The sequence below is a fragment of the Pyrus communis genome, chromosome 15, assembly GCF_041283825.1.
Source record: "Pyrus communis isolate YQ-2024b chromosome 15, ASM4128382v1, whole genome shotgun sequence".
NCBI lineage: Eukaryota > Viridiplantae > Streptophyta > Magnoliopsida > Rosales > Rosaceae > Pyrus > Pyrus communis.
The window spans coordinates 26861187-26933275 of NC_142579.1; the positions used below are offsets into that span (position 1 = coordinate 26861187).

General features: G+C 35.8%; 4 protein-coding genes and 1 pseudogene across 11 annotated transcripts; 2 read left to right on the forward strand and 3 right to left on the reverse strand.

The window, feature by feature from the left end:
• Positions 1-10384: 10384 nt before the first annotated feature.
• Positions 10385-16827, forward strand: LOC137710856 (kinesin-like protein KIN-7F). 2 transcript variants are annotated; one of them, XM_088686353.1, is made up of 15 exons: positions 10385-10552; positions 10673-10738; positions 11555-12012; positions 12377-12466; positions 12586-12686; positions 12786-12899; positions 12973-13054; positions 13142-13209; positions 13313-13378; positions 13477-13601; positions 13787-14123; positions 14607-14705; positions 14795-15691; positions 15785-16104; positions 16227-16827. In XM_088686353.1, exons 3-15 carry the CDS (start codon positions 11802-11804, stop codon positions 16552-16554), a joined length of 2838 nt encoding a protein of 945 aa, XP_088542479.1. In that variant the 5' UTR covers positions 10385-10552; positions 10673-10738; positions 11555-11801; the 3' UTR covers positions 16555-16827. The 2 variants fall into 2 exon arrangements, with proteins under 2 accessions (XP_088542479.1, XP_088542480.1); XM_088686354.1 differs by lacking the exons at positions 10385-10552; positions 10673-10738 and adding an exon at positions 11133-11422.
• A 2664-nt stretch (positions 16828-19491) lies between these two features.
• On the reverse strand, positions 19492-20648 carry LOC137712340 (AAA-ATPase At2g18193 pseudogene; annotated as a pseudogene).
• Positions 20649-21439: 791 nt separating this feature from the next.
• Positions 21440-23004, reverse strand: LOC137735232 (V-type proton ATPase 16 kDa proteolipid subunit). Its single transcript, XM_068474644.2, has 3 exons — positions 22816-23004; positions 22431-22716; positions 21440-21890 (listed from the first exon to the last, which is right to left on the reverse strand). Exons 1-3 carry the CDS (start codon positions 22895-22897, stop codon positions 21758-21760), a joined length of 501 nt encoding a protein of 166 aa, XP_068330745.1. The 5' UTR covers positions 22898-23004; the 3' UTR covers positions 21440-21757.
• A 27494-nt stretch (positions 23005-50498) lies between these two features.
• On the forward strand, positions 50499-55591 carry LOC137728465 (NAC domain-containing protein 37-like). Of its 7 annotated transcripts, none has more exons than XM_088686115.1 (6): positions 50499-50706; positions 51393-51445; positions 51587-51666; positions 52812-53007; positions 53306-53577; positions 54728-55591. In XM_088686115.1, the coding sequence occupies exons 4-6, from the start codon at positions 52845-52847 to the stop codon at positions 55319-55321; spliced, it is 1029 nt and encodes a 342-aa protein (XP_088542241.1). In that variant the 5' UTR covers positions 50499-50706; positions 51393-51445; positions 51587-51666; positions 52812-52844; the 3' UTR covers positions 55322-55591. The 7 variants fall into 7 exon arrangements, with proteins under 7 accessions (XP_088542241.1, XP_088542237.1, XP_088542239.1 ...); XM_088686111.1 differs by having other exon boundaries at positions 50516-50706; positions 53306-53581; positions 54732-55591; XM_088686113.1 differs by lacking the exon at positions 51587-51666 and having other exon boundaries at positions 50516-50706; positions 53306-53581; positions 54732-55591.
• A 14567-nt stretch (positions 55592-70158) lies between these two features.
• LOC137745794 (uncharacterized) lies at positions 70159-71174 on the reverse strand. The gene is made up of 2 exons (XM_068485810.2): positions 70905-71174; positions 70159-70744 (listed from the first exon to the last, which is right to left on the reverse strand). The coding sequence occupies exons 1-2, from the start codon at positions 71091-71093 to the stop codon at positions 70361-70363; spliced, it is 573 nt and encodes a 190-aa protein (XP_068341911.1). The 5' UTR covers positions 71094-71174; the 3' UTR covers positions 70159-70360.
• Positions 71175-72089: the final 915 nt, after the last annotated feature.

Here is a 72089-nt window from a genome sequence, read left to right on the forward strand (position 1 = left end):
AACATTGAGCAGGTGCGCATTACATAGAGCAGATCACCTCCTAGAAAAGACGCGGCATGCGAAAAGTAAATCCCAACATACAGCTCAGGAGAAGGGTCACATTTCCATTCTCATTCCCTCCTTCAATTTCCGGCAAGCCCGAGCCTAACATCGTGTCACCTGGCCCATATCAACCTCTCGTTAAGCCCGGCTCGCACGGCCAGCACCTCGGCCAAGTCGAGCTAACCCGTGCTGCGCCACTAAGCAGCCCCGTGGCTCATTGCTATATGTCACCCACACCTATGGCCCCCACCAAGCCAATTTTTCAAGTCCCAAGACTCCCAAATAATTCAAGAAGAAGAAAATTCAAATTTTTCTTATCTTGGTGCGGCACGAAGAAGAAGAACTACAACGAGAGATGACTCTTTGCAAGGGCAAGAAAAGAAGAACTCTAGGGGAAGGGAATAAAAATTTCCTCTGGTTTCTCTACTTTGTTGGAATAATGATTGTTCTCCAAATTTATTTAATTCCCTGCTTAAGGTAGAATTAAATAGGTATTGGTGTGGTTAGTGAATGAAAGAAAAGGAAGACGATGACGGTAACGAAAGAATTGATGATTTTTTTGTGTGATTTTCCTTTTTTTTTTCTTTTTCTTTTTTTTGTTGGATTGTGAACTTTTATTTTTTAAAAACACATTTGTAATTTTTTTTTTTTTGAATTATGAATTCAAAAATATTATTAACAAACAAGTACCAAACACAGTATAAATAATACGGTCACTAGTCCGACATTCACCAAACGTCCAACTAATTTAGTCAGTACTATCTGATGACTATATATCTTATTCGACTGAAATAGTCAGTACAGTCCGAGTTGCCAAACGAGGCCTAAATGAACAAGCTATACGTGTTGAGTAGGTGTTGAGGCCCAAAACTGTCACACATAAATCCAACCAAGTCTCAAGGCCTAATTGTCATGCAAGCTTTCATTCAAGCTCAAACACATGCCGTGTGTCGATGCAAATTTCTGCCGTTTTCAGTCTTGATGAAAATTTACCTGCAAAAAAATCAACATCTTTGTTCAGAGATCTAAGCCTCACGCGCCCACGAGGTGAGGAGGGGGGGGGTTAGGTCAACGGATCTCCGATACCTAAGTTAGTTTATCTGAGAGAGTAAATTGTTTAGGGCTTTTTTAGGGTTGCAAAAACTCGTAAAATTTGGTAGAATAGGGGGTATTTATAGGGTTAGGGGCGGCCATATAGTGTTTAATGGAGAGATATTCTTTAAATATTCCCAGGATATTTAATAGGAAATAATATCCTGAGATAATAGAGTAATTATCCTTAACTGATTTAAATTAGGATTACTTACTTGATTTGAGTCAATCTTCAAATGGGAACGTATTAAATGTAAAATTTGGGTAATTAATCCTTATCTTTAATTCCTTGCCAAGGGCAGGTGAGTTGTGGGTAGTCGTATTCAGCTGTTGAGACCTCCAGGGGTGTGAGCTGCGCTTGGGAGCATCTGAGAAGCCTGCCTATTTATTGAGAGCAATCTTGTCTTCCTTGAATAAAAGTCCACGTGTCGCAAGTAGAAATTCCATGCTTTATAGGGAATCGGTGCAACCAAAAACCTAGATGAAATTTAAAAAAAAAAAAACCCAGTTTTGAGTTTTTTATCCATTGAAACCAAAAACCCAGATGAAATCTTTTCCAATTTTGAGTTTAATCACCGAACATCATCAAAATCAAATAACAATTAAGCCAAAACCCCAGATAATGTCTCTCCACAATAGGAACAACGTAACTTGGATTCGATCTGCCACCTCTGGTTTTCCGTTCAAAATCTGTTTGATGCTAATCGGAGGTGGGGAGGGAGAAAGAGGGAGAGAACGAATGCCTTAGTTGAGAAAAAGTTCTCGATGTGCCGAAGCAGATAGTGAGATGGTTGGAGGAACGTGTTTTTGCTTTAAGGGGGTCTATTCAATTTGGATTTTGAGATAGTTTCAGGGAATTAATGATTCCAGGTGTATTCAATTGGGAATTTAAAAGACTTTATAAAAGTCTTGGTGTATTCAATTGAGATTCTTAAAGACTTGTTACAATTCCCTATAAATTTAGGTGTATTCAATCGTAACTTTTTGAAAGTCTCTAAAAGTTTAGGTGTATTGAAAAAGGAATTGGATTTGAACGGATTTGTTATTTGATGGATTTTGTAGGATTTCAAGGTGATATGTATAAATACCAAAGAGCTTGGCAAATCTCACCTCAACCCTAGAAACTTTGAGAGATTTTGAGCATGCCACTCTCTCCCCCAGAGAGCATCTTCTTTGATGCCCTCTCTCTCTCTGTGCGATTTGGGTTTCCCATCGTTTCGAATTCTTTGTGAAGGTACAATCTTTCTTCCTCCGCAACTTCTTCCCATTGTTTCGAATATTGTAACCCGTATGTAGCGGCAGTCCTGTTGTTCTTCGTCTACTTTGATTCTAGGGTCTCCTTGTTCTCCACTGTGTAATATTGCTTTCGTGCTTGTTTGTGGTATAGGATTCTGGGTTTTGTTTCTATTTTTTTGGGTTTTTTTTTTTCTTTCAGCAATCTGTTTTTTTTTAGGGGTTTATTTGGTTGGCATTGTTTATATGTTCTGTGCGGGATGATGATTCCCAATTTTTGTTTGTTTATTATCTATCTAGGGGTTTCTCGTGTCATCACTTGTTCATCATTATTTCTGGTTACTGTGGTGAGTAATTACGCTGGGAATGCGATTGTTTAATATGTCAATCTGTTGAGATGATTTCTAATATGAAACAATCTTTGAGTCTTTTTTCATAGTCATTTATGTTTTTTAATAATATGTCAATCTGTTAAGATGGTTTCTTTAATCTAATATGAAACAATCTTTTCGTCTTCTTTTATAGTCATTTATGCTATTTAATTTGCAGGAGCGACTAGCCAGGGCCACGTACTCTGCTTCATCTAGCAAAAGGAGTAAGTATAAACAGCGCTCCTCATATATGCTTTTTAGTTTCGTACGCTGCTTGTGCTAGTTGGTAGACCAACTCCAATGGTGGACTAAAAGCCAAATTATTCCCTAAAATTTCCTTCCAAACCCAATCCAACCCAAGGGGAAATTTTGGGTTAAATGCTAAATGCTAAACCAAGGCCAAATTCCCCCCAAAATTTAGCCTAGAAATCGGAGTGGACTCCACCCAATATTCATCGGAATTTAAATTTTTTTAGATTAAAATGTTCATAAAAATAATTTACGATAGTCTACATATTTTTTTTAAAAAATTTAATTTAACAAAAAAAAGCCGAAGTTCATTCTTTAATAATCTCGGGCTAAAATTTTAGGCTATAACGGTTGGAGCAGAAAAACTGTTTTTGGGCTAAAAGCTAAATTTTCTGGGCTAAAATATTTGGCTTTTAGCCCAATCATTGGAGATGGTCTTAGAGCTTCAACGCCTAGAATAATTATCCCATTAATTTTCTCGCTATCTAATACGTAATTATTGTAACTAGCTAATAACATGTATAATATATCCTCTATGTGCTATCTTGTTATCCTCTAGGGTTTGGAATTCTCAAGTTTGTATAGATGTTACATGTATAGATATTCTTGATCAGCCTGTAATTGGGCTTGTATTTATTGGCATTCTTTACGGTATCATAAATATTCTTCTGAACAATTGTCCTAATATTTAGAATTCACCTTGATATGTAAATGTCTGCTTGGAATGGTTTATAAGCTACTTTAGACTTGTAATCCCTATTAGCTTTTATTGTCATGTCTCATTGTTTTATTACAATGCATCATCTAGTAAGATTATAAATGAGAGATTCACAACAAGAAAAGACAAAAGGAAACTATAAGCAGTGGTTCGTGCAAGAGAACAACATGTTGTTACAGCTACTTGTTGAGGCCGTAAACAATGGATGGTGTGATGCTAATGGCATAATAAGCAAGTAGACCATAGAAGCCAAAATTGTTCCCGTGCTCAATGAAAAACTTGGGTGTAAGAAAACTGAAGATCATGTTAAGAACCGTATGAAAACATTGAAGGGTTGATTTCAATCAATTTGCTAGCTTTTTAGACACAGTTCTGGATTTGGTTGAGACCCTGTCACAAAGAAGTTCATAACTAGTGATGAAGTATGGGAAGGTTTCCTTAGGGTGAGTTTTATTTTTTATTTAAAGAATATATTATTTACACATGAAGATCGTTCATGTTTATACATTTTGTATTTAACAATTTTATTATGTTTTTGTTTTAGCTAGTCTAACCCAAAGAGTAAAGGTATTCGCAAAGAGACATTTGCAGACTATGAAGATTTGATGACTGTTTTTGGTGATGGAACAGCTAAAAGAAATAACTCAAATGGATTGGGCGATGATACTGATGCCACAACATATAGAGTTGAAGAAAGTAGGCCATTCAGAGTAGACGAATTTCCTCCCTTTTATGAGAACGTCGAGCAACTTGATCCATTATGCCAAACGCCATCCTATGCATCATCTTTCCTAGATGCAAATTTTGAGGATCCCACTGCTCGACCCATACAAAAGCGACTTCCAAGGAAAAGATCTCAACCTAAGTTTGAACCAAAATTAAATGGGACTACCTCTCATATCTTTCTTATGGAAAAAGTTTCTGTTGGAATGGATTTGATTGCTACAATTGCCACTGAAATTCAAGGAATTCATAGCATAACGGAGAAAAGAGAAAAAGATAGAGGAAAAAAAAAAAAAAAATGGAGAAAAAAGAAGAGGAGAAAAAAGAAGAAGAGAAAAACAACAATGTTTGGGATGCTATCAAAGAGACTCCAAACTTGGATGCTCCTAGTTGTTACAAAGCAGTTGCGTTGGTTCAAAAATTGGGAATGAAAAAAGAGTTCTTGAAAATGACACCATAAGAACGCTCAGAATGGATAAAATACAATATGGAGTGAATGCGGTTATTTTAGATTTGTTTACTTCTTGGAGTATTTACTTTTGTTTGATAACATTTTGACTTTGGTTTGGTTATTTCAAATTTGATCTTGGAGTATCTAATTTGTTTGATAATACATTGACTTTGGTTTAAATGATAGAAGAAGTAGTTTATTTCTTTACCTTTCTCTCGATTATGTTGTAATGGATATAGTTTTGGTTTTTTAGGTGATTCTTTATATAATGTCTGAAAACATGTGTGAAGAGGAAATGGAAAGAGAAGATGAAGAATATCATGAAGCTATTATAAGTTACTATTGATGGTAGTACAAGCAATAGTTCAAGTGCTAAATGCGTTAATGGTTATTATACATGATGATCATATTGAACGTCCATTGGCTCGACGACCTATTAGTAGAACTGGATACGATTATATCAACAAGGTATTGAATGAGGATCCTTAAGAATTTCGAGTGCTATATAGGATGTATCCGGATGTTTTCTTAAAGCTATGCGATGCCCTTACAGAAAAGACGCATTTGAAGGGTACAAGATTTATTTGTATTGAAGAAATGGTTGCTACATTTCTACTCACTATTGGTCAAAATTATCGATATTGCCAAACTCGAGACACATTTCGCCGGTCACATTTTACAACAAGTAAAAATTTCAACAATGTTTTAAAGGCCTTGAACACAATTGCACCAGATTTGATGGTTCAACCTGGATCCACAGTGCCAACTAAAATAAGAGAAAGTACAAGATTTTACCCTTATTCTAAGGTTAGTAATCAGTACTTAACTTAACCATGTTCTGATTAAACTAGTTTCATGAACATATTCTTAGCTATGTATTAACTCTTATAATTATTTTAGGATTGTGTTGGAGCTATTGATGGAACACATATACCAGCAATGGTATCGGGACTTGAAGTAGCTAGCTATCATGATCGTCATGGTAAAATATCACAAAATGTATTAGCTACTTGTAACTTTGATTTGGAATTCATATATATTCTTTGCGGATGGGAGGGTTCAGCTCATGACTCCAAACTATTACATAATGCCGCATCAAGGAGGAACAGACATAAAGTGCCAGAAAATTCATTCATTTATTTATTTATACTAGGACGTACCATAAATAATAACTTTATGTGTTTTAATTTTGGGTAAAATTTTTCTAGTGGACTGTGGATTTGCAAATCGTCGTCAAATTTTAGCTCTTTTTCAAGGTTTTCGATATCATCTCTAAGATTTTGCTAGTAACGATCGTGACCCCGTAAATGTGAATGAGTTGTTCAATCTTCGACATGCTTCCTTGAGAAACGGAGTGTAGAGGATATTTGGTGTATTTAAATCTCGATTCACAATTTTCAAGTCTGCACCTCCATTTCCAATTAAAACACAAGCAGAGTTAGTGTTAGCTTGTGCAGGGTTGCACAACTTTCTTCGCAAAGAGTGTCATTTTGATGAATTTCCAATCGAACTAGAAGATGATGAATATGAAGTTGAAGAAAATGATGATGAACTAGGTAATCAAACTCAAGAGCAACAACGACAGATTGCTAATGCATGGAAAGCTAGCATAGCTACAAATATGAGGACATATACTATGAGTAATAGCATTCAAAGATGAGAAATAGAGAATTAATTGTTTTTACGGATTGGAGTATGCAATTTATGTTTAAAAAACTTTGATAGCTAGTTTATTTTGTAAGCCTTAACTTTCAAGATTTTGGAAGCCAATGTTTAATTTCACTTTGATAGCTAGTTGAAAACATTGCATGTGAACTTGGTATTGCGATTTGGTATTAGTAGGATGAAACTGATTGTTTATAGTATCATAAGAAGTTCAATGGTTATCCTCGGATTTCGAAAGCTCATCTATGCTCTCCTTTTCTATCCTTGCCATATTTTGTCAGGACGCCGGTGTAGCTTCACACCTGGATGAAGGCTATTGTGGATGCTTACCATCTTAGCCAGGAAGCCACTCTAATAAGGGAAGCAAGAGACCTCATGAACCCAAAGATCATTAAAAAAATGGAGGAGCTGCAGTAGTTAGTCGAAAACAAGTTCCTGTGACAAAGATAAATACTACTACGGATATTCAATAGAACAATAGCCATGAATCTTGGAATTTTCTCAAGTTCCAGGTAGCATGGGCTACGAAGCTTGGAACTTCAAACATCAAAATGATCTGTCAGCCTTATAGGTTAAACATGTAGTTATTTCCTAGAATTTTGTAGTCTGATATACATCAAGCCTTTTTTTTTCACTGTAAAGAGAAGGAAATTGTTGATCAAATTCTTTGCAATTCTCTAACCCCATGTAAAGAATTCTCTTACAATTCATGTGAATTCTCTAGAAGTTATAATTAATTCACTCAAAATCTCTGGGAATTCATTTTTTTTCCTCTCAAACTCTCTCAAATTCTATAGATTTAAATTCCCTGAAACTCTCTCAAAATCCTAATTGAATACACCCCACTTAGTGTGAACCCAAGTAAATAATACCAAGGTATTGGACGGGATTAGCAAACAGATGTAAGGGGTATAAAAAATGGTGGGGCCGGATTAATAATCCGGTGTTTATTTAGTACAAAATTCACCAAACACCTGTTTCGTATGATATAATACTATCCGATGTCTTATATGGTGTGCCAAACGAGGCATTAATCATCATTTATATAATTCTAGTCAAATCATAGGTTTGAATATTTAATAATATTGATCTCTAAGAACATGTTCATTGATAGCATAAACGTCTCTCTTTAAATCACTACTTTTGTTCTTTAGTTACATAAAAGTGATTTGAACTCTGAACCTAATCTACTCTTATCTGCTGCTTAATGACCCATTCATCATTGAGCAAACTCCAATGACCGCAATTTAATTCAATATTAATTCGAGGTATGTAATTCATCACAAAGGAAATATAACCCAAAAAAAAAAAAAAAAAAATCACTGTCGGCAACAATGAATATAAAGCTAAAAAATGGAAAAATGGTTGGTGGTTGCACATGCAAATGCATGTTTCAGTCGAATGAATCTGCATGCTCATTATATATCTACTACTCTCTTATTCTTATATATGTTTAGATATTATTTTTTGGATTCCATTAATAATTTATTTTCGGTGGAGTTTTTAGGCAAGATGCATGGGAGGGAGATGGGGTCCTGCTAATCAAAGACGAATCTTAAGCGGCCCTTTCTTCTTCTTCTTCTCCTTCTTCTCTTTATCTCCACTTCACAATTTCACATGGTGTGTCTCAACCTCCCCTCCATGCATTATTATTCTTTTTCTGGTCAAAGAGAAAGCTGTCTCCATACTCATCGTTTTGCAGCTTTTTCTTTGCCTCTCCCTTGGGGAGAAAATTATAAAGAACTCCTTATCTGACCTTTTATTTTATAACTAAAGCCTGCATGGCTGCATGCCACTATTTATTTTCTGTATATATTATACATGTATTAGACATGTATATGGGCTCCATCAAAACCTTCCTCATGTGATGGTAGGGTCAATGTTTTAATTAATTTTGATTACTGTTTTATTAGAAGCGATATTTTAATTTTAAGCTAGATTAACGAGACGGAAATTTGTTTGAACATGGAATGCGTTGAAGAGAACAACTCTATTCATTAACTGTGACATCTCACATCGTTCAGGGGAGTGATCCTTAAATGTATATTCCTATTCCTACCTAGCACGAGGCCTTTTGGGAGCTCACTGGCTTCGGGTTCCTTAGGAACTCCGAAGTTAAGCGAGAAGGGAGCTTGAGCAATCCCATGATGGGTGACCCACTGGAAAGTTGCTCGTGAGTTCCCAAAAACAAAACCGTGAGGGCGTGGTCGGGGCCCAAAGCGGACAATATCGTGCTACGGTGGTGGAGTCGGGCCCGGGAAGTGGTCCGCCCTGGGCTGGGATGTGACATTAACACTGTGCGCGTTTGGATGAATAAATTTAAAATTACTAACAAATTTCAAAATGACAATAATTGAAAGATGGAGTTTTATCTTCTAATTTTTTTTTCAGTTTTATTTGAATAACCTGAAAAAATAATAAAATTTAAAATACGGAATCGAATGTGTATATAGAGTCATTAATATATATATATATATATATATATATATATATATATATATATATATCTAAATGGTAGTGGTGATAGTAGTGATGATAGTGGTGGTGATGGTGGTGGTGGTGGCGGTGATGGTGGCGGCGGTGTTGCGGTTATTATGGTTGTGGTGATGATGGTGGTGGGTGGTGACAATGGTGATGATAGTGAGTGGTGATGGTGATCAATCATGGTTTAGTTTTTTGTCTTTTTTATTTTTTTTATATATATATTTTTTTCACGCGAAAATTCTAAATTTTATGTTTATGAATCTAAACAAAGAAATTAGTGCATGTCAGTTTATACTTATGACTTTTATTCGAATTTTAGTTTATTTTCCTCATCCAAACATAGCTATGCAATTCACCACTTATTAACTTTAGACGTTCAGAATCAATATACTGTAAGGAATTTATTAAAACCCTAGACGTTCATTACTTGACTTCTACTTTGTGAAGAATGAACTATTACTACTCATATTTTGGTTAAGTTCAACCTGTTTTATTTATTTATTATTAATTAAGAACTTTAATTGATGTATTACGGTGGAAGAAACTTTATAGTTAAGGATTAAGGTTCTTCATACTATTAGTTTGAGGATTATGATCTCTTTCAATAAAAAAAGGATTATGATCTTTTAAAATATTAATAATATAGTGGAAAGAACATGTGGGTGGGCATAATAGGATGATAAGAAAATACAAAAAAAAAAAAAAAATCGTCAAGCATTAGTGTTAGTAGTTATCATTTACTAATGAAATATTACCGTCCATTTTTAGATATTTAGGGACGGATTTAGAATTTTATTTTGTAAGAGCGACTTTAAACAATGTTTAAAGAGTAATTTATTAATAATATTTATCTTTATACTTGAAGTTTTGAATTTGATTTCAATTCTCTAAATTTTACTTTATATAATGTTATTCTTATTTAGATTCTGATCCTCGGTTTATTGCCGCTAGGGATTGTAAATTTTATTTCTCTCTATTTATTTTAGGAGAATTCTAACACGGGAGTGGAAAGCCTTTCGGGAGTTTACTTTCGAAAGTTAGAACAGAAAAAGCATAACTTCTCCCGTGCTCCACCGAATTTACAATGACTATTATTATTTTTTTATTTTTGTCAAACGGTAGATTTATTAGATTAGGAAGTTGACGAGATTCAAAATCACGCTATGATTCAAGAGTAACACTTGTTTTCACTACTGTGGTAGAGAACAATTTGTTACCACGACCACTATTCAATGCTATTCTCTTTTAGCAGTGGTTACCACGCAAATTAGGTGCAATGTCATGGGCAAATCAGTCATTTCAACACCTTCCTCCCTCCCGTCTAACTACTTGTTTCTGCGTTAGCGCGGTAGTTTTATTCAAAGGCCATAAATGACTTCTCGCAGCAGCTCCGAAAGCAACTAGCAAATATCACAGAAGTCGACGTCATAACCACTCACACATTTTTCTTCGCAAAAAATTACAGAAAAAATGTTTTCTTTGAAGCTTCAAGCTTTCAACAATGGCGGTCTTAGATTGCAGAAGGTAAGAGAATTTTAACATGTTTTGCTTCTGGGTTTTCAGAATGCAGATCGATTTCTATGTTTCGTAATGATGAGTGTATTTTTTTTCACTGTAATTTAATTTAATTTTTTTAATTTCTAGTGACTCTGTGTGGTGATCGCTTTGAAGCTTCAAGCTTTCAACAATGGTGGTCTCAGATTGCAGAAGGTAAGAAAATTTTAACATGTTTTGCTTCCAAGTTTTCGGAATGCGGATCGATTTCTATGTTTGGTAATGTTGAGTGTGTTTTGACTGTAATTTAGTTGATTTTTTTTTTCGATTTCTGGTGACTATGTGTAGTGACAGCGTTCTGAGTTACCTTGTTTTGGGCAATTTCTAAATTTGGGTTTTTAGGATAATCCAGAAATTGTCTGATTTTTGGGTCGAATTTGTTGGCATTGTGTGGCAATTACTGAGAAAATTAGTGATTTTTTTTTGGATATGAGTTTTTGAATTTCGAATGTTCTATTTTTGGGAAATGTGGGTTTGGAATTCGCTGTACAGAACCAAATTTAGAAAGATGGAAGCATCCAAAAACCATGAGTTTCCTCAGAAAAAACCTCACACTTCACACCACCACCATTAACTCTCTCTCTCTCTCTAAACTTCTGGAGGTCACAAACATTCCTTGAAAGAGATTGAATTCCCCAAGGATTAAAAAATAAATAATAAAAGTTTCTGTTTTTCTTTCTCTGGTCTTTTTTCTTTGATTCTTGGAAAAAACACTCTTTTAATCAGAAACGGGTTTGGATTAGAATAAGCACTTTTGACAGCCTGGGTTCGTCTACCGTGTTAAACAAATCCAAGCTTTCCATTATAATAGAGAGAGGCCACTGTTTGTTTGTGTGTTGGGTATGTGTTTGTCTTTCACATTTCTGAATATAAATTGGATTTTTGAAGAGATTTTGTATCATGGTCGACACAAAACGCCGAACAAAATGCCGGTGAATCGACGCTGACAAATGATTGGTCTGTTGATTGCAGATTATGATTGTCCGTGTATAGCTCGGGTGGCCCTTGTGTTCTGTGGAAGCCCAGCAGCACATTTGCTTTATTGAGCATTCGGGAACATAAAGCATTTTGTTGAATTGAAAGGAATGTTGTTGGGATCTGAATAGAAGGGTCAATGGTTGATGGTTTTTAGAGGAATGTGTTGGATATTCGGCATATAGTGTTGTTGTCGATCTTTCTTGGAGGTGGGTTTTGGACGAAGATAGGGTAAGAGTGAAAGATGGTGGCCATTGGTGGTGAGGAACCAATGCAAGAGCCGGCTGGCCACAGGGAGAGAATACTTGTTTCAGTCCGGCTGCGGCCTCTGGTTGAGAAGGAGACTGCTAGAAATGATGTGTCGGATTGGGAATGCATTAATGACACCACTATCATATACAGGAACAATCTTTCAGTTTCCGAACGCTCCATGTACCCAACTGCCTATTCATTTGGTAAGTGCTTACATTGCAGATTTACAAAATTAGATTTTCTTTGGTTATGCATTCCCATTTTTGGCCATCATAGCGGTTTGTGAAGAATTAGTTTCCATCAGTAGGAGATTCAGAAATGTTTGTGATTTCAATCGTCTTTTTTTCTCTTGCGCCTCCATATTCTGAGATCATTTTCCGTAAATTTTGTCATATTAATACTAATGACTCTGTCAAGATTTCTGTTTCATCTACATACCTTCGGGAATTTTTTGGTACAGCATTTTGCAGAGCCTATGTTGTTACAATTGTGTCACATCACATGGATTTAGATCTAAATGTTCTCACTCTTCAAATCTGTATTTTTTTTTTCCTTTCATGGTACCAGACAGAGTATTTGGAACTGACTGCTCAACAAGGCGGGTGTACGAAGAAGGAGCCAAGAGAGTTGCTATTTCAGTTGTCAGCGGTATAAACTGTAAGTCAAGATATTTTACTTTCCCTTCTTTGTCATTATTCTTATTTAGTTCACAGTTTTTTTAACTGAAAATTCGGAATAATACCTAAACATTTTATTTTGTGGTAATCTCCTTTCAGCAAGTATCTTTGCATATGGACAAACAAGCAGTGGAAAGACGTATACCATGAGTGGCATTACTGATTATGCTGTTGCCGACATATATGACTACATAGAGAAGGTAATGTATAGAATACTTATTAATAATCTTTCATTCTTTTGTTTCTGCATTTCATTAATGTCCTTCCATATTTGATGAAATAATCTGAATCATATGTAGCACACGGAGAGAGAATTCAATTTGAAGTTCTCTGCCATGGAGATCTACAACGAATCTGTTAAGGACCTCCTTAATGCAGATACCACTCCGCTTAGACTTCTAGATGATCCAGAGGTAAATATCGCTTTTGATACGCTTAAAAACTCCTATACGTAAGTTTCTGTACTAATTGTTAGCCTTTTAATAGAGAGGTACAATTGTTGAGAAACTCACCGAGGAAACTCTAACGGACTGGAACCATTTCAAAGAACTTCTATCTATCTGCGAAGGTAAGGATGCCTTAAGTAGTATGTCTTCCAAGTTTCCAACATATGTCTGATTGAAAATTCAAACAATGTCTTGATACATTTTTGCAGCTCAAAGACAGATAGGGGAAACAGCCCTAAATGAAGCAAGCTCCAGATCTCATCAGATTCTCAGATTGGTATGACAATGTCACATTATTTTTTCTTTGGCTAAGAAATACTTGTTTGCTTAAGAATTATGTTAAATTACCTCAAGAGTCTAATATGTTGTGGTTTTATCAGGTAATTGAAAGTTCAGCACGTGAGTTTCTTGGCTACGACAAATCAAGCTCTCTTACAGCTGTTGTGGTAGGTACTATTAAGTTTTTAAAGGGAAAAATGAACAAATAATCACAACTAAAGAAATAAAAGATAACAACAGAATGATACAATTCTTTATTGTACAGAACTTTGTCGATCTTGCTGGAAGTGAACGTGCATCCCAGACGTTATCAGCTGGAACAAGGTTGAAAGAGGGTTGCCACATAAATCGCAGTTTACTAACTCTGGGCACTGTTATCCGTAAGCTCAGGTCAGCTTGCATAGCTTGTTTTTCATTTTCTCAGTTATGGTCTTTGCAAAAACCTATTCTACTTTGTGCAATTGAAATGTCGAGTCTTAGTATTTCTATTGATTCTTTGTATAAGTTCATGTAAAATAAAGTTCTAGCATAATAAGAATTTTTAATAAATTGTTCAATACTGTGGTTTAACGCAGCAAGGGAAGAAGTGGGCATGTTCCTTACAGAGATTCAAAGCTAACCCGCATACTGCAGTCCTCGTTGGGAGGAAATGCTAGAACTGCCATCATCTGTACCATGAGTCCTGCACATAGCCATGTTGAGCAATCAAGAAATACCCTCTTATTTGCGAGCTGTGCTAAAGAAGTGACAACAAGCGCACAGGTTAACGTGGTCATGTCGGATAAAGCATTGGTGAAGCATTTGCAGAAAGAATTGACTAGACTAGAGAATGAGCTCAGAGGTTCAGGACACAGAATTGTTTCAGCTGATTCTTCAACATTACTGAGAGAAAAGGACCTTCAGATTGAAAAGGTAACGGCTTCTATTATTATCTGTCGGGTCCTCAAAAATGCATTTCCGACCTATCCCCAAAATATCTAAAACCGGGCAAAGAAACACATAAGCTATGCTGACCTCTTGAAAGATCACGGATTCACGAAAGAATTTAAAAGCAACGTTACAAATATAAATTCCAACTATGGAAAGCCGAGGTGAAATTTGACTCTTTAATACGCAATTACCTACAAATATTTTCTGAAGTGTTCTTTCCACAATTTGATCAAGCATGTTTGTCGATGTTAGTTAGTTGTAATTATGTATCATGATTCTCTGGTCCTTTCAAGTGGAAATCTCTGAACATCTTCACTTGCGCTCACCTTGTTAGAAACCATAGCAATTTGGTTGTCCTTTGTTCCATGGTTCTCATATTAAGAGGCATAGTACATTTTTCCCTATTCATGATTCAGGTTCCTTCTTCTTGTCTAAACTTTTTGGTTTTGTTATTCAATTATGAAGCTCAAGAAAGACGTATCGGAGCTAACTCAGCAACGAGACCTTGCTCAATCTCAGGTTAAGGATCTGGTGCAAGTGCTTGGAGATGATAAACCATCAGAAGTATGTGTACTAAAATAAACTGAGGAATTTTGTTTCCCTGCAATGTGCTCTGTCTGTTCTAAGTTCAATTTCTTTTCATATGATCGTAGGAGGATCTGGAACGTTATTACCCCAAACTACGTGTGCGAAATTCATGGGACTTTGAAATGCAAAAGGCAGGGGCGCCTGTTCTGGCCATCTCTCGCAGACAAGCCAACAGTGTGAGATCTTTTGGCACCTCTCAGTATTCTGATGGGGACAGTAGGACAAGTTCAGAGGAGACAATGTTCCAACTTCGCGACTTGGAAGAAAATTTCATGCACACTGATTCCTCCCGGCGGTTATCAGATGGCATTCCTAATTTTGCTGACGGTATTCCACTTCAAGAGGAGAGCAAGGAACAGTCTGATGGAAATTCAGAGGATCTCTGCAAGGAAGTTCGCTGTATTGAAATGGAAGAGTCTGGCACAAACAGATACACAGCGTCAAATATATCGGATTCAAGTGCTAGCAGATACCAAAACTCAAATATGTCGTCTCCAGTAGCAAACACAGCTACCTCAGGACTGACAACGGTCGGAAATGGAGATGGCACAAATCAGGAATTGGAGTCACCCCTACCTAAACAAAAAGGTTTTGTAGTTCCATCTTCTGAAAGGACACCTCAATGGCTTCCCGAGAAAGAAATGTTTGTCCCCTCGGTTTTGATGTTAAGGAGGAGTAGAAGTTGCAAAGCAAGGCTTATGACTAATTCGTCGCCATGGTGGTTTGAGTTGGTGAAGAAGAATGAGAGCACACCGGCTACTGAGTTTGAGAAAAGTTTTATAGGAAGGCCCGAGGGTTTCCAAAAGAAACTTCCTTCATTGAACTATGGTGCTGAGACTGAAAGTCTATCACGAACTGCAAGAAGTGCTGCTATTGGTGACAGTAAAGCACAGGATACAAAATCCACAGCTGATGACAAGATAACTGAAAGCCAATGCAATACCCAACTTGCTGATTCTATGGTGAGTGATTTTGATTTTATTGCTTCGCAAAGAAGAGAAATTGTAGGCAATCTGATTAATAAAGGTTCTAACATGGATTATCTCGTGTTGCAGGTACCGGAGACGGACTCAACGCCCATAGCATCTCCAAGGGATGTAAAAGATGTTGGCTTGGACCCAATGCCCATTGATGACGAAAACCCTTCAAGGTGGACTTCAGAATTCAACAAGCTGCAAAGAGAGATCATTGAACTTTGGGATGCCTGCAACGTGTCATTGGTTCACAGGACTTACTTCTTCCTCCTATTTAAAGGTGACCCAAGTGATTCTATTTACATGGAGGTTGAGCTCAGGAGATTGTCCTTCCTCAAAGACACATTTTCGCGTGGAAATCAGACTTTCGAAGATGGCCAAACTCTGACACCTGCTTCGAGGTATGTTCACTATCATTTATCACCGATCTAGAATAGAAGGTTGCAGATACTGGCGATATGTTTTTACTTTGTTACATATTGCCTGCTTTGATTTACTTAAGCATGTGTTATTCTGTAAATAGCATGAAGGCTTTGACCAGTGAGAGAGACTTGCTGAGCAAGCAAATGCGAAGGCGACTCTCTGAGGATGAAAGAAATAACCTCTATCTAAAGTGGGGTATCAGTCTACATTCCAAGCATAGGCGGTTGCAATTGGCAAACCTCCTGTGGAGTAAAACACAAAACCTGGACCATATCATGGATAGTGCCACAATTGTTGCAAAGTTGGTAGGTTCAGTAGAGCCCGAGCAAGCATTCAAGGAGATGTTTGGACTCAGATTTGCACCGCGAGATACTATCGCCAAGCGGAAATCTCACTTTTGGTCAGAAAGTTTCAAGTCTCTTGTGTAAGCTTGCGTGATGATCACCCAGTATAGAAGTTTCATCAGGTCCAATTCCATTCATGTGTAGATTATGATTCCGCGACAAAATCCCATTTGATATTCTCTCTTCTGATTGTATATTTTTTTTATCTGCTTTCTGATTGTAATTGACTTTAAATTTGGTCAGGCTAGAAATGGTGGATAAGGCTTCCTAGTTTATTGTACAGTAAAATACCTTACTGATAACCAAAGTGGAGAGATGTAACTATATGAGAGTGTTATATACGTGTTTTTTCTTTTATGGGTTAACTGTTGAACATTTCATGAATTATGAACACCAACCTGCAGTTTTTACCATTCTCAGATACTACTAATTCTTCCTCTTCTAATTATACCTTTCTCGGCTCTCTTTCTAGGTCTCTCTCATTTTGTATAACAAAAGAAAAGAAGGAACCTGCTTTTATCTAGGTGTTTTCTCCAACACCAGATACAACTGGTCAACAGAACACTCACATCCTACAACGTTGCGACAAGATTTGTCACGCATTGGAGTATTTCTGTTCTTGTGTATGACTCAAGTCTTATTCAAAGAAAATGAAAAATTTCGGAAACGTGAATACGACTTTTACATCTCAAATTGCTTCTCTCGATTGGAATGCTCTTAGCCTAATGATTTTACCTGAACTCCCTTTTGCGTGCTCACGTAACCTTTCAAGAACACAAGATTCTTGCTACATCGAACCTAACCCTACGCCCTAAAATGGAACCTAGATAATCTAACCACCAGAAATGCTAAGAGAACTTTCTTAAAAGTGAAACTCTACATGAACTCTTTGTCATCTCACAGTTTAACGTCAATTCATGTACCAATATTATAAAATATTGTGCCAAAAACATGAGGTGACAGAGAGTTCATGAAGAGTCCTACTTTTGAGAGAGTACCCTAAGCATTTGAGCCTACCAAAGTAGTCATAAGAGATTAGCAACTAGAGTACTCGTAGCAATTGAGCCTACTTAAATATAAGGTGGTTGAATGACCATAAAAAATTCTATTTTTTAGCAAGTCTCCTTAGGATTTCTCAATCATAATATAGATAGAGCAAGAGTAAAAAGAGATGATGGACTATCATATATTTTATTAGTTAATGATAAAGAGTTTTGGAGTGATACTCTCAAGTCTAAAAAGATCACACCAACGTACGCGGTATCCCCTCTGTAATTATATTTCTTACCATCATTTATCTCCCAATCATCTTTCATATATCTACTTTCGTGAGTCAGGGTGTAGAACTATCTTCTTTTGCAGAAGCTGCCAGGGATCCTAACTAGCGTCATGCTACGACCGAGGAACTTGATGCTTTACATGCCAACCGTACTTGGAGCATGACTACCCTGGCCCCCGACAAACTTCCTATTGATTGTAAATAGGTGTACAAACTTAAGCATAATTCAGATGGTTCCATTGAGCGTTACAAAGCCCGTTTGGTTGCCAAGGGTTTTACACAAGCCGAAGGTATCGATTATCATGATACATTTTCCCCTACTACTAAGATGATCATTGTGTGCTGTCTTTTTGCACTTGCTACTAGTCAGTCTTGGTCTCTCCACCAACTCGATGTCCATAATGCTTTCTTGAATGGTGATTTGAATGAGGAAATCTATGTCTCCTCCTCCTGGTCTTTGGCGACAGGGGGAGAATCTTGTGTGTCGCCTCCACAAGTCCCTTTATGGTCTCAACCAGGCTTCCCGCTAATAGTTTGCCAAGTTCACTAAGGCCATTCTTTCCGTTGGGTTTCAATAATCCAAAGCTGACTATTCATTGTTTACGAAAAAGTTAGGTACTTCTTTTATAGCTTTGCTCATTTATGTGGATGATATTGTGATAACAGGCAATAACATGGGTGCAATTGATTCTCTGAAACTCTTTCTCCGTGATCACTTTCGGATTAAGGATCTTGGTGATTTAAAGTATTTTCTAGGTATTGAGGCTTCTCGATCCAAATGTGGCATTTATATTTCTCAGCGTAAATATGCATTAGAGATTCTCAAGGATTATGGCTTCCTGGGAACACGACCCATCGCATTTCCTATGGACGGTACAAAATTATTTGACAAATGGGGACTTCTCAATGATCTTGAAAAGTATCGGCATTTAGTAGGATGGTTAATTTATCTCACAATAATCTGGTCGGATATCACCTATCATGTACATGTTCTAAGTCATTTCATGCATGAGCCACATGCTCCTCATATGGATGTTGCACTTCGAGTTGTTCGTTATTTGAAGTCTACTTCGGGTCAAGGCTTATTATCCCGTTCTGACAATCAAATCAAGTTAATTGCTTTTGTGATTCTGATTGGGCAGGTTATCCTATTACTCGCCACTCGACTACTGGCTACTGTGTTTTCTTGGGAAATTCTTTGATTTCATGGCAGACAAAGAGATAGAAGACTATTTCACTTTCTTCTGCTGAAGCGGAATATAGAGCTACGACATGTGCTTGTTGTGAGGTAATTTGGATGCGTTTTCTATTGAAGGATTTGAACATTCCGTTAACTGGTTCGTCTGTTTTATTCTGTAATAATCAAGCAGCCTTGCATATGGTTGCCAATCATGTTTTTCATGAGCGTACTCACCACATTGAGATGGATTGTCATTTTATACGTGATAAGATTGTTGATGGCACTATAACCACCAAGTATGTTGGTACGGCACACCAGTTGGTAGACTTGTTTACGAAGCCTCTTGGAAAGGAGAAGTTTTCGACTATGTTACACAAGTTGGGACTTCTTAACGTTTACTCTCCAACTTGAGGAGGAGTGTTAGACAAATAAGCAGTAGTTAGACTTAAATTATGATTGTACTCCTAACTTGTAGGAGGAGTCCTTGCTAATCAAGGAATGTAATTGTCTATATACTTATTCCGGTATCAATGAAATATACATTCAGCCATATACTCTTTTTCTACACATTAGTCTCTTTCGCCTTCTCCCTTTCTTCATTCTCGACCCTCTTGCATTTAAGGAAATTGACAAGTCCTCCAAGGGCAACATCAGCATCATCCCTCTTCATGAGCTCCTCTGCAACCCCTGCCCAGGTGACCTCTATGCCCTTGATTAACCCCAGGAGGACCATAAGTAGCTTTTTTTCCAAGCCTTCCCCACCTTCATATAAAACTCCCGCCTCCTCACAAACCTCTCCAAATCCTCTACAATCACTGTCTTGTGCTCGGGTCCATCGCCATTGTATCTAATGTAGCCGGGTGTTCAAGATTCATCGATCCACCCCATGCGTCAGGGTTGGAACTAGTCACAGAACCATTGTGGATTTTGATGAAAAGTTGTATATTGATGTTGTAAGGAAAGATTACAAGGAAACAAGGATATTTAGATGGAGAAAAGTAGGAGAGAACAATCAACTACGCAACCCTCTCCACGCTTTAGGCCATACTTAACAACCCTATGAGATGATTGAAAGGAAAAAGACAACTATTACAAGCTTCCGGTAAGGTTCGGTAAGGTGGTAATCATAACCCTAAAAACAACAAGGTAAGGTGGCAGCTACAACCATACTACAACCATACAGAATCTTCAAATACTCCTCCTCAAGCTGGATCAACGAGATTGATTCAAACTTGGAAAGTAGAGGCCGAAACTGAGTAGAAGCTAAGGACTTGGTGAACATATCAGCTATCTGACATGACTATGAGTTTACGTCATTTGAATCACCTTGGATTGAACCTGCTCACGAATATAGTGACCATCTATGAAATTGAGCAAGCATTGTGTGAGCTTGGTGGTAGGCTCCTCAGTTTGTTCCTCCGATTCTTGATTTTGCATATCAATGCTGCAATCAATATCCTCAACCACCAAAATCGAACGATGTTCAGTAGACAACAAGATATTCTTCAATTCAAGGTCCATGTGCATACTAGAAAGCTCCAAATCATACACATCAAACTTGAGATAATTCGCTGTGGCCACGATCAAGCTAGATTTTCCAGTGCCGGGAGGACCATACAACAAGTAGCCTCTTTTCCAAGCCTTGACCACCTTGTAAAACTCCCTCCTCACAATCCTATCCAGCTCCTCAACAATCATTCTCATAAGCCCCGGTTCCATCGCTATTGTCTCAAACGTAGCTGGGTGCTCAAGATTCGTCCATGCTCCCCAGTTTCCATTCATATCATAGTGGTAAGATGGTGTACGTAAGAGTCGCCCACTTTTCCACCGTGTTTCTTGTGGAATCCTAGCTCAAAGTAACGCTTTTCAACAAAAGGAGCATACAGGTTGCGGTCGCCCAGGACTGCGGTTCAGTGCAGACGAAACGCCATTTAGTCTAACGCCACCGAAGGTGTCTATGATCTCTTGTTTTGTCAATAGAAGGGCTGGCCTTCTTTTGCCGAGGGTTTTTGCTGAGTTCCAAGGCATTTAGTGGTGGGACTGACCTTGGTTCATTGATCACGGAACGGACCAGCATGATAAATGCTGCAAAGGAGGCATAGTTGAGAACAAGGAGGCTGGTGTGGAGATAATCTTTGAATTTGTTAGGAGGAAACATCTTGGTGTTTATCTCCAACTTTGATAGATTAGGGTTCTTATTCACTCCTTAAGTTTCCACTATATCACAAATTTGGAATTTGGGCATTACATACATAAAATTGCGGAGAGTAACTTACGTAATTGGAGCGATAAGAAAATTTGGCCGAAAACGCTGAGAAAAATCAAGGTGACCGAGGACTTATAGGATAAGTTAGAAAATGTTTCTAAATAAGCAGATGGTGCTTGACTGCAATGGCGGAAAGCAATCATGCCTATGCATCTTGGTGTGGATTCAACCATCCCCTCCCCCTTACAACCAACAATTCAACCCCCTAAAGGTTATTCAAGTATTATGCATTTCCTAGTACAAATAATCAAATGATAGTAATACCATTGAATGTGATGATCAGAAACGTAAACGACGTTCTGTGGACAATTCCACAATGACGATTTCTACATGATACCAAACTAATATGTAAAAGAAAGAAAAAGGGTAGAAGAAGAAGAAGCAGCTAATTAAAAGCTTTATTCAGAGACAATTCACTCGGAATTCTACGATCGGAAAAAGGATCTTTCTTCCCACCTATGCAAGATGAATCACTCGACTCGACACTGCACGCTGTGAATGAGCATCACAAACCTGTGAGTAACCACAACATTCACATTGGAAGCCGACAGAAATGGTATCTCTAATCTGCTCTGGACTGTCCAGATCGGGATGAAAGGATGATACCGACAATAAGACCGTACAAAGCCAAAGCTTCAGCAAAGATGAGAATGAGAATCATCCCAACAAAAAGCTTGGGCTGTTGTGCGTTTGCCCTGCAGAACAAACAAATTGCATTAGAAACATTCTCAAGCAACTAGATCAACTCGACCCTCTGTCGAAGAAAAGAAAATAGACCAATTAAACAAGAAGAAAGCGAGGAGCAATCCAAATGAACTGCTTGCAGGTAGTCAAAACCAAAAAGCATGGCAGCAGAAGGCATGAATCAAACGAACAGTTCAGTGAACATGCATTCGAAAATTCGTGGAACTGCATACATGACAGCCGAAACAGAAAAGACGTTGGATTTGATTTTATTACTCTAACAAGGTAAAAATGTAGTCTTTCGTCTATAAGAGCCATTGAAAAACTCTCATACCCAACATCTATTTTCCAGTAATTTTATCAGTAAATAGAGGAGAGTAATTTGCATTTTTTTGGCTAGAATTTTGAATTTCTGGCAGTCTAAAATCCTCTCAATCCAAACGCATAACAACAAAACCGACAATTATTGCCAAATCCACAAAAGATCAAAACTTTGGTCGCACAAAAACATACTCGAACAAAGCAGCTGAAACAGAGGGAAGTGGATTTACCTAACACCGGCATCGCCGACGATGCCGATGGCCATTCCGGCGGAAAGTCCGGCGAGTCCACAAGCGAGACCGGAGGAGAGGTGGGCGTACCCATCGAAGAGGTAGTAAGATTTGGCCTTTGGGTTAATCCCAGTGCTGATAATCACAGCAATGATCAAACCGTAGATACCCAACACTCCCGCCATAACAACCGGAACAATCGACTTCATCACCAGCTCCGGCCTCATCACCCCCATCGACGCCACTCCCACGCCACTCTTCGCCGTCCCGTACGCCGCTCCCATGCCTAAATTGACCAAAATCTCCTCTCAATCATCAATTTTAAGCAGAAACGAAACGATATCGGAGTTAGATTTGGAGGGAAAGTTGGAGGTTTTTAACTTACAGGAAAAGACGAGGGCGGCCGCCGCGCCAAGAAAGCCGAAGAACGGTGCCGTTTCGTCGCCGCTGAAGGTGGATGACGCCATCTTTTGGGTGTTCCGATTAGCGATTGGGTGAAGTTTCTCAGATTTGGGAAATTCTGATCGCGGAGAATGGAGACACAGAGATTTGGATTCACACACGCGACTTTTGTCGCTTGTAAAGTGCGACGGTGTGGTGCCACTTGCTCTGAAGTTTCAGTGGGGCCCACTATGGATTGGGTTGGGTCAACCCGACAAAATGGAGAACGTGGTCATTGGGTTTTTAATGGGCTCTTGTAAAATTTCTGAGTCGTCTGTGGACTGAGCCATATTGCCTTTTATAGCCCATAAAATACAGGTCAATCGAGACTTTCTATGGGATTACCCCTACCGAGCTGTTAAAGGTTACCCTTATATTGTTATGCAGGTTTTCGAACTAGACAGTCAAGAGAGTGAGTGGGACGAGATTGAATTAGATGTGAGGCTAGAAGTTAATTTTTTTTTTTTTTTAATTTTTTTTTCTTTGTAGCCTTGTAAAGAATTCTTGAGTTTCTTTTTATAGGATGAATTTATTTTTCATCCGTTTCAGTTTTTTTTTGTTTTTTGTTTTTTTTGTTTTTTTTGTTTTTTTTTTACTTTAGCTCATGTTCTGGATTCGGATTTTTTTTTCACCAACCTTGGGTCCAGGGCATGCCAGTTGAAATAAAATAATTGCTAAGTTTAATAGATGTTGAATGATTAAGGGGATGTTAACTTGTATATTTTATCCAAATAAAGGTAACAAATAGATTAGTTATGAAGAAAATGTATTCTTACCATTTCCAACAAAAAATGTAGGATTAGAAGAGATATTTGTTCATTATTACTAATTTTTGTTTTGTAAGCAACTTGTACAAAATATGCAATATGACAACTATATTTTTTTTTTTTTTTTTTTTTTTTTTTGGGAAACCTCGACTGTACAAGGGAAATTTTATTGATAACGAAAAAATAAGGTTACACCTAGTCAGGGGGGACATAAAACCTATTTCTTCATTCTATAATTACTAGGAAGTTATCTAATTCAAGTCGATATTACCAAATGAGTCCTAAATATACAATTAGTGGCAAACTTGAGGGTAAAGTGAAATTAACTCTATGACAAAAATATGCAATTATATCTTTAAGGATGAAGTACCTAAAACCCTCAACATTTTAGTGTCATTCTAAATTGGTCTCAGTCTTTTTAAATATTCCAAAAAAGTACCCAACCTATTGAAAATGTCACATCCGTTAAGCTCCAATTAATTTTCTGTCAAATTCATTAGGGCTTACTTTTTAATAAGTGTACTTGTTTGGATTGTTTAAAAAGTTGAGACCAATTTAGAATGACTTGGGAATTTTGGGTACTTAATCCTATCTTTAATCATTTAAGAGACTAAGTGAAAAAAGAAAAGAAAGAAAAAAAGGTTAAACTCTGTTTACTACCCTCATGTTTCATGGTTTTCAACATTTAGTACATCAAGTTTTTTTCATCCCAGAGTCATACCTAAAGTGTTAATTTTGGGACAGTCTCATACATCCGTTAGTCAAACTGTTAGTTCTCTCATTAAGTGATGACATGGCGCCATGTGGACAATGACTGGGCGCCACGTGTCATTAAAAATATTAAAATAATTAATTAAAAAAAAAAACCATCCCTTCACCCCCCCCCCCCCCCCCGCCCCTAACCCAGAAGAAGAAAAAAAAAACAGAAAAACCGAATCTGCAACCCAGAAGAAGGAAGAAGAAGAAGAAGAAGAAGAAGAAGAAAAAAAAAAAACCGAATCCAGAAGAAGAAGAAGAAGAAGGGGAAAAAAAACCGAATCTGCAACCCAGAAGAAGAAGAAAAAACAGCAACCCAAACCCAGCTCGTCCTCCCTTCGCGACCCACCTGCCTTCCCCCCTGCCCCGCGACCGCAAACGCGAACCCAGACCATGAACTGGGTTTTTTTTCCTTCTTCTTCTTCTTCTGGGTTGGGGGCGGGACTAGGTTTTTTTTTTTCCTTCTTCTTCTTCTTCTTCTGGGTTAGGGGCGCGGGGGGAAGAAGGGATGGGGTTTTTCTTCTTCTTCATTTTTTTTTTAAATTAATTAATTTTTAAAATATTTTTTAATGACACGTGGCGCTCAGTCATTGTCCACATGGTAGCCACGTCATCATTTAACGAGAGAACTAACAATTTGACTAACAGATGTATGAGATTGTCCTAAAATTAACATTTTAGGTATGACTCTGGGATGAAAAAAACTTGATGTACTAAATGTTGAAAACCATGAAACATGAGGGTAGTAAACAAAGTTTAACCCAAGAAAAAAAATTATTGTCGATAGTGTGTTTCTTTTGGAATGTGATTGTGTACACTTTTTTTTTTGCCGAACAAATGATATATCTACACTCAGGAGGAAGGGGGTGGGCTTAGCCTGACAATGAGTTAGTAATGATGAAATTCAAATTCACCTTTGGCGAGAATTGAACCTAAGATCTCTCACTTACAAGTGAAGAGGAATACCACTATACCGTAAAACTAAGTGGTGTGATTGTGTAAACTTAAAGTAGGAATCGCAATGTGATTTGGAGATCAAATCTTAATAGGCTTTGTATTACTTGTAGGCAAAAAAATTCATCATGATTAGTATAAATAAAGGCACTAGGCATGAGGATTCCTCAAGCCCTTTTATTTTTCTCTACACTCACTATTCTCTCTCTCAATAGTTAGTTTCGCATCAAAAGTGGCATTACTTTTAAATTTTAGAGAATGCTAGGTAGTTGTGCATATGTGAGATCGTAGTCGCTAATATATAATGTGATACTCATTATGAGACTCACATGTATTATAATTTTTTTACCATTGTGGTTTCTTTGCAAGAAAAATTGGGAATTGTATTTAGACATGTTTGTTGCTTAGGTTCATGTTTATTATAAAAAGAGTGAGTAAAACCACCAATATGTTCATGCACACAAGTACCATTACCTTTTATTTTCATCTTCTTGCTTCTTCAAAGAGTCAATTTAAAGTAAAATAATTATGACTGGTTTGATGGATTAAACAACCGTGCAATGCTTAACATTGAATGCATTGTGATTATATGCATTAAAAAACTCTTCCTCTTTCATCATATTTCTGCCCAAAACAATTTGTTGTAGTGCAGAAAAATACATTAATTCCCAACCCTGAAATAAAGTTGACTATTATCTGTTATTTCCAAACAGCATTATGAACTCTTTATGATAATTGATTAAATCGATCATTTTATAACTTCCAGAAGATGTTTACAGGTCTAGGGTTTCAGAAACCCTAATGGGGCCAGTGTGACCTGCAGATTAGATGAAGGAATTAAGGCCATAAAAACATCACTGGAATGAGGAAAATAATTTAGAAAGTGGTATTTAAAATCTCAATCGCATTTCTTTCCCAGTGAGGCAGTGAGTCAAGTGTAATCATTTCTATGACGCTTTCCATACCCCTCGGTGACAAATCCACTTCCCGTAGCATTTGAAAACCCTCTAAACTTTGCTATGATTTCAGGAAATTAAATTTTCTTTTTGTTATTGTTATTTTATTTGCATTTATTGTTAGAGTAAGTTGAAAATGGTACACTGTGAGTTATGACTTCACAAATTCACAGAGAATTTAGATGAATTCTCAATAAAAAGCAAGTAAACTACCTTGTACGTACGCCGCCCACGCGAAGAAGTTCTCCAAAAAGTCAAGCCACCATTATTCAGTGATGAAGCTCTAACGAACGAATGATTATAGAGACAAGAGATAGAGAGAGCAACAGAGAATATGACTCTGAGATTTTCACACATTCACCATGACATGCGCTAGAGAGAGAGAAAGTGAAGGAATATCACTATACTTCTAATGGTTATACACTTTTGGCAGTATTCAAAATACATCAAGGCAATCTCAGCCTTCCATCTTACACCATATGAGCTGTAGACACATGGTACCTTACTTACTTAAGACCTATAAGACTCAAATAAGAAAGATACAACCAAATCAACACTTAGCTAATTATTATAGCAATATGAGCTAGAATTACAACTGCCACATCAGATCACAATTTACACACTAACAACCCTCTTTAAATTGTGAACTGATTTCACTCCAAGAAGTTCTTTGAGATAGGTGAATTGCTCTCATGCTAATGCCTTTGTAAAGATATCAACAACTTGCTCCTTTGTAGGACAGTGAACCAAATCAATCATTCCTTACTACAATGCCTTCTTTATGAAATGATACCTCATGTTTATATAATTGGTTTTTTGATGAAAAATAGGATTCTTAGTGATGGCTATGGCTGAAGTATTGTCACAGTTCATTGGTGTTGCAACATATTGCACTTCACCAAAGTCTTCTAGAACAAACCTTAGCCAAGTAACCTGTGTTGTTGCCTCAGATGCACTAATATACTCTGCTCCAGTTGTGGATAAAGCAACACATTGTTGCTTGACTGAAGCCTAAGAGAAAACTCCACTGCCAAAGGTAAAAGCATACCCAGATGTGTTTTTCATGTCTTCTTCTGAACCACTCCAACCACTGTCACAAAATCCTATCAGAATTGTTCCTTTTCCTTTCTTGTACTCCAAGCCAAAGTCAAGAGTCCCCTAAACATATCTTAGAACCTTTTTGATGTCCCATAATGCTTGTTAGTAGGACAGTGCATGAACCTTGCTAACAAACATGCATCATACATTATGTCAGGTTTAGTTGTTGTCAGATACAACAAACTACCTACAAGTTTTCTATACTGAACTTCATCTGCAACTCCACTTTCATCTTCCTTTCTCAATTTATCACTTGGTACCAATGGTGTGCTCACTGGTTTACAATCCTGGAGTCCAAATTTCTTCAACAGAGATGAATCATACTTTCTCTGGTGTATGAAAATGCATTCTTCAGTTTGCATTACTCCCATACCAAGAAAATGATGTAAGAGTGCCAGAACAGTCATCTCATATTTATGCATCATATTAGCTTTGAATTCATCCATTAAATCTTGATAGCTTCCAGTGTAGATTATATCATCAACATAAATGGAGACAATAATCATCTCTGAGTCTCTTCTACACTTGGTATACAATGTTGCTTCGCTGGTACTCTTTTTGAAACCACAATATGCAAAGTATGAATCAATCTCTCCATACCAGGCCCTAGGTGCCTATTTCAAACCATACAAAGCTTTGTGCAGTTTGTAAACCTTATCCTCCTCTATTTGCACAATGAAACCATCTAACTGATCTACATACACCTCATCTTTAAGTACACCATTTAAGAAAGCTGATTTCACATGCAGTTGAAATAGCTTCCACTTGTTCTTTGCAGCCAGTGCAATCAGAGTCTTTATTGTATCTAACCTTGCAACAAGTACAAAGGTTTCATTCTAATCTATCCCAGGCTTTTGTGTATAGCCTTTTGCAACAAGCCTAGCTTTATTCTTTTGAATTGAGCCATCTAAGTTCAACTTTGTTTTATACACCCATTTTACCCCAATCACAGGTTTATCAGATGGTCTCCTTACCAATTCCCATGTCTGATTCTTCTCAATCATACATATTTCATCCTCAATTGCCATCTTCCATGCTTTATCCTGTGCAGCTTCATTATAGCATTATGGTTCAATGATACACATATGGCATCTTTCATAAATCTCACTTCAGTTTCTATATCTCAGTGGAGTATCATCATACTGAGGTATAGAAACAGAACTGGTTGATTCACCAGAGACAATAGCTGGAGAACCTTCAATTTGGGTTTAAGAACATTCAGATACAACATGTTCCATGGAATATGAACCTTCATCAACTTCACTCATCTTCATAGATTCATTTGCAGAAAATTGAATGCACACTTCCTTGACTTTATGTTTCTCCCAGTCCCATTTGCCATTTTCATCAAAGATCACATCCCTTGAGAGTATCACCTTCTGTGTTTCAAGATTAAGCACTTTATATCCTTTCTCACAAGTACCATATCCAATGAAGATACTAGTGACACTAGTTTCTTCTAGTTTATGCCTCAAATTTCCTAGAATGAGAGAGTAACACATCGCACCAAACACTGTCAGGTGTTTAATTCCAGGTTTTCTTCCACTAAACTTCTCAAAGGGTGTAATATTCTCCAATGTTTTTGTGGGACACCTGTTTAGTAAATACACAGATGTGTTCACTGCTTTACCCCAAAGATTATATGGAATGTCTTTCTGATGAAGCATACATTTAGCCATCTCCACTATAGTTCTATTTTTCCTTTCTGCAACTCCATTCTGTTATGGAGAATATGCAATAGTGAGCTGCCTCTTTAATCCAAAAGATTCACAAAACTTTTCAAAGTCATTTGAAATGAATTCTCCTCCCCTATCAGTTCTTAATTTCTTCACAGAATAACCACTTTGAAGCTCTACCATAGCCTTAAACTTCTTGAACACATGGAAGACTTCTGAATTATGTCTCAAGAAATAGATCTAGCACATCCTTTAGTAATCATCAACGAATGTAATGAAGTACCTATTTCCACTCATTGTTGGTGTTTGTATAGGGCCACACACATCTGAGTGTATTAGCTTCAGTGGCATCTTTGTTCTTCAAGTTAATTCTTTTGGAAAATACTCCATGTGATTCTTTCCCAATGCACATCCTTAACACACACCTTCACTGTCATGCATCATAGGTAATCCAAGAACCATATCATGTTCCTGTAATTACTTCAGACTCCTATAATTTAGGTGTCTAAACCTTATATGCCAAATTGTAGCACACTAATGCACATTAGTTTTTAATACCAATTGATCACTAAATTTGAACACTAGTGGAAAACACCTGTTCCTCTTTTACTTCACACTAACCACCAAGTTTGTCAATGTTCTGTCATCAAGGATATCCACCTTGTAATCACCAAACATAAGAAAATACTTATGTTCAGTCATCTATCCAATACTGAGTAAAGTCCACGTCCTAGCATGACTTCTCTTATATACCTTTTTCCCTTCTCAGTGTCAATAACAAAAGTTTCTTTGCCTTTCACATTAACTAGAACTCATGTGCCAACTTGCACTTGCTTTAATACTTCTGTCAATATCCACAAGCAGATCCTCTCTGGAGGTCATACGATTGCTACATCCACCACTATATGTATACCAAATTTCACTTACAGTTTTCACTTCATTTGTTTGTTTAACAAGAAAATGATTTCCAGGTTCCTCCACTTTGTTTGCAAAAATTCCCTTACTGAACATTCTTATTGAGATTACAGACCCTGGCAATATGGCCAAGCTTGCCACACTTATGACATTTGATCTTCCCTTTCAGCCAACACTCTCTATAATGGACTTTATCATAGTATTTGCAAGCACCACCAATGTTGCTAGTTTCATTTCTTACACCTGAAGTGAACTTGTTATTCCACTGCTTCCCTTTGAACTTGAAATTCTTGTGAAATTTTGTTCCACCAGCATTGACATTTTGATTACCAAATTTACCATTCTTAGGTGAGATATTCAAACTAGAAAATGCACGCTCAGTACTACTTTCTCCATGTCTAGTTAGCCTCAGTTCATACCTTTTCAATATAGCAAGCACATCTTGAGCATCAATTACTTCAATATCTTTAGTATTCTCTATAACAGAAGCTATACTATCATATGTTTTAGGTAAACTGATCAATAACTTTTACACAATTCTCTGATTACTAAGATCTTCTCCATAACTCATCATCTGATTTATCAAATCAAACAACCTAGCCAAATATGTAGCTAGAGACTCACCTTTACTCATACGAGTATACTTAAAATCATGACGAAGACCTGTAATTTCACATATCGTACTTATTTGTCTCCTATGAACTCTTGCTTCATAATATCTCATTCTGCTTTTGCAGTTTCTAGAGTTGCAATGTGTGGAAAAATCTAATCTGATACAGCTCCTTGAATGATTCCAAGAGCCCTTGCATCCTTGACCAAATTTTCACTATGCATCTTCATCTCCACCTCTGTTATCTCTTCCTCCATCTTCGTTTGAGAAGTAAAGTCGTCTCAACAATACTCCATAACTCGTGACATCGAAAAATCATCTTCATTCGAATTTGCCAGAAATCGAAGTTCTTTTCGTTAAATATCGGAGCTCGAAGCTCCCCTTCGCCAGACCCAGCCATGTTAGACTAAGATCACACCTCTGTCTCACTAGTTTCTCTGAAACGAGATGTTGCAAGAATGAACTCATTACCACTCACAGAATTGACGTCGAGAGATTTCAGACCCAACCTGGCTCTGAGGCCATGTTAGAGTAAGCTGAAAATGGTACACTGTGAGCTATGACTTCACAGATTCACAGAGAATTTACATTAATTCTCAATACAAAATGAAAGATGATGATAGAGATAAGAGAGAGAGCAACATAGAATATGACTCTAAGATTTTCACACATTCACCATGACATGCACTAGAGAGAGAGTGAAGGAATAACACTTTACTTCTAATGGTTATACACTTTTGGCAGTGTTCAAAATACATCAAGGCAATTTTAGCCTTCCATCTTACACCCTATGAGATGTAGACACATGACACCTTAATTACTTAAGACCTATGAGACTCAAATAAAAAAGATACAACCAAATCAGCACTTAGATAATTATTCTAGCAATATGAGCCAGAATTACAACTGCCACATTAGATCACAATTTACACACTAACATTTACTACAGTTTTCATTTATCTGTAGAAAATAATGTGACTGAAAAAAAAGTTTTCTAAAAGAAAAAGAGGTAAGAGCTAGAGACGAAGAATGTATTAGACTTTTTTGACAAAAACAAGCACAAACCAACATGTCTAATCAGGGCCAAAATGTATCAAGAACTAGAAGAGGTATGTCTGTGCAACACAAGCAACAGATCTAACAAGTCAATTCGATCAACTCGTTATCATTACCGCCATCATCATCATCATCGATTCGACTTGGACATTCCACTGAAACCTTAGAAAGCTCTCACTAACACAACTATATATGCTGCTCATGCTGCTTGTAGAGGACCCCTCAGCTAACCCATTGCACATCATGGCATGCATCTATTCGAATCCTTTCTCAATCAATGGCCCATATGCCCCCATTTCCATACCTCTAGAGAGTTCTTGTTCAAGATGATAACCTCTTTATCAATATATCAGCATACCCTCACACAGTTGAAAGAGATTCTAAGTTTAAATCTTACATGCGAATGTGACATCTATATATATTGAGTGTTACTAGAACAAGTTTAAGGTTCAAATCCCATGTAGACATTTATTGAATAAGGGAAAAGAAAAGGGAAAAGGATGTCGTCTAGAGTGAACCAATTCAAATATTACACTTAGTAGCACATGTGCCAATACCATTTCTCATAAGTTGCTACCAATTCAATTGCACATGAATTGCTTTGTGCTCTTTTTCCCCTTTTTTCAGTCTGTTTCATTGTTACTTCATTTACACACACACCATGAGTGGTTTGGGTTCAACCTCCGACACTCTTCTCTATCTTTTTATGATAATAATTCCAATAACAAACCAACATAACTGCAATATTTCCAGGATATATCATATATATGCTTATATAAATTAGCCACAGGATATATCCACTCTAATTTGCATTATGATCAATCATCACCTCATATAAATGACAAAATACAAGTTTTAATTCAACTTTTTCCACTCACAAATAGGCTAGAAATTAGGTTCAAACAAATTCCATCAATTAGGCTCTAACAATTGGTCTTTATAATCCAATCCCTAATTCTCTATGGTCCTAGAGTCTAGAAGTAATATATTTGTGAATAAAATGTTAATTTAGAGTTAGTTGCTACAACAAATGCAATGATCATCCATGTCCCTGAAAGAACCTTGTGCTTCACACCTTAGATAAAGAGGGAGTGATGGTAAAGTGTGTACTACTTGTTATGGATAATTAGTAATTAATTATTAATCGACAAAATTAATCATGGTCATTTCTCTTCACCAACCGCCATGAAAACCATATATTAAAAAGAAGACATAATTTCAAAACATAATTTGTAAAGGGTAAGGTGTAATTCTGAGATTGAGATTTGAGAAAGAAGGTTTGGAGGGTGGTCGATGTCAAAAAGGTCTGTAGGATCCTAATAGGACCCCCCCAAGAATCTCCTTTTGCTGGTTACGCTAAGCCTAACAATAACATTTTCTGCACAGCCCTCTTTTTCATTTTTGTGTTGCAACTTTTGGTTAAATCATGTTTAACCTCAGCAGCACACTTTCTTAGTTCTAGAGAGAGAGGGCAATTTATTCAATATCTGACTCTAGTTATTCCTCTCTAATTATAATCTAAAAACGTTGTTTTATATTGGTAAATGATCTAATGGCCTAACTCTTTGTTGGAAAGTGAGTAATTTTTATATTACTATTTTGAACTTTCTTAATTTTCAGCTTTTATTTTTTTTAAGTTTCTATAGTCTCTTTTTATTGATTTTTTATTTATCTACCACTTTTGTAAATTTGTTAAGTCTTCTATTTAACTGCTGACGTGACAAACCTTCAGTCTCCCAAACTTTTTACTTTACTACCCAAGTTGTCTCACCCAAAATAAACATTTCAATGGCGCAAAGGCATGTCTTGTCATAGGTTAATGAAAGATTTAACAAATAGATTAACGGATATGTATGAAAATGGTAGAAAGTCAAATGTTTGAGTAAGAAAGTAAGACATAAAAACTTGAGTACTAAAAGCTGATAATTATAAAATTTTATGATAGTAAAGTAGAAATTATAAGAAAGGTCATGTATAAACTACGAGAAAAATTTACTTATGTCAGGATGTAATTGTAGTAGTTCCAAAGTCACGTACAATTACGTGCTTTAACTATTCAACATGGTAATGGCAATTGGCTAGTTTTAGATAATGTCACAATGACATTCTCATTGTATGCAATACCTTGTAAACTAGGTGTATTAAATACACTAATTTCTAGTGACCATATTGCAACTGTGGCGTGTGGTATCCCAAATAATATAAATGACTATCAATAGTTATCAACCATATGCGCGTATCAAACAGTTTGGTCATGCAACCACGAGATGTAGAAAGAGATTGTTATGTTCGCTCCCCGCCCCATCTAGCTAGTAAGGGCATCTCCAACAGCTTTGCTTAATAAGGTTTTTTGGCTACTTCAACCAAAAAAATGCAGAAACACCAAGCTTAAACATACTAGCTAAATCACTAGCTAGCTATTTTAACTTTGTGAACACTAACCGGCTAAGTTTAGTTAGGAGGAGAGAGAGGTAAATTTTTGCTATACATTAAAAACTGTAAAATTGCATTGTGGACTTGAAGAGAAGAAAAAGGGCTTGAGTTGTTAAGTTTAGTATAGAAGTCATACAAATTTTTTTAACTTAAGCTAAAATAATTAGTATCGTTGAAAGTGGTGGCTAGTCAAATTAACATTTAAATTATTTGACCACCTACAATAATAAAAAAATTAATTAGTGTTATTGGAGATGCTCTAAGAACCTATTCAAAGGGTGATGTTATGTATAGGGAGGGAAAAGCCATGTTATGGCGGGGACCAGAGAGTGTTCAATGATGCGGTCCGCCGTATGATTGGAGGCCACGGCCGACCATCACCGTCCTACGTGGACTGCACGTCCATATCACAATTCACTACCCTCCACTTCATTTTATTCAGAAGCCACAGCTCTCAGCCTCAAGCTGATTCAGAGCTGATAATGGTTTGTAAGCTTGCCCTTCGGATTTTTAGTTTCCCCAATTCCCCCTTTCTTTCTTTCACATTTACCTATTACCCTCTGACAGATCAAACCAGTTTGCCGCCTCTTCTACTGTACTGTATAATTCAAGAAGGTCACCGTAAAACCAAGGCCAATATAAGAAGAAAGGCCAACTTCTTATAAACACACAAAATTTCATATGTTTTCTATGTAAAACATATTTTTTACATTCTCATAATTATAAAACGTGAACTATTTTTAAGAGCAAAAAGCCAATCACCTATTCTCCTTGGCCAAACGAATGCATTTGAGTATCATAAACTCAGCCACCAAACTCTAACTTGTGCCAAGTGGTGTGTTCATAATTCACTTTCTCCTGCAGGAAACAAAAATGGTTGAAAAAGTTAACTTTTTTGCTTGCGTGTGTGTGTGTGTATATATATATATATTTTTTTTTTTTCTTGTATATTTTTTCATTTGTACTCTTTCAGCACATGATATAACTCTAATAATCATATAGCCTTATCTCACCTTTCTCCCTGTAAGAAAATTACAGAAATAGAAGAATATATGATTTCCATCTGTTTTTAGCCTCATCACACGTGCAACATGTTTTATTACTCATGATTTTGCATCAAAGTGATCAAGTTTCAACACACAGAGACCCCGCGCGCTGTGCGGCCTTTTTAACTTATACGCCTGCAATGTTGCTCCACACTATCAAGTTGTTCGAACTTCAAATGAATAAGAAAATAATAATGCTATTTTTTTTTTTTTGAACAAACGATATTATATATCTACACTAAGATGGAAGGGGTGGGTTAGTCTCAAAATAGGCTAGCAATAATGTGGTACGAATTCACATTTGGTGAGAATCGAACCTAAGACCTCTCACTTACAAGTGAAAAGGAAAATCATTAGACTGTAATATTAAGTGACAATAATAATGCTATTTAGACACACAAAATTAATATGCTGAAATTAATCATTGAATTGAGGAAGTCTTTTTTGATCAAGTATTGGAATTTTTATTTTTTTTATTTGTTTAATTAAAACAACAATATTACTTATACACTAACATTGCCATCACGATAAAAACATTATTGTGAATATATTGAAGAAAAAAAAATATAAAGATTAGAGTTTAGGGTTTAGGAATTAAGTATTGGAATTAAGTTTCCCTAAACATATATATATTGATCAAATACTGAAATCATATTCGACTATGATGATATAACATGTCAAGGAAAGACACTATTAAATAATCCGATCAATTTTCTTTTTTCACCACACTATATATTTAATTATAATGAATGATTCTGGAAAACCAGTTTCATCAGTTGCAAAAAACCTATAAATAACTAAAAGGATTTAGTGGGATACGATCGTGATTTTAATTAAATCAAGGTTTCTGGCCCAAATCTTTGGGGTTGTTTTTTCCAATAAACGTTGGTTACATTTCTTTATGTTATTTGTACCAGTAACCGGTTTATGGATGAGTGCTCTTGGAGTAGTAGTTCAAATTAGACCATAAAAATCTCTCAAAGATCAAGGTATCTTTCAAAAAACACCTTTGATGATGAGTTGTTGTTAGATACGAACTTTTGATAGCAATTAGTAATTAACATTTCGATCAACAAACAAGGAGATGAAACCACGTACTTGTTTGGTCCATGGGAGATACCCCACTGAACTGATTATTTTCTAGAATCTAGAACTCGCTCTCACTGTAGTATCTAAATTATTGTAACTAAACAAGCATGCACTACAGTACTGCCAGGACCGCTTAGGCCATCTTCAACCGAGGGCTGGCCAGAGGGCTCGTTTTAGCCCTCTGGCCCTCCATGATCGTCAAAGATATTAATATTTTAATAAACATTATAGGGTCATATTTGCCTCCGTCTCTAACCGAGGGCCAGAGGGCTTGTTTTAGCCCAGTCATAAAAAACCATCTCCAACTGAGGGCCAAAGGGCCATAGGGATAAACATAATTTATTATTTAAAAACTACAACTTAAATTCAAATCCAACGGCTAAGTGACGTCAGCATAATTTATTACTTAATTTAATTTAATGTTGTATAATGGCTTAGGAAGTTATAGGAAAAAAATATAATTTAAAAAAAATATATGAAACAAATTTTGTAAAATAGAAGTTATAGGAAAAAAAATATATAATTTAAAAAAAATATGAAACAAATTTTGTGAAATAGAAGTTATAGGATAAAAATAGAATTTAAAATAAAATAAAACAAATTTTGTGAAATAGAAGTTATAGGAAAAAATGGAATTTAAAAAAAATATGAAACAAATTTTGTAAAATAAAAGTTATAGGAAAAAAATGGAATTTAAAAAAATATATATGAAAAATAGAAGTTATAGGAAAAATTTTGTAAATAAAAATAATAATAAAACTGTAAAAAAAAAAAAAAAACAAATGCAACGGCTAGCTGACGTCAGCTAGCCGTTGTATTTGAATTTTTTTCTTAAGCATTCCTGTCGGTTTTAACTGACAGAAAAGATGATTTTTCTGGCCAGCCTTCCAGCCCCCTCCGATTCTGTGGGGCCTTCTCAGATTCCACAGTCCTCTGGCTTAGCCCTCTGTTGGAGACGGTTTTCGGGCTATTTTCTGCCCTCTGACCCTCTGAACCCTTCAGTTGGAGATGACCTTATATCTTCAGATGGCACAGGCTAGAATCATGTAACTCGCTATATTGCCTTCTTGGGAAATATTGGTTTTTACATTCCTGTTATTTGCTTGAATACATGTGTATATAATGTAATATGACATTCACAAACGTAAAATCAATCTCGTTGCAATTGTAATAATGTTATTTTGTGTTAATCAAACTATTATTATATAATGTAACCTTACAAATATTTTTGTAATTTTGACATTGAATATTAGTGTCATATTGTAATATCATTTAGTGGAAGGTAAGGAGCTAAAGGGTGAATAATGACAATATGTAATCTTATGGCGTTCACTAATAATTCTATACTATAATATCGTTCGTGATATACCAATCAATGTTATTATAATAAACAATATTATCATATAACCTCGCCATTATTATGTAACATTTAGACAATAAACTTTGGAAATATAATGTAATATTTTGTACTGTAGAAATGAACCACATATAGACCTACTACATTAAAACCTCTACAGAGTCATAAAGTTGGGATCAAACTAATTTTAAAACTTTAGAGAAGTTATTACTCAATAGAGGTGTAGTTAAAAGAATATTAATTAGTGACTTATTTATTCTTACGAATGGTGTATTTTCCTAAATACGATTCAGTGGATGCCAAGTATATTATTTCTTGCATATATGTACCCGCAAGCTCAAAGATGTAACATAAACTCTATAAATTAAAGCATTGTCCAAAACAACTTCAGAGGTATATTTTAGTTCATCTTAAACTTTTTGTTTGTGATCTTGCATACTTTTGTACTCGTTGACAAGTATTACTATGTGAAGACTTATTCCTTATGATGGGATCAAGAAAAATTACAACTTACTACAAATATGGAGTTTATTCCTATACATAAATGGTCTCAAGTTGGGACCAAAATATATTATGACTTTAAAGAGCTATTTTTTCTTTATAGAGTATTACTTTACAGAAGTTTTGTTGTATCTATCAATATATATATAGAGTTGCCGTACATATAAGCATCTTCATCATTCCATCTCATTTTAGTCGTCCAAATGCCTTAATCAAATCATACAATCAACCTACAAGATTATTATGATGATCAAGATGGGATCGATTCCCTGCAACTCGCAGACACAATGAGACATGCCACGAATCTCAGCTTTTGCACTTGACCTAGCAACCACTTTCTATTTCTTACTTCTCCAAGTACGTAAAGTGTCCATATGTAGATCGTCCTCTAAATCTGCATCTATATACCCTTCAACAATCAAATGACCATTCTTGGAGAACACCAAGCTCTTGTCAGGAGCCATCTTCAAATACCTTAAAATACGGATCACTACATCCATATGAGTTTCACTAGTAGAGTGCATAAAATTGACTGCATAAGAAATGTCATGGTGTGTGTGAGATAAATAAATTAATCTCCCCACAGGACTTTCATATCGTTCTTTGTGAGTTAGAACATGATCCATAAATAAACCTAGGCGATGACTCTACTCAATGTAGTATTAGTAGGTTTACATATCTAACATGCCTGTTTTAGCCAACAAATGAAGAACATATTTTCGTTGAGACAGAAAAATATCATGCTTGAATCGTGCAGCCTTGATTTTAAGAAAATACTTCATATGGAGTATATATAGGAGTTACAAGTATTGTGTTACATGTACTTCACCGATGTGGGACAAAACTCATGTACAATTTAACTAATATTTACACTATAGCTCGCGACAATATATATATTTAACACATGATAGTGATCACCGCACAAAACAATTGACCAACTCATAAACTTAATTTTTTAATTTTAGGGAAATTTTTTATGCGGTCCTTAACTACCAACGTTCTTTGACTGAAATCTTATTGGTTTTTAGTTTTTGGTCAAAGCCCCTAACATTAATGTATTGATATATTTTAATGTCGGTTCTTATATTTTTTAACTTAAAAGTTAAAATTGATAGTTTCTTATATTAATGAGACTTTAAATAAAACCCATAATTTTCAGATTGAAAAATCTTAAAAAAATGATACGCCCAACGTCATGGAAGAAAATTCAAAACCAATAGAAAATCATGTCTTGCCATAAAAAAGTAGTGCAAACGGAAAAAAAAAAAAAAAAAAAGAGCACCTAAAACCCATCCACCGTCCACAGACAGTGTCACACGTTGGTCGTTTCGATTGTTCTCCTCACTCTTACGTTTTCCCTTCTTTTTCTACTCAATTCCTTCTCCAAAATAATTGTCCACAAAGACATCAAATCATTTGCAATCTCTAAATGGAAGTGGAATACCAATTTAAATGACCAAAATACCCTCCCAATATGAAAAATACTTGCATCCATCTAATGGAGCTAGTGCACCACTTTGTCAAAGCCTTGCGACTAAAATATTTTCGTCATTTAGAATTTATAATAAAAACTATTCATTGTCTTAATATCCTTTTAAATTAAGATCATTTCTATGAAATGCATATTAATTATATAAATCGTTTTAATAACTATATGTATCTAACAAATTTAGTGTTAATATCAATTAACTATTCATAATAAATTATTTGTTGTTGTGACCTATATTTAACTGAGGGGTGCGGCATAGAGAAAAGGAGAGTGGAGAATAGGCTAGTGGAATTGTGTGTTCATTCCTCAGTCCTTGTGCCTTTATTTATAGTATTAAGGACGAGAGAAACTTGCTCTCCAAGTAATACAAAATCTATTAGGAAAGATCTTTTAGATCCCAAAGGATTCCTATTCTATCTCTAAGGAAAGATCTTTTAGATCCCAAAGGATTCATATTCTATCTCTACTTAGGATTTACACAATCACAATATTGATTAGAACATATGTCACAACACTCCCCCTTGAGTGTGCAAATATTCAAGTAGACGACGCATCAAATCTTCAGGCAAATGTAGAAGCAATTGATGAAATCATCTTGTCTAGTCGGCACAAGTAACGAATACGAGTCTCAAAACAAACGGAAGAATGCATGGGTGGTAAAACTCACAAAACCTCGCTATGGCAAAACCCAAGGTGGGACAAAGGCCCATAGTCAAAGGAGAAAAGTGAGAAGTTACATTAAGTCAAAACTATACATCTTCGGGACACAAGTAGGATGTACACAAGGGTATGACCAACCCAGGATGGGTGCCTCGTCAAAATCTAGTCAGGTAGCAAAAATCCAATGGGAAAAATGCTCTTAATCGTAGGAAAAAGAGTACATTAAGGTCAAGTGAGTATACTTCTAGATATTCCCCCTGAGTTTGATAAAACTTCCAAATGAAACTACAAGCATTGCAAGTGAGAAAGTTACGTATACCAATTCCTCGAACAAGTTTCTGGAAGGTAGACTTCAACAGTGACGTCGTGTAGAGGTCGATAAAGGTTATCTGGGATCAGATTGCTTGACTTCAATCTTCTGATGCTCATGCTGATGTAGGCACAATATGCTTGGTGTTGACTTGTTGGATGTACCATGATTTGGTCAATACATACGGCGTTGTCTTCATGCATCGTATTAGGACTTAACGATACATGAAAAACGCAAGGATTTTGAATATGATCCACAAGAGTTCTGGACTATATCTTTCACGTGATGAAATACAGTGAGTCTTGGAACGATTTAAAGGTTTCGCAACAAAGGTCTATCTGGTTGACCTCTAAGATATTGTGGTGTTCATTTAATGGTAAAGACATAATCATTCGGGAATGTACCTTGTGCGGTTAGACAGATGGTCTGATTCAGCGAATCCCACAAGGTAGGCATCACTCTGAAGATCAAGGGGGTGTGATCTATTCTGAGATGCATAGGGATGGATAAGCCCAAATCCGTAACACCAAATTTGGTGGTGGCGTGTAAGCACAGTGCTGCTTTATGCCAAAAGATTATCAGCACATAAGATGTCAGATTCTAGTGCATTGAGCTAAGTACAACAAATGCCAATGGTACTTAGATATGGTTGCCTCATATTCCAATATGGAACCTTATGCTCCATACCCTTCGTAAAAGTCTCATTTGCATCTAGCGTATGGACGATCAAGGTATACTCGGACATAACATATATTCACTTAGATGGATATACCACATCCGCCCGGATAGTTCTGCATCTGTAAAGTGAAAGCCTCTTGAGAACCAAGAAGGTGTTCTTGTGGTCTAGAACTATTTAAATTAGTACATGTAAGTCCTTTGGAAACTCCATGTATGTTTCGTATCAAGATCCCAGAGATACTACAACCACGTTTATAATGTTGCAATCAATCACATGGATTAATTATTCTAGTTGATCAATTAGTTCTACGTTGACATTAATCAACGAAATGCAGTTCGTTATCGTTGTTTTTCATTTATGTCGGTAGTTACAATATAAACGAAACATCATCTATGATAATCTCATTCCAACTCCATATCTCATCAAAACTAGTACACTAGACCAAGAACTTCAGGTCTCGGCAGTAATCCGGATTTAATCTCATGAGATGAAAAGGATTGAGACAGCGATCTAGGGGCGGATTCGTTCATGCCATGTTCCTCCAATTTTAGGGAAATGAATCCTTGAATCGAGTGATTTGCCACGCTTCTGGCGTAGGACAGATTGATTGGCTAGCCACCAATGTACGAGGGTCAGCCACAACAGTGGCGTTCTTGCTTTTATGACAAAGGTTCATCATACATTCGGTACATATCTTTGCAGGCACATTTACAGCTGGTATATGTGATCTCGTCACTTTTTTATAGATAAGAGGAAGTGTTTGGTTATACTTTGACGATCTAGATTGGGATCAAGATGAGATATAGTGGGGACGTCTATGATAATTCACATCGTTTTGTAGGAACGTTGACGTTCTTATCTCCCTCTAATGCTAAGAAGACTATCTCATAAAGTGACAATCCGCAAAATGAGCGGTAAAGAAATCGCATGTTAAAAAGTTTTAAGAAACGAATATTAGAATGAGAATCATAACCGACATAGATTTTCATCCTTCCCTGAATATCTTTTTTTTTTCTTTCTTTTATACGTAAGGGTGGCGCAAAATGGCACATAGACTGCACAACCAAAGACGCGTAGATGCGATATGTCGAGTTCGTATCTGGTAACCAACTGACACGCACTTTATAAGGTTGGGTTGTGACGTGCCTCAGGCAAACCAACATGGTTGCTTGTAATATTGCATGGCCTCATGCCGAGATGGGGAACTTGGTACGTATGACCAAGCGATCGCGCAATCATTTGAAGGCGTTTAATGAATGATTCTGCTGGGTCGTTCTGGGTATGAACATAGGGTACTGGATGTTCAACTTCAAAAAACCCAACTGACATGCAATATTCATCGAAAGTTTTCGATGTAAATTCTCCAACTTATCCAATCAAATAAATGTGATCAGATAATCAAGGTGGTAAGCCCTGAGCTTGTTAATCTGAGCCAACAATGGTTGAGGTTCGGGAATACTATCCCGTATTCTTGAAGTTTTTAGGTCTTAGGTGCCAAGGATCATACTTCGAGCATGATACCACCTCTTGGCAGGCCTAATTCTACCATATGTTGTAAAATAAACTCGCATTAGGATTGTGAGAGAGAGACAGACCCAAACTTGGGTTCGGTAGGCTCCAGCTGAAGCTAGAATGGTATGTTCGATAGGCTCCAGTCGAAGCTGGAAGGGTCTGTGCGGTAGGTCTCTACCAAAGCAGAGTAGTACCGTTCAATGCACCTCTGCCGAAATAGAGCATGCCCTTCAATGTATCTCTGTCGAAGCAAAGAATGCATGTCAATGCATCCCTGTTGAATGAGGGATGCATTGCTGAAGCAGGGCACCACCTACCAAGATTGGGTCAATATCGTTTGGTATCTCCCAGCCGAATTGCTGGGGTACCATTCTCTCACAAGTGTGGTAGTAATCAGATCTAAGAATTTGGTAAACTTCTACTCTCTATACTGCTATTTCATGAGCAATTTAGATATAGAAAGGCGAGAAAGATTTTCTTCTAATCAAAATTCGATCGAATATAAACTTCAGAATTGTACCTATTCATGAACGTAATGGTTTCAATCATGTTTTGCTTCGGGCAAGAATTCATCTTTCCATGATGTGAAACGGTCATAGTGAGTCAATGAGCCATTGAGTCCTTGAAAGTAAAGTACTTCCATTTGATATGTTTCAGGCATAAGTCTTTGAATAAAGATCAGGCGGAGGATTATTCAGCTATTCCACACCATAACTAGCTACAATGATTTTGCAACTAGTCTTAGTCAAATGGGATGTCACGTCTTGTTTCCACAAAGTAGTTTCTTGTTCGAAACTTCCAAATCAGTGAAATCGAACTTGTTACAGTTCGACAATACGCTGAATGGCAGAAACAAGAATGTGATTGGTGTTTTAGGAAATAAAATTTCCATAAACATCAAAGTTAGAACATTTAGGTTCTAAGACATGGTTTGGTTTAAACAGATTTAAGCATGGAGAACTTCGGGTCTCAACATGAGTGTTGCGCATTAAGAAACTTCAAGTTTTCTATGGCACTTTTCCGAAATTCAGGTTCTAAATTATAAACTTTAGGTTCATAGTACCTGTAAACAAACACAATATATACAAGACATAATATATAGCAATTGAAAGCAAATATATTAATAGTAGGTAGCTTCAGGACCCATTATTTAAAAGTTAAGTGAAACAGCCCTAAAAGTATGGAGTTTCAAGTCCAAAATTCAACTAAAGCCCACATGAGGCTGTTAAAAAAAAAAAAAGGCCCAGGCCCAATATTGGGCTGGGAAAGATGCGGGCCGAGCCAGGGGGAGTAAGGGCTGCAAGCCCTGTCTTACATATGTGTGGGCTGCAAAACGTAAGCCCAATGAGACAGAGGCCCAGGGTTGGGCTTTGTGGCATCATAGGCTAATCGAAGAAAAAAGGCCAACGACAGTGGGCTGGGCTACTGCAGGTAGACCCTGGGAGAATCCCAAAGGGTTGTTGCTGTGAGCCAAAGGAAAAACGAAGCCTAATTTAGGCTCATACTAGACCAAAGAACACTCTAACGTCACTGGGAGTGGTCGCCGAAAAGGAAGACCACCACCACCGCTTCTTGCGGTTGTGTTTAAGGTCGGGACCATCAACGAAAGTCGGATTCCAATGGAGGAACTAGGCCAACAACAAGTGATGAAGAGCTAGATGTCTATGAACCTAGGTAACCCTCAGATTTGAAAAACAATTTTTCAAAAATCCAGTGAGATTCATGTGAATCTCTACCAAAAACCAAGATGGGGATGACTTCAGCTCGTCAGGGTGGTAGCCACGATGGCTGGGCATGACTGCTGGCCATGCTTAAGTTAGTTTTGCTAGTGGCGATGTCGTGGAAAGTGTCGAGGTGGGTTCTGGGTACAAGAGCCATCATGGCTCCGTGGCTTGCCTCGCAAGTTGGCTTGGCTCCAGCGGCGCAAGCTACTAGCCTGGCAAGCTAGCAGCTTGGTTGCTTAGGGTTAGGCGGCTTGAAGTCGTGGATCGTCTGGGTTTAAAACCCTAATTTTTTTTTTCAGATTCAATTATATGCATATATAATTTAATACTAATCTATATATAATTTCATACAATATGAATTCACATAATTCAATAATTATGGATATAATGCAGAAATAATTTATGTAGAATCTAAATTTCTAAAAACGTAAAGTTGGGTTATGCATTATGATGAATGTTCATGCTATCAGGGCTACAAAAATATCGAGATAAAAACCGTTGTTTTGGAAGAACCTGATTGCGTGATGATATTGGTGAACTAGTTTGATGCAGAAAATTATTTCTTCAATGTCGGCTTTCCATCTCCAAAGCTTGTATCACATTCAACACAAGAAAAATAAAATTGAATTAATAAAAGTATATGAATTCAATAAAATCAAAATTTGATTAATTAAAAATAATTGAAATGTAACACTCTCCTGATTGAAGACAAATAAATTCTCTTTAGCACAGTGTGAAGAGCATGCTGATAACGTGTTGTGACCTATATTTAACTGAGGGGTGCGGCATAAAGAGAAAGAGAGTGGAGAATAGGCTTGAGGAATTGTGTGTTCATTCCCCAGCCCTTGTGCCTTTATTTATAGTACTAAGGACGAGAGAAATTTGTTTTCCAAGTAATACAAAATCTTTTAGGAAAGATCTTCTAGATCCCAAATGATTTATATTCTATCTCTACTTAGGATTTACACAATTACAATATTGATTAGAACATATGTCATAACATTTGTTTATTTGTTATATACATACATACATGTATATATATATATACATACATACATGTGTATATATATATATATATATATATATATATATATCTAAACATTTTTTTATTGGAATGAACTTTTATAAAATTTGTATAATGCGTCAATAGCAAGAAGTAAATAAGGTGCTCCACATAGAGAATAGAATGAATGTTAGTGTTGTCTTTCCAATATTACTCACACTCGAGCCTAGAGGAGTTTTTGGTGAATATGCATGCAGCTTCTGTATGATTACGAAGCCATTTGAGTGGAGAGGGAGCCGAGCCAAAACGTCTCGTTTATTTGGCGGCAACACATGGTGCAAGGTTGTGAAAATACCAATAGGATCCTGTCCAGATCCTTTTGGTAAACCTTTTGGTAAAGATTCTGGGGATCCGTGAATTGTGTATGTTCATTATACATCGTGCAGTCAATTTTTATCAAGTTCTGTTTGTGTTTAATTTTAAATAAAAATATTTAAAATAATTTTTTACTGCACGATGTACAATGAACAGACACGATTCACAGATCCTCGGAATTCTCACAAAGAGGATCCGGCGAGGATCCAAATTCGTGAAAATAGGGTGAACGTGTGGCAGATGTACGTCAGTCAGAATATTTGAACTTTGAAAACGAAATTAAGTAATAGGATTTTTTTACGACAAGCTGAAGAAGCAGCAGCAGCAGCAATGGATGGATAACATGAAGCTTTCAGAGTGGGGGGGGGGGGGGGTTCATGAGATGAGGAGGAAGATAGTAGTCACGGCAAAACGAGACAGTAACAACACCACAACACACCACGATCATGATCAATTCTTTAATTGATAGTAAAGATCATTGTACCTCACGAGTGATTAGTGAGTTTCATTTGTAAATAACTATAGCTAAATCCATAGGGCTCCATGTAAAGACTTAGCTGACAAGAACAATTAAATTCTTTGGGTTTTGATAAATAACCATCGTCAACAACAAATTCTTATTTCATTAAGTGATGTTAGCTTTATGAATCCTAATACGTTATTGAGCTTGGTTTTATGCCAAGTCGTCCATTAGCTTCAAGTACTATGTATCTTTTTCTTAGAATCTCTTTCCAAATCTTCCGCTACACTCATTTTATTCGTTTATTGATGCTTGACCTAGACCATAAAGCATTGATGACCTTATTGCGATCCTATAAAAAAAATTCCTTAGGCTTTAGTGGTATTCGTTGGTCGCACAACACACCTAATGCATGATCTTCTACTTCATTCATCTAACTTGTATTCTATGGTTGAGATTCTTATCCAATTCTCCGTTCTTTTGCAAGATAGATCCAAGATAATGAAAGCGTTCACTCTTTGATATTGGTCTACAATCCTTACCCCTAGCTATCTCATTTGGACTCAACTTGCACTTCATATACTCTGCCTTGACAAACTTAGAAGGAGACTCTTAGATTCCCGCCAAAGGTTAAGAGAAGGAGACTCTTAGATTCCCGCCAAAGATTAAGCTTCGCATTTACTCCTTCCTGTGTTTCATCTATCAACACTACATCATCTGTGAAAAAACATACACCAAAGGATATCATCTTGAATATGTCTCATTAACTCATTCATGTCAATGCAAAAATGTAAGGACTTAAAGCTTAACCTTGGTTTAACCTTATGGTTATGGGCAGACTTTCAATTTGTCCTTCACAAGTCGTACTGCAGTCTTTGCTACATCATACATATCCTTTATTGCTTTGATATATGCTACTCGTACTCCTTTCTTCTCTAGAATCATCCAAAGAATTTCTCATGGGACCTTATCATACACTTTTTTCAAATCTATAAAGACCATTTACAAATCCTTATGCATATTTCTACATCATTTCAGCGATCTCCGTAATAGATAGATTGCATTTATAGTTTAGTGTCCTAGCATGAACCGAATTGATTGTCTGAGACTCGTGTCTCTTGCCATAGTCTATGCTCAATTACTTTTTCTCAAAGCTTCATTATGACTCATTAACTTAGTACACCTATAATTCATGCAATTTTGTATGTCGCCCTTATTCTTGTAAATAGGCACCAAAGTGATTTTTCGCCGCCCATTTGGCATCTTCTTCATTTTTCAAAATCTTATCGAAAAAGTTTGTGAGCCATGCTATATCTATCTCTCCCAAGATCTCCACATTTCGATCGGTATATTGTCGAGACCCACTACTTTTCCATGCTTCATCTTTTTCAAAGTTACAACCACTTCCACTTTCTAGATTCAGCAGTAGAAACAATCATTTCTACACTCTCCCAAGTTACTCAACTCACCCAACGAAGTACCCCTTCCATGTCCTTCATTGAAAAGATTATGAAAATAAGCTCTCTATCTATCTTTAACGGCATTCTACGTAGCTAGAACATTTTCATTCTCATATTTGATGCACGTTACTTGGTTTAAGTCTATTGTCTTCCTTTCTCTTACTCTAGCCAGTTTATAGATATCCAACTCATCTTCTTTGGTATCTAATCGCTTATATATCATCAAAAGCCGCTAGCTTCGCTTCTCTCAAGGCTTTTTTTGCTCCTTTTCCGCTATTTTATACCTCTCATAGTTTTCGCCGGTTTCTATCCTTGGATAAGGCTTTACAACACTCTTTCTTAGCCTTAACATTTTCCTATACCTCCTCATTCCACTTCAATGTGAGCAAAACCGTTGGACTTTCTTAATATTACATTTGCAATTTTTCAAGTAAAACTAGCCATAGAATCCCACATTTGGCTAGCGTTCCTCTTTGTATCCCAAATGCATTGAGCAAGTACTTTCACTTTGAAAGTGACTTGTTTTTCTCCTTTTAGATTCTACCATCTAGTTCTTGGACAATTTATGGTCTTGTTCGTTCTTCTATCTCTTTTGATATGTACGAATTCACCAACATGCGATGTTGGTTAGCCAGGCTCTCTCCCGGTATAACTTTGCAATCTTTACAATTGATATGATCCCCCTTCCTCATTAAAAAGAAATCTATTTGTGTTTTTGATGACCCACTCTTGTAGGTGATCACATGTTCTTCTCTCTTCTTAAAGATTGTATGCCATTGCAAAATCCAAAATGGCTTCGCCCTCCTCGTTTCTCTCCCCAAAACTACGGCCACTATGAAAACCTTTGTTGCCTGTTTCATTGCCCACTTGTGCATTTAAATCTCCTCATTTAAGTAACTGCTCCGTTTGATAGATTCCTTAAACCAATTCCCCAAAATCTTCCCACCTTAAAACATACCATATGGCAAAACAAAAAGGGTCAAACTACATGTATCCATGTAGTTTTGAGGACATTGCACTTAAAAGGGTTGTCGTTTCAATATGTACAATTGAAATCGTTTGATTTATTAAATATTTTAATTAAATAATAAGTGATATAGTTTCGTCATGTAACAAATATATGGGGAAATATATATTTTTCAAAGTTTATTTAAGTCCAATTTTCTTCGAAATTGAATTGGACTAAAAAGTAAGAATTGATCTCCGCTTTTACCATGAAAATTTTGCATCGTTTGCTCCAGTCAGTCAGTGATAGCATCAATGGAGTATCTCACTATTGCTTGTATAAAAAGAGGAATTAACAAGAAATATATATATATATATATATATATATATATATATATATATTTAAAAAGAAAAAATGCCTTGATTAAGTGAATATTTAGAAAGGAAAAAAATTGATGAGTTTCAACTATAACCATTCAAAGTTCGGCCACATATTTGCTATAAATATTTGAATTGGGCACTTTAATTTACAACCAGTCTTATGTCTAGTTTAGCAATTTTCCTGCTAAAGTCATAGTTAAGGAATATTATGATTTGTATGGGGGATTTGCCCATACAAAATCCCATTTCTCTTTTTCCCGTTTAGGGAAGCTAAGGGCAAGGTAGTTAACTTGCCTTTACTATTCACTCCGAATAGTACTTATCTTTGTGGAACTCCATTTGTTGGATAAGAGCAAAGACAAGAGCATGTAAATTTATTATTAATATTCTTAGATAAATAAAAATATTTCCAAAACTTCTAAAAAATATTTAAAAAAAACCAACCTCATCCCCCGTTGCTTTTCTCTCTTTCCTCTTCTCTTTTTCCTATCTACGCACAACACACTCCACCTCTCTCTCTTTCTCTCTCTGCACAACGAAATTTTTTTTACTGTGCCCGGAACACAGATGGAATACATCACGTGTTATTATATAAATGGTGAGAAGTTTTATTTTTAAATTGTTAATTTTTTAACACAAATATCTCACTACTTGTATAATGACACGTAGTGTACACCTCGTATTCCGGGCACACTGAAAAATTTCTCCTGCACAACGTATTCCAAAAAGGTTAATTCTAAGGAGACCAATTTTTTAAACCAAATATTGTAAATTAAATGTTATGGTTGTTGATGATTGAATTATTATTTAAATGTTGATTGCCGTGTTTTTTTTCTTCTATTGGTAACACATCATTTGGTTTGCAAATTGAGTTAAATATTTGGTCTTCCTAACATTATCCTCCTAGAAAACCCAAAACTAAATTCCTCCTCCCTACCTCACCATACCCTCCATCCCCAACCATTAAACCACCAAATCATTAAACCAATTGACAAAATAAAAAATAGCTCGAATCCTTATAAGTTCATACGAGATCCCTTCTCCTATCAATATTAGATTCATTTTCCACAGTTCAACGATTCTTTGTTGATCCCTTTGTAATCCTTTTTAACGATTCTTTGTTGATCCTTTTGTAATTTTTTTTAACTGTGCAAAAAAAAAAATTTAAGAATTCATCAAAGGAAGTTGCCTTTTAAACTTGGGAAACAAGCTAAGCTTGTAAATTAATTAAAAATGGTGAGAAGAGAATATGGACGGAAAGAAAGTAAAGAAGAAAAAAGGGAGTTTGTGTAGGAAGCTAGGGGAGTGACGTCAAGTACTGGGGACAACCTTCAACCCATGCGCAATCGAGCAATCCTTCCCCTCCCTCCCCTTCCCTTTTATATTGTCTCCATCTCTCCTCTCCTAACAGAATTTCTTTCTTAAAACTCTCTCTCTCTCTCTCTCTCTCTCTCTCTCTCTCTCTCTCTCTCTCTCTCTCTCTCTCTCTCTTAAATTTTATTTATTTTCTGCTGTTGTTGTTCAACGGAGTTCTACTACTACTTCTACTTGAATTTGTCTTCTTCTTCTTCGTTGCTTTCTGTCTTTTAACGAGTAATTACACCAACACCAAAAGTTGATCAGGTAAGTTCAATTGTTTATTTAACTAAATTAGTCTGTATTTGAATGGAAAATTCCTTAAACATTTACAAAACGCGTATGTATAGCCAGCGTCTTATTAGTCATTCTCAACAAGTAGGAATATATATGATCTTCTCTGCTTGTTCTTGATAATTAAGACGACGGAGGTGATCAGTAGAAGGCCTCTCTCTCCCTCTCATCCATCAATCTATCCAAATGCATATTGATCCCAATTTCCAAAGAAGAATATATGTATATAAGATCCATTTCCCAGCAGTTATATGTATAGGTATATAGGGTTTCTTCTTGATCCTTTCACAAACTTTTCTTTCATTCTCTTCTTCTTTTCTTTTTTTGTTAAGAACCCCAGAGGCCAAAGAGGAAGAGGGAATCGATCTCAGGAAGGTGAATCCAATCTCTGATTTCGGATTCAGAGATAAATACTCTCCACCACTCGAGCAACAAGTCCTCCGGCCGACACCTATTATACTGGTTGTTCGGTCAAGACTTGGTCTCTACACTACCCGATGAGAAAATTTGAATCATTTCTCTCATCATGAAAAATTAAATGATTCTGATCTATTGATTTCTTGACCTAGCTAGTTGAAGGCACTAGCTTTGTCCTTTAAAGAGGCACCCATCAAAGTGGCATTTTACTCATGATCTATTTATTTGTTGAGAACTTGTAGAGTCTAAGCTAGAAAGAGGAAAAGAAGAGGAAGATACAAACCTGGAGTTTAAGGTCAGGATTAACTATTTAAACGCATGGATTAAGCTCATCTTGATGGAGTTTAATTAACAAGAGAACACTAATGATGTTGTAAATGCATGCATGCTCTTAATTAATTTGTTCTTTTTTTGTATGTATGGTATGGGTCAGCAGCATTTTTGCTGAGTACTAGTCTATCAAGGAAAAAGGGGTCAGATATTTGCCACGGCAATTGTGGACAAACAGACAAGAAGGTCAGAATCCCCCGTTTCTGCAGTATGAAATAGTCTCTAGTCTCACACTCAGAGACTCAGAAGAGAGTTTGTGGTCTCTCTTTTTCTCTTTTTGTTAACCTTTTCTCTTAGCAGGCTTGATCCAATCAAACGCTGTCGTCCTCCATCTTTTTGTTTCCGAACCCTTTTCCCTTTCGAGAAACGCATGCTTAATTGTGATCACGTCATCCTCCCTTTCTGTTTTTGCAACTCCCAAATTCAAATGTCCTCTTAATTTTGAGATTTTTTTAGTATGTACTAATGTATACAATACATCGATATCCGTGGCTATTAAATTCTTGACAATAAATTCTTGTTTATATATTCAACACTCATTCATTCAGTGCATATTATATACTAGAGCATAGTTAAAACTTTTATTATTTTCTTTTCTTTACCATTAGTGACACCTCAACGTACAAAAGAAAAAACTATTTTTTGTTTTTGATCTTTAGAGTATGTGTGTGTGTGTGTATATATTTGGGTCTACAAAAGTTAATTATTAAGTTAATAGTGTTATTATAATAGAAAACCCCGTTCTGATGCATCATTTCTACCATTCACCAGCACAAGACAACATCATTAGCACAAACCTCTACTTGTCCGTTTCTTGAGATCCCCCATTTCACCTCTGAACAAATAGCAAGCTCCAACTTCCTCTTCGTTTTTTATCAAAACCAAACTCTCATGGTTTCCTTTTCTATATTATTCCTTTTAACCTAAGCAAAAATTAAATTACTTTATCGTCTCCGAATCTCTGTTTCTGTGGTAATTAATTAACTAATTAAAAGTATTATTTTACTAATTTGTTTGTAACACGCTTTTATAATTATAATTCCCTGATCAAACCAGAAATGGTGGGGTTGCTCACCACCAAATGAGCTGATGATTGTCTCTGATAACACTTGTCACCTTTTTAATTCTCTGAGTCTTCATAGTTCCTGTTGTTTACATTTTTCATTTTCTTCTTCTACCTTTTAACAATTAAAGCTATGTGTTGGCACTTTTTTTAACGTTTTCTTCCGAGTTTTCATTTTCTCTAGCTAGCTAGCTCTACTTATAAGTTCTCATTGATTAAGTTGGTGTGGTGGTGGGTACTAATGGCAGTGGTGATGAATTTGATGCAGTAGTAAACAGTACAAACTACCAACTGCGCTTTGATGGAGTCAATCGAGTCTACTGTCCCACCTGGTTTCCGCTTTCATCCGACGGATGAAGAGCTCGTCGGGTACTATCTTAGAAAGAAAGTTGCCTCCCAGAAGATCGATCTTGATGTCATCAGAGACATTGATCTCTACAGAATCGAACCATGGGATCTTCAAGGTACTACACACGAACTAATAGTGCATTGTTCGGGTTTCATCCCTTGATCATTTACCGGATCATGCTAATTAGGGTTTTTGGCTCTCATCAAGTGGATGTTTCTTAATTTTTTTTTTTTTTTTTCTTCTTTGTATATATAACCTTATACTAGCTCTAACCTTGTGTACTATTTTGCGCATTGATGGGTTGGTGCCGAATACATACTAATCCACCTTACCTGCTGCATTATATTTGTAATTAATTAACGTTAGGTTTACATAACATGGATCTTGATGATCTTATTGGCATTAATGGACAGAGAGATGTCGGATCGGGTATGAAGAGCAGAACGAGTGGTACTTCTTTAGCCACAAAGACAAGAAGTATCCAACTGGGACAAGGACCAACAGAGCAACCATGGCTGGGTTTTGGAAGGCAACGGGTCGAGACAAATCAGTATATGATAAGGCAAAACTGATCGGGATGAGGAAAACCCTCGTCTTCTACAAAGGAAGGGCTCCAAATGGACAGAAGACTGATTGGATCATGCACGAATACAGGCTCGAATCTGACGAAAATGGACCTCCGCAGGCAAGTGATCAAAACCCATCATCATCATCACCATCTCTCTCTCTCTCTCTCTCTCACACACACACACACACACACACACAGTAAAACCTAAACTTTGAACCTGTTTTCAAGGTCACCATGTGAAGGAATTTGAACAGCACTTGTTGACCTAGCTAATACTTAGGTTGATTATTTGGTTCTTAAATATTTGAGCATAAAATTGTACAATGTATCGAGTTTGGCATACCATCACTTTATAGACTAAAATGTCAATGACAACACTTTATCTTTCCATGCTCGATCGTAGAAGATGTAATAGTAGCCTCTCATGACTTCTTCGTATGAGATCTATGAGACCTATAGTTTTTCCAGCTAACGTACACCTATAAAATATTTTACAAATTTCTTTTATTACCGGCCCATTTGTGTTACAAAGAAGGTCAATGGAGGAAGGATCGATGTTCGAACTGTTGATCCTTTTGTTTTTTGTTTTGTTACGAAGTCGAGTTTTGAATGTTGTTCTCTGGTCTTTTACCCATCACTCTACTTAGTGGCACTGACCTTCTATATTAAGATAAGTGCACTTTTGTACAGAAGTTTATGGAGAAACAAGTGCAATATGGATGTGTAGATTTTTGTGTAATGCAATTCTAAAAAAGCAGAAACTAACAGATTTTCTAAAGGGAATAGTAGAACAATCTCACTTAATTTGCATGCGTAACTCGTAGACTAAATTTGCATGCGTAACTCGTAGACCACTTATGTATGCACTCTCACTTCCACCAACACATCAAAGTCAAAAGTTAAAGCCTTCAAAAGCATGTTTTAATTTGCTTTCTGCCAATTCATCTTCCAACCTTGGCTTTCAGTTTGTCAAAAAGTAAACATCCATTTCTCATGCATGGCCATTACCCTTAGATTGACATCAAGTTACTATCTCTCTCTACCAAACAGAAAGAAAACTGCAAAAGCTAATTAAAGAAAATGCATGTATATGTATAAAGGTAAAAAAGGAAAATTTTCACTTTTCCCCTACAGAAAGATTGACCCTATCAACCTCTTTCCAGTTTCCACCAAAAAAATGATTAAGAATTAAATAATCGAAATCGGATAATTAATTATTTTTGTCTCATTTCACTTACAAATAAGTAATTTGGTTAAGTTTTTGCAGGAAGAAGGATGGGTGGTATGCAGAGCATTCAAGAAGAGAATCAGTAGCCAAAACAAAAGCATTGAAGGCTGGGACTCAAGCTACTTCTACGAAGAACTTAACGGTCTCACTTCCGTCGCTGATCCAACGGATTATATGAGGCAGCCCCAGAGCTTTTTAAGCCAGAATTTCATGTGCAAGCAAGAGACAGAAGCTGATAGTTTGAACTTCCTGCACTCTGATCCGTTTGTCCAGCTTCCTCAGCTTGAAAGCCCGTCTCTTCCCTTAATTAAGCGGCCGACCTCAATGTCTCTTATCTCTGAGAACAATACCGAGTTAGAAGACGAGCAAAGTATTCGAGGGTGCAACAATGCCGAGAAGGTTACTGACTGGAGGGCTCTGGACAAGTTTGTGGCTTCACAGCTAAGTCAAGAGGAGAGGTATGAAGGTGATGGAGAGGCAAGCTTTGGTGCACATGATGAATCAGATATGTCATTGTTGTTGTTGCAGAGTAGTAGTGCTAGGGATGATGATGATCAAGTGGAGAACAAGTTAAATGGGTTCCTGAATTCGAGTCCTGACTGTGATATTGGGATATGCATATTTGAAAAATAATGAAGCAAGAGGGACAACACTTGGGGGAAGGTAATTTTATTGGTACGCACGTAGGTATTAAAAATGGTATAAGGGTTGATGAATGTCGATCCTAAGACATATTTTTGTAAAAATATGCTTGCGAGTGGATTTCTCTCTCTTTTGCACACCGCTAACACACATTCACACACACAAGGTTTTATATATGTAACTATGAGTACATCTCGCGAAAAAATTTGTATGGTATTGAAACACATTTACATAATAAAATCAACTTATTACCTATTATTATATAGTGAGAGTGGACACATTTATGATTACGTGCAATAACATAGTCGAATTATTATATGAAGTAACAATTCCAATACTACACAACAATTTCAGCTATCTTACAATTCCTCCCCGCATCACAAAAACAAAAAATGTTTCTAATTGGTCAACAACTCAATTAATTGAGGATAAACCCAAAAGGAAAAGGTTAAACAATACCGATTAAGGTAATATACATACAGGCCATGGTGTTGATGGATAGTGAACACCATCATCTCTACGTATACGATAAATTGTTAGAAAAATTATTTTACTTAGTACTACAACCAAGTGGTGTTCCTTTTTATATGTTAATGAGATTTAATGATCAAATATTATTAATGACAAATTCGATTTTAATTTATTTTCTTAGCCCCTTATTGTAAATATATTGTTGTATAAAAGGAAAAAAAAATACTGAGGAAATGATTTGCACACCCCATTTTCTCACCCTACAACTCTCTTTGTTTTTGGCCTGAGTAAAAAAAAAGGGAATCGAAGATATAGAAATTAACGAAAATGTGTAGAAGGTAAAATGAGTGTGTGAAAATTATTTCCTAATTTATTTATCATCTTTGATTTTAAATTATGGAATAACATTTCAGCTTATAGTAAAATTAGATGATATTGTTTAATGTTAAACAAGACCTCTCCATGCTTGCGCTGAGTATCCATGACCATGCATGAAATAGACCAGCTACTTATTGCATGACAAGGCCACATCACACACTTTTAGTGACCTACGTTGCAATGCATGTTTGTAACTGTACCACTGAATAAATGTTTCAAAACTCAGAAACCCTAATTAGCTAAGATAGTTCACACATTCCATTCTATTGTACGTTCTTTTGTCAAAAATCTGATTAACTTGCAGTTCCTTACATGCGTTCCTTATATACAAGTAGCTTAATTAGATAAAGAATGGTGGTATCTTGGTTGTCGGTATGGTGGGCCCAAGGGCTGTTCACTGTCCAGCATGCGCTGTGCAACGTGGTACCTGTTGGGCATGCTTTGTTCCTCATTGACATTTTTTGGCCCTCTTTTGTATTTTTAGCTTCATATGCATATGCCCTCTATGTATTGCCACACTTCCAATTTTAGGTATGAGAAACTCCAGCATGCACTACAATCCAATCAATTTTAAATGTTGGAGTTTTTGTGTTGGACGAAATAATCAAATAAAAATTATGATCTGGCTTTTGCATGACGTGGACCATTTTAGATGATACTTAGCATATGTTATGCATATTTAACTCTTTAGTTATGAGCAGCGTCAAATTTGATCTAAATATTCTGAATGAGCGAAGTATTCATTTCTTTGGAATATTGTAAATTTTCTCATTAATTTAACTTGGTGGATCTACTCTAATTAACTTCTAATTGACCTTAGTACAAAGCATAATTGGTAGGACCTAATTAGAATGGGACAATAGCAAAAAAATATGTTTCACTTTTAACTAATTAATCATCAATCAATGTAAAGTGTAAAAGGCACTAAACGGAAAGCTTTGCAATTAGCATGATCCACTTGTATTTCTAGAAGACATTAAACGGAACCCTTGACAATTAATTGCACTTGAGATATATTAACATGTTATTTTACGTGGGATCCAAATGCACCTTAGCCATAAAAAGCACCTTTTTTCACTAACATTTGGTGCAATTGCCAATAGAAACATGCCAAATTTCAGCATGTACAAGTTGATTATTACACTATCCTGTTGGGAATGATTACCATCAAGCTACTCTTATGATGAAAATTCTAAAGTGCAGAGTGGCTTCCGGTGAATTGGATAATTAACATAAACAGACGCATAATACCCATTACTAGTAAGCAACATTCTTGTAACTCCTGAATCCTTAACTAATCGACTAAGATATTCTAACTTATTACGCCATTATCTTTTACTACTTAGACTAACATCGATACCTAGATTTCATTCTAATTGACAACAGAGCAGGAACCAGATTCGAAACCCTAACTAAGAAAGCAACTAATTTTTTTTAACTCCAACAGTTAATTTGCCAGATTAATTTATGTAGAATTGGAATCTTAACCATGTTGATGAAAGCACAAAATATTTACAACCAATAGAAAATTACCAAATTAATTAACTTAATTATCCAAATAAATTTAATATATGGTGCTCGTAACTTTTTGTCTGCAACCGTTGAGCCAGTATATCACGAACACAGATGAGTTGTTCATAGAATATAGTATTGGACCCTTATGATGAGCTATATTTTATTTACTATATAGTCATCAGTATATATAGCAAAAACAATTATTGCCATTTGCCCACCCCGTTTCAGAAAATGTCACATTGAGCAGCCCCATAACATAAGCATGAGCTGTTAGAACATTCACGTTTCATCAAATGAGTGCATTGAAAACCAAGTTGATTCTTTAATTGAATACATAATCACCATTGCCAAGCCGGTCCCAAAAGCCAAAAGGGTATATATATTAATATATGCTTATTATTCTAAAAAAAATGAAAACTTCATTCACATTTTAAACTCAGGAAGGGTTGAAGTGGTTTTCAAAAGGAACTGGAAAGTTTCAATCTTGGTAATCGGTTCTGTATTTGAGCTTAGAAAAAAAATATTGAAATTGGTCTGAGTTTTGTTCGTCCATGAACTAAATATTTGTTACTTGAGGTCCCTTAATTTAACAAATTGTGCACCATTGGTTCATGTCATTGACTTTTGCCAACATTTTTGTTAGTCTAATAATATGGCATGCACGTAAGTCTCACATATCAAATTGTAAAATATGTGTTCAGAGACAAAGTCTATACTATGGTAAAAGTTTAGGAACCAAAATCTAAATTAGGGTAAAAGTTCAGGGACTAATTGCGAGTTTTATGTCATGCCACGTAATGAAATTAATGATAGAAAAGCTTACGGATAGACCAATTGCACACGTTGTTTTAAATTTAGTGTCCTCAATTAACAAATTTTTACTTCAGTGACCAAATCTAAACTATGGTGAAATTTAAGAACTAATTTTAAATTTTACTATTTGAAATTGTGACCTAACCAAGAGCTTCTATAGGCAAAGAAAATGATCTTGAGCTAGCAATCTAGCTAGCTTTTGAAGGAAGAGAGTGGGAAAGATTGATGAGTGAAGATGGATAGCAATTAGTATTGGTTGACCAAAATAAGCTTCCTTTTGGACAACAATTATATATACCATATGAATATTATGATGGCACCAACAAATGCAAACCAGCTCCTCCTCTCCTATATAACAATCAATTGGGATCGTATTCCAATTCAGAGATGCCATATCAACAAAGGGCCAAAGGCCATGCTGAGTGGCACCAATCAGAATCCACCATTGCTATGTGAAAAGGACATTTGACTTTATCTTGTATTTCTCTAATTGAGTAAACTGTCGATTTACCCCTTAAACTTTCACCCAACTTTTGATTTTCCCCCTGAACTTTTCTATTGGAAAATTAAGGACTCAAACTAATTTTTTTTAACCGATTTGCCCCCTACCGTTAGTTTTCATATACTCCATCCATATTTCTATTAAGTGAGACCATGTGCACAACATGTGAGGGTAGTTAAGTCATTTCACTCTTAAAAATGATTAAAAAACTGAAAATAAATAATAAAAAAAACAAAAATTTCCCTCTATTTTTTCCCACTAGCTAATTCCTATCCTCAATTTTAATTTTCCCTCTCATTCCTATGCATGAGAAATGACATATAGTGTTATTATCTTCATAAGTAGCTAAGTTAGTCTTTTTCTTGAAGCATGTACTACAAATGTAGCTAAGTTATATACCTCATAAGTAGCTAAGTTATATACCTTATGGATGGTAAAATCTCTTGCGTTTTCCAACTTCTTAAGGATCATTTTGTGGAATTGTATTGGGATTATTCTGACATTATGAAAAGTATGCAATTATCTTGAGCATTTTTTTATGAGTATTATGAACATGTTTCTTATATTAATGCACTACTTTGGAGACAATAACACCATGAGCATTTGTCAAATTATTAATTTGTTAGAGAAAATAAAAATGGTAGTACATGCTTCAAGAAAAAGACTAACTTAGCTACTTATGAAGACAATAACACCATATGTCATTTCTCATGCATAGGAATGAAAGGGAAAAATAAAATTGAGGATAGGAATTAGAGGGAAAAAATAGAGGGAAAATTTTGTTTTTTTATTTATTTTCAGTTTTTTAATCATTTTTAAGAGTGAAATAACTTAACTACCCTCACATGTTGTGCACATAGCCTCACTTAACAGAAATATGGATGGAATATATGAAAAACTAATGGTAGGGGGCAAATCGGCTAAAAAAATTAGTTTGAGTCCTTAATTTTCCAATAGAAAAGTTCAAGTAGGAAATCAAAAGTTAGGTGAAAGTTTAGGGGGTAAAATGACAGTTTACTCTTCTCTAATTAGTCAAACGGCGCAGAAGAAACCTCACTCTCATGATGTTGCACTTATACTCAAGTTCTTCCCATAACTTTTCAATAATTCAAGAGGAAGAAAAAATGAGCATGCATGTTCCCTTTTATGCTTATAAGAAAATGGGATACAAATATAAATATAAACGAATGAAATGTTATCACGATCAGCTGAGTATAAAATTTTGAGATTTGTTTTGAGTATAACTATATATTTGTAACATTTCTTTCTTCGGTTTTAAAGTTACATCCTTAACGAGCTTGCCCCGCAATCTGACCATAGTACTTGGCTGTGAAAACTTTCATAGACCATAGATCGTGGCCGAAGTAGCAATCCCAAACACAACTTCAACTCCCTTTTCTGTGAATAATTTTTAAAAGACCTTTTATGTGAATGATTGAACATGGATAAGAAACTATATAGTTATGGAACAAGCGATTCGTACTTCTTGCCACTCTCTGCTATATATATTTTATATCCTTTGTGGCTTATCCATCGTCTGTGCCAACAAAAAGTGTTTTTAGGAGGATGCCTACATAGGGCATTATATGGGAATTGAATTTGAAGCAGTATTTAAGCTTTAATATGATTTCAATTTCCATAGGTCAATTGGCCATTAAGTGTGTCTGGCTTGTGAACTGAGTTTAATGCCATTCTCATAAATTAAAATAATTTAGAATGATCACTCTGTCAAAAACAAAAAAATGTAATCCAAGTCGAAGCATTGTGATATGGGTAAAACCCCAAACAATGATAAAAGGGCTGGACTGGGAATGCCTGAAGCCTTGAATCATATATAGATTCGATTCAAATTTCTTGTCCTGAAAGATAACAATGAATCTGGACTGGTCTTTTCAACTCAGCCCAGCATACAATATGGACTCGATGCAAATTAAACCAAAATCTCTGGCTCAAGATCAGTGGCTAAGTCAGGATTTCTCGGGAGAATGGACGAACTTAAAAGAGTGTAAGGTTAAAGAAAAATGGCAACAACTAAATCTTTTTATATAGTAATGTCTTCCATAATTAATCAATACAAACAAATTACAATTGTTGCCGCCAAGGTTTCATGTCATGAAAACATCACATAATAGACTCATTATCAATAAAAGCAAATTATTCGATAAATAAAAATTCAATTCAACTAATCATATGAACACAACTAATCAATTCAACTAATAATCAAGAATTCAAATTTTTTTCACCCTAAAAAATAATTTGATAATGTCATATCAATAATCAATAACCATTAACCGTATTAGTGCATTACCATATGATTCTATACTAATTAAACGAAATTCGTGTTAAATAATTAATTCGGATTAGGGATTATAAATTTAGGAAATAAAAAATTTACCTTTGATTGAAGGCTGGAAGCCGACGACTCAAACTTCAGTGGCTGAAGAGTGGCTGGTGATGGCTATAAAAAACCAACGGGAGTTAACCTTCCTAACTTTTCCATTTCGTTGGGCGTTGATTGCTAGGATTTAGGGGGCAAAGCTTCACTTTCTCTCTCTCTGAATGGTGAATGGGAAGGTTGAAACAATAAAGGGGGCATGGGGCTGAAAGGATCGAAGGAAGGGGACACGCGGTCCCCCATATAGATATATATGTATTTTTATTCAAACACCGTTTTATTTTAAATTTTTTTTTTTTTTACCAGGACCAAAACGACGTCGTTTTGGCTTAGATGTTTTTTTTTTATTAAAAAAAAAAATTCAAATCTGCAACCGCTGTGCGGAGCAGAAACAAAACACCGGAAACAAAGGGCTACACCCGTCGGTTTTCCGGCGAGGAGAAGGGCTGAACCCAACTCTCCAATGGTGTTTTCCGTCGAGGGGAGTGGCGACCGCCACTCCTCGCTCTCACATGGCCTCGCCACTGCTCAGGATGGAGAAACTTTTGCAACAATACTTTATGGTGCATGGTCATATCATGATCATATCCATTTCCAAAAGAAAGAAGAGGATGGAAAACACTAGAGTTATTGAATTTTATAAAATCCAGTACTGCTTAATTTCTAGGTTTTTTTATGGAAAAATTACACTTAGAGTATACTTTCAATACTTAATTATATTTTAAGACAACACTTTTTAAACATTTCAAGAATGGAAATTTTTAAAACCCACGTAAGATGACGTCATGTCCGGTTTTTCCGTTAGAAACGGAGTTCCCGTATTCTGTTAAATAGTGATCGGCGGTAATTCGAATCATTCGAATTATATTTTTGTTTCTCTGCTATTTTTCTTTCTTTCTGAAGTTTATCTGTTCCGATTTATATTTCGTCATCTCCCTCAATTATCTCTCGCCATAATTTCTATTTGAATCATTCAAGTTTTTTTCAAAGGTGAGTGTTTTTTTCACGTTTATCTCTCTGAATTTTATGTGTTCCAATTTAGATTTTCGAAGTGTTGAGTGTTTTTTAATTTATTTTGGTTTAGATTTTGAAGGAGTCTATGATTTTTCAGTTTTTTATTGGTCGCATTGAGTTTTTTTGGATTGTTCTTGTTTTTTGTAGTGACAGTTTTTTTGTTTTGAAGATTTTGATTTGGTTTGACCTTATTTGATTGAGTGTTTGGCGAAGGTGATTTTTTCGTTGTGCTACTTTTGTTTTTCATTGAAGTTCCTTTTGTGTTTTTGCAGTATAGTTATCATATATATTTGTTAGAATTGGAATGTATTTTGAGTTAGTTTAGTATTTAGCGAAGGTTATTAATATTTATGCATCTTCAGTTCATATAATCGTGCATAATCAGTTCACTTAAGTTTTTTTTTTTTTTGGGGACCCCCCCAATAAGCATTTAATCATTTTCAACGTAATACTTGTGTAGCATCAATGTGCAGCATCCCCCCTTCCATAAATATTTAATAATTTTCAACATAATACTAATGCAGCATAAATGTGCAGCATCAGTTTTACATAAACATTAATTTTGAATGTAATACTTGTGTAGCATTAGTTTTGTGTTGCATTGTGTTATAGATATTTGTGCAAGATCAATTTCTATTGATTATAGATTTACATTTTAAAATGCATAGATATATCGAATTATTTCTGTGCAACATCAATTTAACTTTATGTTTTTTTTTTTTTTTTTTGGTAGATCATCTCCGTTGTTAAAGTGTTGAAGTGTACATATGAAAATTGTGCAGTAGTTGTGCCACTTTATCCGCATACTAGTTATAAGGATTTGTGTGGGCAATTAACTTTAAGGTTTCCAAGTTTGTTATCAAGAGGTTTTCTCTTGAAATACTCATTATATGGAGGTGAACCACACTATTTATTAGAGTGCAATGAAGATATTCAGACCCTTCTACTGGTGAATAACTTGATTTCAAATCCAGTTATTGATGTTTATGTTCAAGCTAAGAAGGAAATGTCTATTGTTTCTACTAGTAGTGCGTTGTCTTGCATAAGTGAAGCTACTACTATTGGAGATGAGAACCAATTTTTGAGTAAGTATGGCTTCTATGAACCTCACTATTATGCAACAAATGAGTGGCAAAGTTATATTTCTTATAAGGGTCAAAGTTATGAAGATGGTGCAGTTGAATTTAGTAGAAAACTTACACAATACTCTATTGAGGTTGGTTTTGTTTTCCAATTCACTAGGAATGATTGGAAGTGTGTTAATGTTGTTTGCTCAAAGAAAATGTCAGAAATGTGTCAATGGCATGTTCATGTTGTTGTGCAACAGTTTATTGGTTGTTTTATCATTAAAAAATTAAATAATATTCATACTTGCATTGGACATATTCTTCAAAAGGAGAATAAAAGGTTTGGCCCTTCTGTTTTGTCCTTTTTGTTGGCTGTCAAGGTTCGTTCGAATCCGTCTATTAAGACAAATGATGTTATGAGATAAATGAAAGAGAATTATAGTCTTGATGTTAAATACCATGCAGCTTGGTGTGGCAAAGATATTGCATATAATGAGGTTAATAGTGATGAGGCTTTCTCATTTGGATTTTTGCCTTGGTACCTTGATAAGTTTGTACGTGCCAATGATGAATTGTTTTGTACACTAGAACTTCATAATGACAATAATCAGTTTGAAAGGTTATTCATATCTTTTGGAGCTTGTGTTAAAGGATTCCTATGGTGTACACTAATGTTGTTCCTTGATGGTGTGTTTTTTAAGGGAAGATATACTGGTACTCTTCTTGGTTGTTGTGTTAAAAGTACAAAAAATGGTAAGTTTTTTTTTTTAAGTTTATTAAAATACAACATCAATTTAATAATGTTCAACATCAATTTAATAATGCGCAGCATCTGTTTATTGAAATGCAGCATCAGTTTAATAATGTGCAGCATTCTGTGTATTAAAGTGTAGAATTAGTTTAATAATGTGCATCATCTGTTTAATAATGTGCATCATCAGTTTATTAAAGTGTATCATCAGTTTAATAATGTACATCATCTGTTTAATAATGTGCAACATCAGTTTATTAAAGCGCAACATCAGTTTAATAATGTGCAGCATTAGTAATGTTATGTGCATAACCTGTTTTTTTATATAATTTTTTATATATATACATAGATTTTCCCTTTGTTATGGTATTTTTGACATAGAAAATGAAGAGAATTGGACGTAATTTGTTGAACATTTGGCTCGAATATTAAATTACCGAATAAGGAAGATCATGTTTATTACCGATCGACATCATGGGTTTTTGAATGTTATTCGAAAATATTTCCCTACTGCTTCTCATGATTTCTGCATTATACATTTGAGAAAAAATTTAGAGAGGCAATGTGCAAGTAATAAATTTTTAAAGGACCAGTTGTGTGAATATTTCAAGAATTGTGCATATGCATGTAGTGCTGAAGATTTTGATAGGAATATTGAGAAAATGAGAAGTGTTGGCAGAGATATTTCTAATTCATTTTTAAATGATATTCCAAAAGAGGATTATTTTATTATAAATTTTCGAGGAAATTGGTGGCGCGAAATGAGTAATGCAACTGTAGAATAATTTAACGCAATGATTTTTGAAGAGCGTCAAATACCTATTATTGATTTGATTGAATCAATTAGGGGGAGTTTGATGGTCATGATGTCTGATAGGAGGCGTGTTTCAGAAAAGTGGTTTTCTTTGTTATGTCCAAAAATAAAAAATTAAAAAAAAAGATGATTTTAGAGGTTTTGTTCAACAAGGTAGTCATTGGATTGTTAGTAAGTCATGTGTTTGAGGTTCAGAGGGATAGAAACTCTTTTGTTGTTATGTTAGATCAACATCAGTGTTCATGTGTTTAATTGAAACATAAATGATTTCCTTATGCTCATGTGTTGCAAGTTATTCTGCATGATCATCGTGATATTAAGGATTTTATGGATGACTATTGGAAAATTTCTTCTTATAAGCTATCAGTTTCCTATTGTCCGAGTTTCTGACTTGAACAAACCCATTTTTTATCTACTAAATGCTGATGTTAAGCCCCTCTTACAAGGAGACAAGGTGGTAGACCACATATTCATTGTTACAAGTCTAAAAATAAGACAAGAGGTGTAAGATGTGGTCGTTGTCATCAGATTTCACACCATAACAAGCAGACATGTCAGACTTTAATTTGATTTTTGTTTTTATTTTTTGAGTATTGGATTTTTTTTATTTTTTTTTATTTATGGAAATTTGTTATCAGATCAAGTTCTTTGTTATTTTTCGTTCAGAATAAGTTTTTGATTTTATGCAGAATCAAGTTATACGTTTTGCATACAACATCAGTTTTTTGTATTTTGCAATTTTTGGTTCCCTAATTTATGAAGAGTCAATTTTTAGCAATTGAGTTCATGTTTGTATGGATATGAGGCAATATTTTTCAAAGTAATACTTGTGCAGCATCAGTTTTATATAATCAACGTAATACTTATGCAGCATCAGTTTTATATAAGCAACGTAATTGGTCCCCCAAACTGTGCTTTAATTCTTTCATTTTAGCTTCGTCGTTTTCATGGTTGGTGAAGTTCATCTGTTTATCCAGAATATAATTAGTATATGAATAATCAGTATGCAGCATCAATATGAATCACCAATGTGGACATGTGTATGAAACATCAATATACAGTTTCAATGACATTGAATGGATTTTGTCTAAATTTAATATTTATAACTTACAAAGATATTAACCGAGAAATAGAAGTTTTGATGACCCAAACTGCTTTCTTGGTAATGTAGTTATGTGCATCAATGACAGTATTTGTAACTCTCTCATCTACAAGGAATCCATCCATATTTTTTTTTTCATCACAAAATTGTCATAGTAGCTGAACTCATTTACAGTTGATGACCAATATATATCCCTAAAATACAATATACATAGAAATATGTTAATGCATAATCAGTATTTTGAAGTATAACAAAAATTATATATTTAGTTGTAATTTGTTTCTTACACTGGTGCTTTTTTCCAGAAAAGGTTGATGACTTTTTTATCCACTGTGGGTAGGTGAAAGTATGCTAAATGACCTTTCCACTCATTTGATTCTCTTGTTTTCTCCATGACAGTGTAATAGAATTACATGTCTCTTCTTTTTTTTGGTTTTTTACTTGATGCATTTGACCATTGTTCTAGTTTGAGATTGAACAAGTGTTTGAGATTTTGTTGGTACTTCTTCTAGAGTTTGCAGAACCTGTTTTGACTAGATGTCTACCTCTTGATCAAAGGTGATTACGATTTTTTCCTCAGTTTTAATAGATTTGCTTTCAGTTGCAGAATCAGTAGTAGAATCTTGATGAACAAGTTTATTAGTTTGTTATTCTTTTTCTAGTTCAACATCATTGATGAAACTCAATGTCTTGTTTAGCTCAAAAAAAAAAAAATATTCTTGTTGCTTATTCACCAATTCTTCAAGAGAAATATTCTTAGCTTTTAGAATTTGAAATTTCTCTCTTATTTTTTCCATTTTTTCCTTGTTTAATGCACTGAGTTCAGACTGCTTCTTGTAAGACTTTTCTTGCTGCCATTCAAGTTCATTCTTCTCTTTCAGCAATCCCTTGTTCTTTTCCAGCAACTCATTCTTTTACTCTTCCTATTTTTTATGATCGGTGGAAGACTATCAACAAAGCATGCACTTTATGGAAGGGAAGCTTGGAAAGAGCCGTGGTTGGCATGGCTAGTAGAAGGAGGGCCACAGAAATTATGAGTTCTGTTTTTGATATTTTATTTGTCATGTACATAATATTATGTTGCAACTAATTATTTTTATGTATTTTTTGCATAGGGTGACAAAGCAATGAAAATTTACAAGACAAGAGCAACACCAAAAAATCAAGTTTTTAAGTTGCAACATGCTTGGGACGTCCTCAAGGCTTGTCCAAGGTGGGAAACTGATGCGAACCAATAATAGAGAAGATTATTTCAATGTGAAGCTGCACAGACAAATGCTGGAGATGAAGATGTCAATGAAATGACCCCATCTCCTTCTTTTGCATGGCCCCCGAGAAGAGATAAGCAAAATGAAGCAAAGAGAAAAGGGAAGTCCCAATATCCGATGAGTGGACACTTTGATACCGGAATTACAAAATTGAACGAAACTCATAGCGCTCGCCAAGAAGAAGCGGCCCGAATGTGTTTGCAAATGAATGAAATCTCGGATAGGGAGGAAAATAGGTTTGAAATTGAATTCATGATTAAGGACCTCAGCAAATACACTCCAGAGAGGAAGAAGTTCTTACATGGTAAGAAAAAGGAAATTATGCGAAAGTCTGCCTCAAGGAGTATGTTTCAAGATGATAAATCATCTGAACCTTATATCCCAACATTTAATGAAGTCCATCACCAAATGAAGATGGTGGATATGATTGTTAAATTTATGTAGTGTATGAATTATGTGCTTTATTAATTAAGTTTATTAATTGTCGTTTGTATTAAGTTTATGTAGTTTATTAATTATGTGGTTTATGTACTTTATTAAATTTATGTCTTATTAATTATCCAATAATTTATGTCTTATTATTCCACACTTTGATGTAGAATAGATGTCTTCAATAATTCAACCTACATTCAATAATTTATCCAACGTACTAGACAAAATACTTTGCACAAAAAGACACTTAAATTTATTACTAGAAAATAACAACATAGTAAAATACTTTGCACAAGAAGACACTTAAATTTATTACTAGAAAATAACAATATAGTACACTTAAAATTATAACATAAATGCTTATCCAACAACATTAACGTTCACTTTCTCGGCGCCATACATGCTCAACCAAATCCTTACGGAGTGTGTCATGACATTGAGGAGCTTGAATTCTATTTAAACGTCTCATATACTCACTCAAGGTGACCCTATCCTGTCGGGTCTCATATGTGGTTGGAGCGAGATATTCAACATCTCTTGCAATAGCTTTCGCATGTGTTGGTTGGTCATCATCCACATCTTCGTTTGAATCTTTTTCAATTTTGATGTACTCATCTTCTACAATCATGTTGTGCAAAATTATGCACATCATCATGATTAAATGGAGGTCTTCGGACTACCAAAATCGGGCAGGCCCTCTAACAATGGCCTATCGAACTTGTAAGATCCCGAACGCTCTCTCTACATCCTTCCTGTAAGACTCATGTATCTGCGAAAATAATTTCTTCTTTGCACTATCGGAATGAGAAAAACTTTTGACAAAGGTAGACCAACTAGGATAAATACCATCAGTTAGGCAGTAACCTAACTCATACCTATTACCATTTACCTTGTACCGAAATTCTGATGCCCATCCATTGACAACATTATCGACAAATGAGAAGACCAAAGAACGTTGATATCGTTGTTTGATCCAGGAACGCCGAAGAAAGCATGCCAAATCCATGTGTCGTAAGACATCACAGCCTCAAGCACGATGGTTGGCCTGTCATGACGGTTTTTGAATTGGCCAACCCAAGCAGTAAGACAATTATTCCACTTCTAATGCATACAATCGAGATTTCCTATCATTCCAGAGAAGCCTCTTTTGTCTGCTTTGCGTAGAAGCATCTTCAAGTCTTCACGATTTAGGTTGCAGAGGTATATGGCTCCATATATGCTTTCAATTGCCTTACAAAAACGCTTCAGGTTGTCAATAGCAATACTTTCTGCAAGTTGGCAATGCTCATCAGTTGAGTTTGCAGAGCACCCATTAACTATCATGCAAAAAATAGATGTGAGCTTTTGATGAGGTGATAGACCTTGTCGGCCTGCGGCATTTAGCCTCTTTACAAAGTAGTGGTCATGATTGACAACTGCATTCAAGATGCTTTCAAAAAACTCTATCCTCATCCGAAACTGCCTTCGAAAATCATAAGCAGGAAATTTCGGACGCTCGATGAAATAATCTTTCATCATTCGGCCATAACACTCTTTTCTATCACGATGCTCAGATTGCATAAACGAGTTGATAACTTCAACTTCGACGTTGAACAATTATGCATCCTCAATCTCGATCCTTGATTGGTATTGTGCCATCTGTATTGCCATGCTACACCTTCTTCTATAACCCATTGATGAGATATTGAGAATTTTTAGGAAACAAAAATTATTTGAAAGTTGAAAGATTGGTGGATATAGAGGATGATTGAAGGTTGAAAGGTTGTGTGATCAACAAATATTAGACATATGTTTATATAGAGGATGATTGATGAAAGTTGAACGGTTGGTAAAAGTTGAAAGTTTGGTGTTGAACGGTTGGTGAATTGAAAATTTGGTGTTAAAAGGTTGGAGAATTGAAAGTTAGTTTAGGGTTGAAAGATTGGTAAAAGTTGAAAGCTTATTTTATAGAAAATTTAATGATTTTTTAATATTTATCAAAATTTAAATTTTTTTTAGATTAAAATGTTTATAAAATTAATTTACGATAATTTACATATCTTTTTTAAATTTAATTAAAAAAATAGCCTAAATTCATTCTTTAATAATTCCAAATTAAAATTTTAAATCAGAACGATTAGAGTAAAAAAACTGTTTCTGAGATAAAAGCTAAATTTTCCAAACTAAATTATTTAGCTTTTAACCCAATATTGAAGATAATCTTAAGGGGTTTGTATTTTCATATACACTTTCTTCATAGTATTACCATTTGAAATAATTTCTGGCTCCCTCAATGAAAGAGAGGGATGAAAAGCAAAACTCAGCAATTAGCACAAGTTAGTTCTTTCATTCCAAGAAAACTTGCAGATTACAAAAAGACCCCATTTTTCCAAAGTTTCTGGCCATCTCCTCCATACACCAAAAGATTCCATATATTCACATAAAAAGACAGAGCACCGACAAACACAACGTTCTCCAACTTATTATTCTTCCCTACTTTTTATACATCTTTCTTCGTCTTCACATATTTCAAACAGCAGACTTCTTCGATTTCTTAGCAGCAGAGCTCTTGATCGACTTGGGCTGCTTGGGCTTCGCTGCGGTTGACATCTTGTTCTTTTTCCCGGGCTTCTTAGCAGAGGAGGTCGTTTTGGTCTTCTTCTCCGATTTTGGTTTCGAAACGGCGCTTGTTTTGGCTGTCGATTTCTCCTTCTTGCCCGCCTCGGAGAGCTTGTACGAGGCCCTGATCTTGATCAACTTTCCTCTTGCCGCCGAGTTCTTCAGCTGCAGCGCCAGAGTCTTCCTGAAGTTCGCCGGGAGCACCGCCTTGTGCTTCTCCTCCATGTGCTTTGCTATGGCGTACGGACTCGACCCGCTCTTCTCGTTCAGCGCCATAAGTGCTTCCATTATCATCTGCAAACAAAATTCGCAACCAAAATTCAAAACCAGATTCAAAAACTGAAGAAAATGATCACAAATCTTGAATTCGAGCACCATAATCAAAAACCCAGAAGCAGAAATGGAGAAAATGAAGAATGAAGAAATCAGGATCTGAATTCACAAATTCAAGTACCTGAAAGTATGGAGGATGAGCGGCGGTTTTGGTTTTGGGTTTTGGCTGTGCAGGCTTTCTCTCTTTTGGAGTCCTGGGTTTCGTCTGCCTAGTTGGCTTTTCTTCCTTCTTGGGCTCCTCCGTCACCGGAGCCTCCTCCGGCGGTGGGGCATCCACGGCGGGTGCTTGAGCTTCTTCGGTGACTGACATCGCAAAAACAGAGTAAAGAAAACGCTAAATTTTTCGTTTCCGCAGTAGAAAGATAACCAACTGACGGGATTAGAAACTGGACCTCTTGGAATTTAAATGGAGGGAGCAATCTGCGGCTGAGAAATTCTGGGCAGTGATTGGGCGATTCGATGTGTTGGGGATTGCCAGGTGTGCGTAGGAGAAATCGAGGACGTACACGTGGAGATAGAATTGGATGCTGGATTTCCTGCGGGGCGATTTTGGTTTTGTCATCGAGTTTGATTGTGGTGGGAAGTGTGTTTGTCTGTGTTTTTCTGGTTATTCTTGTCGGGGATTTTCTGGGGGTTTAATTTTTATTTGGATGTGGAATTTTGGGGTTAATGAAGAGAGGAAAGTGTGTTTTTTGTAATGTGGGTTGAAGGAGCAAAAATGGTTTACATTTAAGGGTGAAATTGTGGTAGAAAAACAAAAGAATAACAATTTCTTTAGAGGGAAAGAGAAACATTTGTTTTTGTTGGTTGAATGAGGTTTATCATTAGCAAAATAATTTCTGAAAATCCGAATCAAGTGACACAGGCATAGAGGAGTGTGCACAAAAAGAAAAAAGCGTGAAAAAAGCCGCTCACACATATAGCTCTACTCATCTTAAATTTCTTTGTTCTAATTATGTTCATCTTCTTTTTCTTTTGTTGGAATTCAATTTATCTTCTCTCTATACTCCATTTGTTTCCCATCAATTACATTGTGAAAATGCCCAAATTTCAAGTATGAGTTGAATACGCCCTAGGTGGTACGTATATCCATGTTCAACCTTCCGTGTTTAAATTCTATGGTCTTCCAATTGCGTTATATGTCCCACTTCAATCTTTTCGTAAATTTGATCTCCTATTTAAGGAGTAAAGAATAAAAGTGAAACACGCGGGGCAATTAGAGGATCGCATAATTTAAAAATTAAAGTAATGGAAAAAGGTCAAATACGAATATGAGTTCAATGACCATTGTCGTAATCAAAATTTT

Coding starts and splice junctions, on each gene's coding strand:
- LOC137710856 (XM_088686353.1), top strand. CDS start 11,802: ATGGTGGCCATTGGTGGTGAGGAACCAATGCAAGAGCCGGCTGGCCAC. Junction 13,210..13,312: donor CTCATCAGATTCTCAGATTG/GTATGACAATGT, acceptor TGGTTTTATCAG/GTAATTGAAAGTTCAGCACG. Junction 14,124..14,606: donor AGGACCTTCAGATTGAAAAG/GTAACGGCTTCT, acceptor TCAATTATGAAG/CTCAAGAAAGACGTATCGGA.
- LOC137735232 (XM_068474644.2), bottom strand. CDS start 22,897: ATGGCGTCATCCACCTTCAGCGGCGACGAAACGGCACCGTTCTTCGGC. Junction 22,717..22,815: donor GGCCGCCCTCGTCTTTTCCT/GTAAGTTAAAAA, acceptor TGGTCAATTTAG/GCATGGGAGCGGCGTACGGG. Junction 21,891..22,430: donor GTCGGCGATGCCGGTGTTAG/GTAAATCCACTT, acceptor TTTGTTCTGCAG/GGCAAACGCACAACAGCCCA.
- LOC137728465 (XM_088686115.1), top strand. CDS start 52,845: ATGGAGTCAATCGAGTCTACTGTCCCACCTGGTTTCCGCTTTCATCCG. Junction 53,008..53,305: donor CGAACCATGGGATCTTCAAG/GTACTACACACG, acceptor ATTAATGGACAG/AGAGATGTCGGATCGGGTAT. Junction 53,578..54,727: donor ACGAAAATGGACCTCCGCAG/GCAAGTGATCAA, acceptor AAGTTTTTGCAG/GAAGAAGGATGGGTGGTATG.
- LOC137745794 (XM_068485810.2), bottom strand. CDS start 71,093: ATGTCAGTCACCGAAGAAGCTCAAGCACCCGCCGTGGATGCCCCACCG. Junction 70,745..70,904: donor CTCATCCTCCATACTTTCAG/GTACTTGAATTT, acceptor TTTTGTTTGCAG/ATGATAATGGAAGCACTTAT.